We start from the raw sequence: 71,838 nt of genomic DNA on the forward strand, positions 1-71,838 counted from the left end.
TGGGAAAAGATGAGAAAGAATCAATAAATCCTTTGCGACTCGTGCCTCTCCTGGTTATTTGAAGGAGAAGCAGACAAAATTCAAAAAAGAGATTAGCAGCTTATGGGATTCCCTGGTACTTTCCCCACAGTATCAGAGGAAAAGCAGAAAATTCCAAAATGTGATTATATCTATCTCTGCAACATGTTCTCTCCATTGTTCTGAAAAGAAAAAAAAAAGGAAGGTAAACAGGAAGCAAAACCCAGTTCAGAGGAAAGAGATTCTCACAAAATCATTTAGAACATGCAGCTCTGGGTGAGAAAATGCTCTGCGGGACGTTGGAATAAAATCCAAATCATAGCCAATATAATATATACGTTTTTTTATTGACATGTATAAATGAATAGGTATTTAATTCTCGTATTTATTATCATGCATTTTCAAAAATCCATATCATTCATGCATCAAAAATTTCACATGGAAATTATTTATACTTTACTGTATATTTAAATAATAAACAAATCGTTAGCTAATAATATATTAGTGGTTAAATTGTTGATCCAGACAGTCGGACCGTTCGGCCTGCGAACCGTTCAGGTAACCGATTCTGCTTTACCTCAAATCTGATCCCTATCCAAAAACTGTTGAAAAAGTCAGCAATCTGTTTACCTGGGCGATTGAACCATCAACCCATCGACCTGTTTAACGGTTTTTAGTCATTTATATTTTTATTTTTTTATCAGAACGGCTTCATTTCTAGATTGTTTTTTAAAACCATGGGTTAAATATTAAAAATATGCAAGTTCTAGACACTTTTATAGAATCGATGAAGTAAAATAAAATAGAGCGAGTGAACAAAGAAACACTAAATTAAATGGACAAAACATTTGAATGCAAAGAATATATATCCAGCAGCATTCATGGCTGTCTACCTACTCAGAGACCAAATTTGGGTAATTGGTTTTGAATCTGCTTTTGCTTGGATTTACGTAGTTGCTAAGGGATCAGGCCCGATAGAACTGAACCGGTTATGTCAGTTTTGGTTCTCTGGTTTGTGTCTTGAATAATGATTGTATCGAGATTGTTCCTATTGTTCCTAACCATTTAAGACCCAAACCCATTATATGGTTAATTTTTTTTTTATGTTTTATATAATGTAATTTTGGTTAGAAACACTTGTAATATGAAATATAATGGTTATAGTATGAAAATGAAGTTAGTTTTTATCCCAAATACTAAAACATCCTCTCATTTTTTAAATTGGACTAAGACCTCCATGCTTTATGACATTAGAAGGCAAAAGCCTCCCCTATGTCAACATTCCTTTCAAATCCGTTAGCATTTGACATCATGTGGGAATTATTTTTTCTTAAAACCCAGTTCTGTCCATTATTGTTCATTGCTCTACTTCTCAGTGTGTCGCATACTCACAAACATGGTTTTTAAAACCGGACTGGACAGTCAGACTGGAAAAACTGGGAACCGATCAGGTGACTGATTTCGGTTTTCCCCAAACTGGATTTTCTTTAAAAATCATTGATTTTGGTTAATAAATCGTTGATCCGAGCGGTTAACCGTTCGAACGATTTTGACCGTTTTTATTTTTTATTTTTTTTATCAGAACGGGCTGACCATTCGACCTGATAACTGGACCCCTGACCGATTCAGTCTCCAATTCGATTTTAAAAACCATGCCCACAAACGTGATAGAGGTTTGCACTCCCTGTACCACCCAACCTCTAACATCTGCAATCTACAAACGACTACCTCTCACCAGCAACACCACCACACAGTATTGCCACTTTGCTCATCTAGGTTGATCTGGCTTGTTGATAGAATGGCTGCACAACACTATTTTGGAGGTTGCTTGCACTGATTTCTTAATCTAAGTGCTTCATTTGTGGGCAATCCAGAGGGTTTCTATGCCACTGGTTGAATCATTACCTCAAATAAATAAATAAATAAATTTGTGGTTGAATCATGAATGGGTTGAACGTAGCAGAATTGAGAATTTGAATGATTCTGGCAAAAGGTTAAGAGATGGGTTTGTAGTTTGTACATCGTCCCGATATAACAATTTAATATAATGGTTCATTGAAGGGGGAAATAGCTATGACTACATGCACGGGTGATATGGTTGTTAAATGAAGTTTTTGGAGGTTGGGGTGCATCCTGTTGCTATTGCTGATCAATGTAGAAGTAGCTGTGGCGGTGTATAAATATTCATATTCGTGATCAAATTGTCCTTTTTGTTGATTCTAAATCCCTTATTACTCAGTTTAGCCATCATATTTGTCATGCTACAATAAACTGGCTCATATATTGGTTTCTTTGATAGAGAGTGAATGTTTTGTCTTGAATGGGTTTTAGTCCCTCTAGATGTAATTTCTTAAAATTTATGGAATAATGGAGGATTAAAGAGTCATTTTATTATTTCTGTTAAATTTAGAAGGGATGTATTAGTATTTATCTTCAAATTTAGATTTAGAGGAGGTTTAACTCTTTTACCCTAATATTTAAACTAATCGACTATGATGCTGACAAGAAATAACGGAAAGGCTTGAAAAACAATCAAAATGCACGATGACTTAGCTTTGAATCAGCCACTTTGAGGAAACAACTGGGAAAAGCTTTTATGGACCATGGAGAGGAACCCAACGGCTCTGGTGTTAAACTGAAAAGGCAAAGGCAAGGCTAGCAACAACACGACGTGCAGCAAGTACAAATAAGGCAGAATTGCCGACCAATGGAGGAAACGACATAATGAAAATTAGGGATGCTAGTCCCGTCCATGGAACATCTTTTTTTTTTTTTTTTTCGGTAAAGGAAAAATTCATTCAATAAAGCATAAAGCTGAAACAGAGTTTATACAAGAGGTGTGTCTGTTACTAGTCTAGTTCAAAGACAAAAAATCACCAAGCCAAACTGGGGGATTACCAACCCGAGTCCCTTCGGAGTCTTGATGCTAGCCAAAAGATGGGCCACTAAGTTTTCCAATCTATTAATTAACCTCCACCCTACTGAATCAAAAGATTTCACTTCCTGCAAAATATCATCAACCAAAAACCACACTTCAGAAGAGATGTGTCTAGAATTAGACTAAAGGGCTGTCAATAGGATAGAGCTATCACTATTAACAGTAATAGACCAAAGTCCCAAACTGTTTGCTAGTCTAAGGACTAATAGAACTGCAGAAGCTTCTGAGAAAATTGCAGATCTTGGAACATTGTAAATGGCTCTCCAGGCAGTATGATAACTCCTAGTAGCGGTCTCCGTCAAGAAGACCCACTTTCTTCTTACTTGTTCTTATTGATCTCTGAAGCTTTCTCTGCTAATATCTTTGCTAGTTTAGAAGAAAAGAAAATTTCAGGAATCAAAATTTGCAAAAATGCGCCCATAGTTACTCACCTTTTATTTGTCGATGACAGCTATGTCTTTGCAAAAGCAAACTTTCAAGAAGGGGAGGGAATTCTGAGAATTCTAAATAACTATGAGAAAGCTATATGTCAAAAAGTGAACATCCAGAAATTCCTAGGGCTTCCAGCAGAACTACAAAGATCAAAGAACAAATCATTCGAGTTCATCATTGAAAGAATTGGTCATGAAGTGCAAGGTTGAAAGGAGAAATTCCTAACCCAAGCAGGAAAAGAAATTCTTATAAAGTCAATAATTTTTGCTTTACCTGTTTACACAATGTCTTGTTTCTTAGTACCCAAGAGTGTTTGTAAAACCATTTCAAAACTTCAGAGGCAGTTCTTATGGGGTGCTTCAAACCTCCAAAGGAAGATAAATTGGCTTAAATGGACAATCCTTTGTAGAAATAAGGAGGGTGGCTTATGCTTTAGAGACTCACACATTTTCAACCTAGCTTTGTTAGCAAAACTGGCTTGGAGGATTCTAACTAATCCTACAAACTTACTTGCTCAATTTTACAAAGCTCGTTACTTTGGTAAGGAGCAGTTTCTTCTAAGAGCCAAGACCCCCCACCGCAGCTCTTGGGGATGGAGAAGTGTATGTGCTAGTAGAGAGGTTTTAAAGGAATGTTGTGTCTGTAAGATAGCTAGTGGAGAGGAGGTGGACATTTGGAAGGATCCTTGGCTTCCCAACCTGCCCAACTTTAAAATTCCCTATGATAGACTGGTGGATTATCCAATAAGAAAGGTTCTAGAGTTGATTAACCATAGGGATCGGTCTTGGAATTTCAGTCTCCTAAAATCCCTTTTCCCTCCAAATATTGCCAATGAAATCTAGAAAATCTATATCCCATTCTCTTTCAGGGAGGATAAATGGTGTTGGTTTGCATCTTCTTTGAGCCTAAGGCCTGATTCTGGGCCCCTCCAATCTCTTGGTAACTAGCTTGGTGTCTGGACTAACACTTTTTCAAGAGAGAAAACTGAAGTAGAAAACATCTGCTCATATTTTGTACCTGGCTGTTGGTGCATTTGGGAAGAACGAAAATATTTTTTGAAAATCAAGTCAGTAATGGTCAAGATGTTCAGATTCTGATGATTTCTTGTTCAAATTCTAATGAATTCAAGAATCTTAGATCTGAAAAGCACCCTAAATCAGCAGTTAACTACCCAAACCCACTGAGGGAGGGAACTCTATCAAGCTAATTTTATTCAGCTTTGGGCTGATGGCAGTTTTTTGAAGAACAACTATGCTGGCTATGGTATTTTACTATTTTCATCTCTAATGGTAAAGGAGAATTTGTAGCAGCTCAAGCCGTCCATAAAACATCTAGAACTTCAAGTTCAGCATCCCAATCCATGACCATAGAGGCAGTCAGGGTATCTGGTCACGGATAATGGATTGAAATTCACATCTCTGCCCCACAACACATCCCCGACATATATTGGGAACATCTCCCGATGATAGTACCAGAACCAATGATATCATCGGGAGATGTTGGCAGGGATGTGCTGTGGGGCAGAGATGTGAACTCAATGGATTGGCTGTAAGCCTGTCAACGATACCTAAAAACCCGTGACCCAATACTCACCATTCTTTCATTTTACTTTTCCCATTTCTACACCAGCAACTTCAAATCCCCATCAGATTGAGCTATAAAAACGGCAAGACAAGATGAGGATGCAACGGTAGAGAAGCTGGGAAGGCTTCACCCGGGGTTCTCCCAAAAGAATGGCAAACCACCAGTTACCACAATTCAATCTTCTCATTTTCTCAACCAATCGATAACAGCAATTTACCTGTTACAGATTACAGGTGATTTCATGTTTGTATTACAAATTTAATTTACTGATTCCAGGTTTGATTTGCCTTACGGATCACAGATTAAACCATCGGAGTCGATGAAATTTATTTTGGATTGAATACAATTATCGGGTTGGACTTTAAGTTATCAGCCCACCGTAAGAACTAATATCCATGTTAAGGGAGACACGTTACCTCTAGAACATTTAGAACTTCAACATGATAATACATTATCAAACATGTGATCGCCCTAAGATCCCAGCGTGACCCAAATGTTACAATTTACAACAATGCAGATCACAGTTAACACCATTGGGCTTTCAAAGAAATAAAGTAAAATAAAATAAGATCTATCACCGTTCACAGTACAATCCAGAAAGTGGTACAATCAAGATAGATCGAGGACTGGATCAGAACAGAATGATAACAGCCAAAACATTATTTGGCTCGAGATGATTCAACGTCGCCTCCTGAAGATGCTAAAAACCCACAAGTCCACCCCCCATTTATATAATATACCTCGCAGCAAAAGAAATTTAAAACAAAAAACGAAACGGCAGAGACAACTTCAAATAAAGGGTTAGACCTCTCTATTGTACAATGCATATTAGATGATCGAAGCCAACAAATCAATCAAGTTGGATTATTTTCCGAAGAAACAATGTTGAATTCAGTATATACAAATATACAATATCTTAATTCGATATTTATAATTGAACCAAATAAGCATCTATTGCAATTAAATTCAATAATAGTTAAAAATAATATGTATCTATTAGTAGAATTTGTTTCGAGTATAACAAATTAAAAAGTCATAAGTTGGACACTCATTCTCTAAGTAACTTTACAAGTAAATTTAGTTGATTTTATTAATAAATATAACAATTTCTTATAAATTTTAAGCTTTTCATATTAATGGTTTTCAATACAACAATTTGATCACCAAAATAAGCTTCATTTCACCCATTCGAATCTATCTATGGCTACAGGGACAGATCACTGATTGTGATGCATAACCCCGGGCTTTTAAAAAGAGATTTTGAATTATTTTTAAAGTACACAAGCAATGAAAGGCGCAGCTTTTTTTTTAATAAAGTTTGCAACTGGCATCTTCAATCTTGCCTGAAAAATCTTTACAAAGACCTACCATTTACCAAAACACCTATCTACTACGTCTACAGGAACAACAAAGAACCGGATCCACCAAGACTACTTATTCCCGGTTTTGATTAGTTAACACAACCGAGACAACTAAATACCATTTATAGGTACAAAAAAAAACAAGGCTCCGGCATACAAATCTGTACCGGATACAAATTTTGTACCGGTTCAATTTGAACTTCTAGCTGATACAAAATTTGTTTGTCTTGTCTCACTCATAAAGCGGAGACCACACCAACTTGCTTCCTATCACACTCCCAAAAAAATAACCCTCCTCTCTCACATAATGTAGGAGCCACTTTACAAGACAGGGAAAGATGAAGCAAAAATAAACCAGAATCTATACTTACTGCCAACACTCCCATGCATTTAAACCAAAGCAAATGCAATTTGCATGCCATATATGCTAGTAATACTCGTCTAACCAAAAGTCGCTTCGGAAATAGAGTAATTGGAACCTCAGAAACTTCAAAAGTCACCTAACTCTTCAAAAGACATCACTTTAATGTAAAAAAAAAAAAACAAGAAAGTCATATTTTACCTAAATTTGATTAATATCTATGGTGGCAAGTTGGACCACAAAAAATACACCTCTTAAAGCACAATTAAATTCGCAAGGAATCATCCAACACATGTGTTTTAGGTGCATCAGTCAACAGGTACTTTTAGGCTGTGTTTGGTTGGAAAGAAAAGGTAGGGAAGGGTAGGAAACCCTAGACAACCTTAGGGAAGGGAGGGGAAATGAGTCCATTGTAATATGAAGTTGAAAATAATAACTATAGCTTTTTTATCATCAGTATGATGGAAGATTTGAAGAGTTCCTACACAAGTCCTGTTCATCAAATAAACAGAAGCACTCTCAAGCACATTGGAACTTCAGCAAAGTCTTGAACCATATACCCAATTGCACGGCCCTTGAAATCTCATATGAGCTTATTTAAATTAGATCTAAATAGCGAACCACCCAGAATCATTACTCAGAAAAACTCACAAGTCAGGAAGCCATTTTTAATGTAGGACTTGCTTGCTAATAAAAGGTCTAGAAGACAAACTAACTGGGTCAATTTCCTTAAGCTAACAGAAGTTTACTGTAAGATAAAACTAACGATTGCTCAACACTCTACCACCTAAATCTCCCTGTTTTCTCCTTCATGTTGTTATAATCACTCAACAACAAGGACACAGTCATGGCACAGACAAGTTTACTCAATTCAGTAGTGTTCAGACTTGCCAAATCCCATAATGTAGACAAAGTCAGCCTAAATAGTAAAAAAAAAAAAAAAAAAAAAAAAACTTTGTGGTTTCAGATACTCCAGGTTTGGAAGGGAGTGGAAACAAAGGAGAAAATCAAAGCACGTGAATAGGTCCTAAATTGTTGATCATGAAGACCTAGGTTGGAAGCAACATACAAAGTAATTTCAATATCTCAAACCCACAAGATAAATTTGCCCAAAACAGTTGGCTTTTACAATCCCTATTAACAGAAACACCCAACCATATACAGAAAAATTGCACTAACCAAGAATAAGTTTTTATATTCATTTCAGCTGGTTAAATACTTAACATGACAAATTAAAAACTTTGTCATGCTAAGGGACTCTGAAACTAAAGGTAATTCAAGTTACTGCTCCTGGGTTTCAGTATGTCATAGTTTTCCTCAATTCCTTGAGGGGATTGCGGGTAGATAACGCAGTGATAGCATCATCAACCCAGATGATTTAAGGTAATGAACAAGAGCATCTCAGACTGCACTGTCCCCATTAAGTTTCTTCACTAACAATCGAAGTGCAAGGATAACATAAGGATGTCATACATCACTGATGCTCTTGCAGGAAAAAAAAATTAAATATCAAGAGAGAGAGAGAGAGAGGAAAAATCTGAACATTTCAGCAACTGATTCCAAAATTGATAATAAACCTAAAGATGTTGAACATATATTCCAGCAGACAACTAGCAGCTAAAACGTAAAAGTTCAAATTCAATTGTCCATGACATACAATCTCTCCCCACTCTTTTTCTTTTTGTCAAATGAATAGTAGGGGGGCAGATTTGTTTCATATTATATATATAAATTATGTGCCAGGCTAGAAATGATCACCCCCTAGTGAATATGGCTTTAAATAGAACGGGATGGAAAAACAGGATTCATGTAGCGGAAACCATATAGTTGGGATAAGGCTTGGATGATGATGATGAATTTGTTACCTCTGAAGATTTCTTTATGCCCCATGTACCTAATAAGGTTTTGGGAAATTTATGGTTTGCTCCCCCTCTCACAATTTTTTATTGGTTTTCTGAATTTATTGTCCATGACATACAATTTCTCTCCCGACTCTTTTTCTTTTTGTCAAATGAATAGTAGGGGGCAGATTTTTTTCATATATATATATGTGTGTGTGTGTGTGTGTGTGTGTGTGTGTGTGTGTGCCAGGCTAGAAATGATCACCCCCCAGTGGATATGGCTTTAAACAGAACGGGATGGCAAAACAGGATTCTTGTAGCAGAAACCAAGCAGAAACCATATAGTTGGGATAAGGCTTGGATGATGATGATGAATTTGTTACCTCTGAAGATTTCTTTATGCCCCATGTACCTAATAAGGTTTTGGGAAATTTATGGTTTGCTCCCCCTCTCACAATTTTTTATTGGTTTCCTGAATTTATTGTCCCAAACCCCCAGCTTAGCTACAGTACCACCCATGTATTGTGATAGATGATACCCCACCTGACACCTGTCACTGCTCCAGCTGTACAAAGCTAGAAAAATTTATGATCTATAAAAACCCCTAAAGTTTTTATTATTACCACTAAATTTGGAAGGAAAAACAAAATTGTTCTTGAGCTCACCCAAAAAAGTGTAAATTTGTCCCTAGCAGGGATCCGTTCGATGAAAGGGCTTTGTTAAAAGAATTTGAGGGAAAAGGGGTCGGTGTAACTTGGGCGAGCCCAACCCGAGCTTGGCCCGGCCCAACCAGAGAATTTGCACAGATTCAGCTTGAGCTTTCGGGCTTCGAGATGGACTTGAGCCAAAAAAAACTCAGGCCTAACATAAACTTTGTACCTTTTAAAAAAGTACTACTATGAAAGCACTTTATAATATAAAAATTTTATGAAGTACAAGGTGAATGAAAGTTAACTAGGACAATATTTTCAGCTGGGAGGCTACATTGTAATTCTTAGTATGTTTGGTAATTTCTGTTTACCTGGGTTTAAAGGTAGGCTACCCAAACTTCGTGAACTAGGCAAGATACAGTAAATAGTAGTAAAAATACATGTTACATGACAGAAACAAAATAAATTGCAACCCAGATTCCCAGAAGCAACAAAAAAGATTCTAGTTGGGAACAATCCAAGAAATTATTAACTTGCCAAATTGGTACTAGAAAAGCAACATCTATTGAGACGTGAAACGAGGGATTCATATCATAATTCAAAACAAGTTCACTCACAGAACTAGCATGAATGACCAACATCTTGGAGCGACCAAAGAGATCAATCATCGGCAAGAGATGTATAAAGAACATACCAAATTTCTTCAGAAGGCCCATTTTATTTTTCAGGATGAAGAACAAGAGGAATCATATCCATTCAGAGGCCAGTCACAATTCTAACTCTCCCTAGTCCACGTTTGAACAGCACACAATTGAACTTTCCCTGTATGATCAGACAACATGACTAAACAAAGGTTTCTAGGAGAACTAGAGGAAGGCCAAAGGGTTATTGAAGAGAAGAAAAAACAAAATGCCTGTAGCCCATATAATAATAAGCTTTTATTATACTCAATTGTATTAAATTGAATTTTAAATAGAAAAACATTTTTATTTTTATTTACTATTAAAGCTACAACCTATTACTGACAAAGGACTCATACAGAACATGAAAATAATAAAAATCACAAGAAACCATCCATATGAATACTTAATAGCATGAAGAAGGGGGCATAATATTATTTTTTTATGTTGAATACAGTATTATGACCTCCATTAAAAGGGGCAAGTGTTTGAAGTTGGTCCCTGTGTGCAAACTTTACATTTGTCATGTTGATCATGTTTGCGCACCCAGATAATTGTACTTATAATTCCTTCAGTGTCCGTCTTATTGAACATATATTCTAGAGTTATGATCCTTTAGATCCTAAGTGTGTAATTATAACTTCTTTGGAATTATTCAAGTTTAGACCAAATGTTACCCGATTAACCCAAAAGAACTCAAAAAAGGACCATGGACTCTAAGAAAGAAGAATAATGTAAGTTCTGAAAGCTATTATGAATAAAACCCAGATGTAATTTCATCAAATTGGGAGCAGGAATTATTAAAAATACTTCTACTCCCTTCAATTTCATCAAATTGTAAATTCTGAATGCTCTTCAACCCAACAACATATCCTCAACACTTGTGAATTCACAAAAGATGACCGTGTCATCCGCAAAAAGCAAAAGAGAGACCATTCCACTCTCCCTGTCAACAATGATTTTTTTTCTTTTATGAATGAATGGTATTTTACTAAATAGAGATAGAAATAGTACAAGCATGAAACACCCTAAGAGGAGGCACGAGGTATTACCTCCCCTTAAAGGTGGTTCCAAGCCCAACTCTTTTCAGATTGCAGTTACAAATTAGCCAAAAACAGAGAATCCCTTGAAGCCCCTTATTTAGCTAAAGAATTTGCCAAAGCATTTGCCGATCTACTAACCCACTGAAAGCTAACTGACATGGTTCTTGTAAGCCATTTGACTTTTTTGATGATGTCCTTATATCCCCAAAAAACAGTTTCTGGGTCCAACATCCATCCCACTATCACCTTAGAGTCTCCTTCTACTATCAAATTAGTCACTCCAAGTTGGTTGGAAATCTGTAGTCCTTGTACCACAGTTAATATCTCAGCCCTTGTAGAGTCTCCAACCCACTGGACCTGAGAATAAGGACAGAATGTTACCATCCTTATTCCTCAAGATCCCTCCTATACCCGAAGGTTCTGGATTGCCTTGACTCATGACTGCTCCCATCAAAGTTCAACTTTACAACTCCTTCCGGAGGGGGTAACCAACTTGCTTGTGTTCTATTTTTCTTGGATGATGGGGGTAACCAAAGGATTGCCATTGTCAGTATACAATCCTTTATTTCAGCAATGCTTCTCTCCTCCTAGAAAATTCTGGCATTTCTTTCCTCCCGAATGGTCCATAAGAGGGCTGCCCTAATACATTCCCACATTACTTTCCCTCTCTTTGTTGGTCAACCAAAAAAAGACGGATCAAAAAGCAGATTTACTTCAGGAGGCAGGTTCCATCACATTCTCTTCAACTCTCTTTAAAAAAGAGCTAAGAGCATCCACTACAAAAATGAACACAACCAAGGACAGAGGGTTTTCCTTATTTTAAACCCAAGTTACCTTAAAAATATCCCTTAGAGGATCAGCTAATCAGAACAGAGTACCATCATCCTTCGAATACCATCATCCTTCGAATCCATTTCCTTCCAAAACCCAGCTTTATAGAAAAAGAAAAAAGATTTCCAGGTGCAAATAAACATAGGCCTTCCCAAGGTCCAATTCACAAATCACCCCTTTCTGCCTCTTTGAAATTACTCAGAAACTGTATTCTTCTGTGTTAATAACTACCTATAGTAACAGTTACTGAACAGTTCTTAAATCAATGCATGTAACTCTTTTTTTTCCATTTTTAATATAAATGGTAAGGGGAAAATATTGTGTTTTTAATTTCATTCAAAGTTTATTCCCTTGTTTTTTATTATATTTCTCTATTATGGTGTAATTTGTTTTTTTCTTAATTATTCATATTTCCCCATGTCAATGCCCCCCTGTTTCCTTGACTGTGAGAAGCATTCTGCAATTTTCTTATTTGAATCTATCATTAGGTACCTCTCATGGTCACACCAGATGTCTATCTTTCATCACAGACGTGTATGTATCTCTCACAGTCTCACCAAACATTTCTTTATGGTCACACCAGATGTCTATCTTTCATCACAGACGTGTATGTATCTCTCACAGTCTCACCAAACATTTCTTTATGTATCTAATAGTTAATATGTTTACACTGATATATACATCATTTATAATATCAAATTGACAAATGTGAGAACAAGGGTTCAAGTCAGAGACCAGCCACTCGCAAGAAAAAGCCAAAGGACAGGTATGTATCCACTCCACCTTCCAACACCCAAGATAGCCAGGACCAACATTGGAGTAATACCCCCTATATATGCCACACCTAGGCAACACCTGGCAGACTTTATTACAATGGTTCATACATGTTAGTTACTTCCAATTTACATTAATGGCCAAACATTATTGTAATCTTTTCAATTTTTAAAAACCCAAGATCAGATAAATACCCATATTTTAGGAAAAGAATAAATTGCAGAACAAAATAAAATAAATAAAAACCAAAGTTTGCAGAAAATGTAGTATTTGACAGCTGGAAAATTGTTTCAGATTATAGACACAAGGTAGTCTGAGATTAAGACCCTATGTCTATTGCACTGACAATATAAAAAAGGTAATCTCCAATTAGAACTAAAAGCAATCCTTTAAAAAAGTGCTACTCGCAACCTAAAGCTTTTAAAAAGCTAAAACAACAAACCAATAAAACAGTCTCCAAGGTGCTACAACTAGGATGAGAAGGTAATAACCCAATGACCAATTGGATAACAGATTGCATTATCATTGCATTGCTGTCTTCCAAATTTTTTCAGGAAATTATTGATCAAAAAAATTTTGGTGATTTTAATTACTTGGCTGTTTCAAGAAAAATGCATACTTTCTTTAGTTGATCAAGAGAACAGGATCTTTTTCAACACTAGATACAAGGAACAATAAAAAGCTTCAGTGGCTTGCCAATGACAAGATTATGACTAAGAACAAGAATACAATTTCCAGGAGAATCCAGAGTAAGAAGAAAACTTAGCTAAAAAGCATAAATGTACATAGGACTTAATCTTACCAAGAAGGAAAAGAAAAGGAGTGAACTCATGCCCATCATGCTGAACTTCTAACCATTTCTATGTCTGCTTTGCGAACACAAACCCAAGACAGAATGAATTGAGAAGTCTAAGATGAAATGATCAACCAACATCAAATACCAACATTCCTCAACTTATTGCAGAAAAATTAAAGGTAAAACAATTTTTATTGATTTTCCACAACACAAAATCAGTGTTTCTAATGTTTCCTTAGTAGCTCAAAAAGACACCTTTTCTTAGCCATGACAAAGAGAGAAATAAACCATACACTAGAGCAATCTCATTTTTTTACAAGCAATTAAAATTTTATTATCAAAAGACACAAATCACTACAAGCAACCCTTAGAGAGGTGCAAGCTGCAAACCTTCCCACAATAGTAGTAAAATTACAAACTAAAGAAACAAACAGATTACTACTGAGCCCAATAAACCATATCCCAATTTGCCCCTTGTTTGGCTAAAGAAACATCTATATCATTTCCTGATCTCTGACCCCATTTTATTCTCAAATCCATACTTCTTATTAGCCACTTGAACTTCTTAATTTAATCCCTATAGCTCCAGATGATAGTGTCCAGATCATTCAACCACCCCAAGTCCACAACTACCTTAGAGTCTCTCAATCAGACAAGACATTTCCATCCTAGTCTCTCTCACTACCCCTCCTATTCCAGAAGGGCCTGGATTACCTACTCCCATCAAAATTTAGCTTCAAATAACCTTCCAAAGGAGGTACCCAAACTAAATTTATCCTTCTTGGAAATGCTACTGGCCACCACAACCCAGTTTCTCCAAGGTTTTTAACCAATGTACTACCCCGGTCATCAATAGAGCAATCTCATCCAAAAGGATAAAAACTAATTTTATCCATTACTTCTCATCGCATTGCTCCCATTTCAGTTCTATGTATTATGAACAAAACTGAAACAAACTTTAGCAGGTTTAGTCTCAGAGGACCAAATTCATCCAAAAAAATCTATGGGACCGGAGGACAATGCAATGAACCTAAAGCTTAAGGATTACAGAAAAGATAAAGTCCTCAGATTTTATTAATCATATGTTGGCTAAAATGGTTCATGGTGCATACAACATTATTGAGTAACAAAGTGGCTGGTGGGCTTGTGCAATTAGGGGGCAGATTCAACAGAAAACATAGGAATGCAAGTTGGGTACCACAGGCTTGCTCAATATTACAATTTCTCAAGCCTTATTCATTGTTTTTAAGAATCCTCAATAACTGCCCCTCAAACCAAATATGGGTGATTGGGTGGGTGGCAACTCAATAAAATCTCATAGAGGGATTTGGTCAGGGTTAAGTGCAACACTGTTTTATTTATAATTGAATACTAAAAAAATTCTCAGTTGTGGCCACCTATACAATTTGCTAGCCTGGCTAACGTCAACTTGCCCAAGGCTATCGACATTTTTCTGGAAGGTTATTCACCTTAAACTAGTATATATGAGATTCCTTGATTTGGAAGGATATTCTTCTTGTAGGTGTATTCATTGTAAAACTCCCTATGAAATAACTGCCATTTGTTAATCCCCTACTCATCTGTTTCTAGCATTTGGGAGCATTCTTTAGGTGGATTCCACCAATAGACAAAGAGCCTATTCACATCCTCTTCTTTTGTCCTCAGGGGAAGGTGTGGATATCTCTTCAAATCACTGTTCTATGGTTAGCAAGGGATAACAATAAACAAGAAGAAAGAAAGAAAAGAAATTTTAAAGAATAAGACAGACAGTGAAGACGCTGTTATAGAGACAAGTGAAGCAAGAATAGTATGATGGTTCAAGACACTTGACAAGTTACAAGCATACAGTACAAAGGACATCATTCAGGGCTGACATGCAGCAACGTTCTCTTGAATTAGAAGAATGGCAACAATCTCTTCTCAAAGCTTAACTTTGAAGGTTGTAGCATAGGTAACACAGGACCTACCAGTGATAGGAAGGGCTTTCCACAACCAAGAAGGTGATAAACTAATATTCAGACCCAATTTGATCAAAAATATTCAGACCCAATTCAGAATATGACTTCAATAAATGTTGAAAAGTTAACTCTTTTTCAAGGGCTGATATCAGCGGTTTCCAAGGGCAACTCCACTACAGAGATTGAAGATTCACAGGTGGCAAAAGGATGGATGATGGGAAATGCATCTGCTGTGTGGAAGAATTTGCATTCTCTTAGAGAGGCAAGGTCTTTGGCATTCAGGTTGAACACCTAGCTCAAGTGGGTATACAGATCATTAAACTTGTTGGCAGACTTGTGGGCTTGAGGTTGATGCTTGTTCTTCTTACATTTTATTTTATTATTTTTTGAGAGGGTTGCTGGGAGTGCAGACTGGTCTTGGCCTTTTACATGTTCACTCTCTGTACTTTCTCCATTTTTTTTAATATTTGTTCTGTTAGTGATCAAAAAGAGCATAGGGAACTAATGCAAAAAAAAACTAATGCAAAAAGTAAAAAAAAAAAGAAAGAAAGAAAACCATGAGAAGAGCCCGTAAGAATGGCAAACTAGTAACCACGTTTGTGACAGTGGGATAAAGCTCCTTTACAGTGAAAAATGAAAATCCAGTACAACTTGGGCTTGGGTATTAAAGCCCCCTAAGCATTTTCCTTCCAGATTTCCAAGATGACGTGCAATCTCATAACACAAGAATATTCAGCTTTTTACTCCAGGGCCATAGGCATGTTTAAAAAATGATGTGCAATCTCAAGCCAGTACGGCCCAACTTCAAATAGCATAAAACCCTCACCATAATCAATAGACACAACAGAAAAACTTGAATACTACTGCAAAGTAGTCAAAAAAGACATAACTCTCAAAAACAGTAGAATATTAATGATCTTCTCATTATCAAAAACCTAACCTTAAGATCACAGCATATGCCAATACCAAATAGAATAAAACCTTTGCCCAATTAACAGCTACCATCTCATATCTGATTTCCTACGACTCCTAATTCAAACAGTAGAAGATTGTGTCAACACTTTTTCTTATAAAGTCACCACATATGGCCAACACTTTCTGGATATAGCCCTTCATAGTTCCCAGCAAAACAGAAATCCAGATCAATAACCACCAGCAAACAGTGAACAAACCTTTCAAAGAGAAATAACTAAATGTCAAAAATTCTAACAGACAGCTTCGGGTATTAATTGCATAAACCTTATTTACCCACCTTCCACAAGTTGATCAGCTAACAAAAAAACTACTTCCAAATTAAAGACCTTTACAGCTCAGAAATAATGAAGGGGAGCAACATATTAGGAATGCCTTCATCAGATTCATGATACCATATCCTCCTTCTCTATGTTAGAGTCATCATGACCATTTACTGACCTAGAGCCAACAGATACATCATGTCTAATGATTTCACATTCATTAATAAAAACCATATGTAGGGAATAAGGATAGCAGAAACTAACCACCTATGTATGAACAGTGCCAATATACTCAACTATACTATATATACTATTCTGTTACAATGAAGAATCAATCAGAGTTGCCTTGCAGCATAGTTGTCAAGGCAACACCTAGGCGACAAGTTGCCCTTGGAGGCTCGCCTCGCCCAGTCGCCAAGCAGTTTTGCATACTGTGTAATAAAATACCTTTATATTGTTATTTTTTTATATTATAATTATAAAATAGACATTATTAAAGAAAAATATTCGTTTTTTGTGTTTATAAACTAATTTCTTTTTATTATTTTCTTATTTGTTAGGGTTTAATCAACACAAACATTGCTAACTGCTTTATTGAACCCTCAATGACTTCAAAATCTGAACCAATAAGGGAAGAACTTAAAATTTTGTCTAATCAACAAATTTCTTCTTCCACATCTTCTTCTTCTTTTCCTACAACAAAAATAGGGGTTCAGCCCCTATATTTTTTGAATTTTCTTTCCTTTCTTCTTTTTCTTCTCATAAATATGTTGATTTTCTAAACATAAACATAAAGTTTATAATTTTCTTATGAAAATTATGGATAGTTATTAAAGAAAGTTGGTTATGGAACCTAGGGAAACTACCCTAGGAGATGTGATTTTTACTTTAAAATATCCATCACCTAGGCGGGCGCCTAGGCAACTAGGCGACAAGGCGCCCCCCTGTCGCCTAGCCTCGCCTTGGCACCTTGAAAACTATGCCTTGCAGTAGCTAAAGACCTGGGAAAAAGCTCAAGATGTGAACTAAGGGTTTATGTTTAAAAGCACTCCTCTCTGATCTTTCATAAGTTGAGTGGCTCTTTACAACTTTGTTCAGATTTTTCCTTTGGAAAGTAGCACTTGAACGGCTTGATTGGTACCTTTTATCTTGAACATCTCTTCTGTAAATTTCCTTCAACAACTCTAGGAGGATGAAGTACAGTTTCATGTCATTAACAACACCAATTAGCTCAATGCCTACAACAAATAATGACTGCCCATTATTCTTATTCAACTATCCCTAAATATTTCCAAATGTTCCTATCCAAACGCATCTCAAATTTATAATTGTTATCAAAATACGACCTTAGATCTGTATATCCTTTATTGGACCAATGTTGTATATGATATTAGATTCTTAGTTTTTCTTGCAACCCATGTCTACAATGTGTGCTTGCAAATCCACAAGATCTCCTACCACTCGGGATTCCATGTAAGCTATGTTTTTTTCCTCTTTCAATGAAATTTTGAGCTACTAATCATGAAAAAAGGGCACCAAGGTTCAATTTTCTAACAGTTGATTCTCATGAAAGAACTTAATGCCAACTAAGTTTCCATGGTTGTAGTTGATCAACCTCTTTTGGAAGTTAGAGAGATACAAGTGGCCCCAGTCTTAAGCCCTCCTGATAATTCTTTTCTTCCACATATCATACAGGAGATAATGGTGTCAAAATGCCAAATCATGCAAAACAAAATAAAATAAAAATTAATTACAATATAGTAGATGAAAATGCTCCAACTACCGCTTTGTATATCCTACTAATATAAAGCATTTTCAAAGTTATTTTCCATGAATACACTCTAAAAGAATTTTAATATATAATTTGGACCAAAGAAACTCTATTGTTTGGCTGCAAACTTTTTAATGTAGTACTCAATGCCTTAACTACCAAAACTTCCATATTTTAACATAGCTAAGGGCCCATAATTTAACAATGGATATGACACTGAACAGAACAGAATGGTAGGCCAGGATTAATATAGCAGACACCCATATAGTCAGAAAATAGGTTTACATGATGATGGTGATAAATGATGATCTTTTCTACCATTTTGATGATTAACCATGTAAGCCGGAAGTTGCCATGGTTATTTTCAAATCTTTCTTTCATTCAACATATCCAACCTATATGATTCTTATACTCTGAATCAAAGCAAAAAGAGGGGGTTGATTCCACTTTCTGAAACCACAATACCCATAATAGGAAAAAACATTTATTGGGAAGAACACAGAGCTTGTTTTCCATTTTTTCCTTTCACAACTCACAAGAAAGATCCCTCACATAAAATGTTAAGAGAGGCTCCAAACGCCACAGCTTAATTTAAACAGGGAAGGGCAGAAAGTAAAGGGACATTAAATAATGTCATAACATAGAAAATAGGGAAAAGATAAGAAATTTTAGTAACTATTCAATGCCAAAAAAAATGCCTACTGGTATTCATCAAAAAATAAATGAATACCCAATGGTTGTAACAATACAAGATAGAAGCTAAAACCAAGCACTATGATCATTATTTAGGATACGGAAATGAAACCGCAATAGGTTAAAAGGACTGTTAATATATGGCAGATATATTAACTAAACAAGGGGTGGGGAGAGATCATCTTTTTCTTGGGCACAACTGCACAAGTGTAAGAAAAAGAAATAATAAATAGGGAAGAGATAAGTGGTTTTGTCTTTCACTGACTGTCTGCAAGTTGTTGTAATTGTACTCTTTTTTCTCAAATTAATAAATTCTGGTTATTGATTAAAAAATGTGGTCATTATTAATTCATACCCTCATCTGAGATTCTTGATGACACATGCAGATTTTGTCGGATCAGGTACATAAATTAGAAAAAAAAAATACAAAACAGTGAAGAAATTGGAAAGAGGGATAAAAAAAGATCAGAATGTCATGTATGGCTCATCCAATATACCAAAGTGGAATGAAGAAATTTGAAAAGGGAATATTGTAGAACAAGTCAAAAGCATAAAGTCCATGTCAATCCAGTGCTTAGGGCACAATGTTATTCTATTTTTAGAAATGATGGATCTAATTTCACAAGAAGGATAAACAATATGAAGAAGAAAAAAATAGACAGAAGGGCATAGAAGACAGGAAATATGCATTAACCAAGCAATAATAACGAAATGACAAGTATGACAATTATATGAACATAGCCATGAGGTCCATGACTACAGAATAAGGCAATCAAGATTGTACAGTGAGTAAGGCCCAACTTGGAACTCCAATACACCACATCTGAGGCATCAAATTCACTCCCACATCAATCTAATAGTGGGTCACTCATATGGCAGGATGGAAAAGAGATTAACAGAGAAGGAAAGCAAGAAAGAGGGACAAGTATAATGAAACAAAGATTAACTTGTTGACAAAACTACCATCCACGGTAGGTATTTTTCCACCAAGTATGATTTACACCAACTCCAAATGCAAGACAGGCAGAAGAAATGAAAGGAAGATAAAGGACATTAAAACCTGGCCAATTTTTGAACCAAAGAAATAGTAGCAAGAAATTGTGACAACAAAAACCCTACCAGTGTTGAGCTTGTCTTGCACTGCAGATGCCAATTCACAATCTTGGATAAAGGAAAAAGTTGTCTAGTAAGCACATTAAAACTTTTTGCCTCTATTAATAGTATGGATCCTGAATTGTCATTTCATTCGAAAAGAATGGACTGGCATTAAAGAGTTCATGTAGCTGACCCATATAGTTGGGACAAGACTTAGCTGAATTGAGTTGACATTGTGAATTTGATACAACAAAGCTTTAATTAATAGTTTGGACTTTGGAAAGAGGCCATGTCCAGGTAGAAGGCCACACAAAGTAGAAAACACTGTATTAAGCTATTAAGTATGTTATAATCATAATAAGCCTCACATAGACCTCCAATTTAACCTAAATATTTATGTATCCAAAGATACAATGCATACTGCAATGGAATGGACTGGATACAGTAGCAGGCAAATACCAAAAGAGCAAAAGACTAGCACTTTAGTAACATTACCAACAAAACAAGAAGCAGTTAAGTTGATATAAGCCTATTCCATTGCAGGCTAAAGAAGTCACAGCTATAAACAAAACAAAATTAACTCGTAAGAGAACTCCAGTTCCAAAAAGGCATCTCCATTAAACATAGCAGCAAGTTGAACCAATAATAGCTAGCATAAACCACTCCAGAAACATAAGGCAGATGTAGGAGGGTAAATCACCTAAATGTCTTCATATCTGATGCAAAATTACTGAAGAAACAAAACAAAATGAATTCCGGTCAGCAACCAATCAATTTCTCAAACATTGGCAATTAGATGCATGTTGAAGTAACTATGAGATCTAATGTTTGTTTCCACGACTCTCAAAAGTAACCTTTCTGGACTTGCTTGCATCTTCACCTGAGGTATGGTCATCTGATGCTCTGCATAATTGCAAAACAACACATGGATAAAAGCAATGATCAGTTCTTCTCATGAAGGAAAAAAAATCAACATCCAAATTCTAATGAAAAATCATAATGGAATTAATAGATGGAGCATACAGCTTCTGTTTCTTTGCATTATCCTTCTTGATGCTTAAGACCATATCCATGGCCATCTTTTGATGCTCTCTTGTTTGTGAGTGAAGGTCAAGACCCTCCACAGTTTCACAGTCCAATTTACATATACGACACCAACCCATGCTACCAGACTTCCTCTTTCTTGAGTGATCAAATAACTCTATGTCTCCCTGATAAGATTGAAAGAGATGAACGTAAATACTGAAAAATCTATGAAAAAATACTTGAGGTTTGCAATGCAAACACCTGATCTATACTGCACGCAGACAAACAACTAATGAAGGAAACAAATTTAGCACACCAGCAGGAATTGATGACAATCACTAATTATAAGCTCAGACTAACACTTACAGGGTAAAATCCACTATCACTTGGATGTCCTTGAACAGGATAGTTGACCCCAAAACCAGGCTCACCACATCGTGAATTTGTTAGCAAGTTACCTCCACCAATTGATTCACCAATATGAAGATGTGAAGGCAAATTCCCAGTCCCTGCCAGTTCACCCATCCGTAAATGTGCAGGAAGGGCACCAAAACCAGCTGGCTCACCCATACGTAGATGACTGAGCAATCCACGAGGACCTACATGCTCTCCATCCCGCAAATGACTCAAACCACCAGATACAAGAGGCTCACGGCTACGTAAGTGGCTAGGCAGAATATCAGAACCTGCCAAATCACCACCCCTCAAATGAGGAGGCAAACCACCAGACAGAATCTGTTCACCAATTCGCATATTACCAGGACCATCAGTCTCACCCCGTCGCAAAAACCTACCTTCACGAAATGCACTACCAATTGGTTCTGGAGGAAGATTAAAAGGTTTAGATCGTTCACCAAATGCACGTGATTCCCTCTCATCAATATTATCCAGGCGTGATGTGCCCCCAAATCTACTTGAAGGAATGCCAGGGTATTCTCTACCAGGGCTTCTTAGAGGAGGCAAACCATCCATACGATGCCGACCAAATTCAGAAACAGGTCTAAGGAAATCGGAAGGAACCCCAGCAGGATCTGACTTTCTCCCAATGTTATCGTCATGGAGACCAACTGGCCTTAATCTTTCACCCAAGTCCAATGAATGCACTGATGAACCACCAGGTTGATAAGAGGGCAACAGCCTCAAAGAGGCAGCACTAGCACTGCCATCCAGTTTGGATCCCGCATCACGCCCAACTCCAGGTGCTCTATCAAGAGATCTTCTTGAAGCATCCATGCCAAAACCATGAGAACCCCTGTCAAGAGGTCTTGAGGATAAGTATCTCTCAAACTTCGACACGGATTCAGCATCAAGATGAGCTGGTCTTGGAAATTGTTTGAGATCATCTTCAAATTCTCTTCGATTAATAAGGTGCCTACCAGGTTCCAATGGGAAAGGCTTGAAGCGTTCCTCTGGCAATGGATTGAATACTTCCTCTGGTAAGCGTTTGTATCTCTCCTCTGGCAAAGTCTTAAATCTTTCCTCTGACAAACCATGAGGAAAGAACGGATCTGGCACCCCACCAGACAAAACCTTGTCTGGGATGCCATTGATCTTCATCATATTGCCCTGTATTCCAGAAGGCTGCCCAAATGGTACCCTCTCTGCAGAGTCGGGAAGATGCGAGTCAGGTTGTCTACCATCAAAGTATCCAGGCCTCTTATTTGCAAGCATTTCAGCTTGCATGGGATTGGCACCATGTAGCTGACCTTCCATACCATGTGGTACTCCTCTTGGCAGTGCACCTCCTTGAGAATCAAATATCCCAGGAGTTGGCCCAACCAATGGTGGACCTCTAACAGGCTCTCCATGAGGAATTCTTGGGCCACCAGTATGGGCAGGGGGTGTATTGCCTAGATTATGATAGACTTGAGGAGCAATATGGTGTGCTTCCAAACTTCTTGGAAGACCTAAATTAATTGGTCCCCTCCCAGATGAAGATGAGGGTCCTGGACCTGGAAAGCTACCAGACTGAAGTTCATGATTGAAAGTACCATGAGGCTGTTTTGACAGTAATGGCTGCAACTGCTCTTGTGGAATTGGAAGGTGCCCTTGTGGATTTAGATGTCCAATGGGTCCTTGAGGCCTCATATGGGTTGGAGGCTGCATTTGATGTTGTGGGGGCATTGAAGACTGTAACATACGGTCAGGTACAGGAAGCCGCTGCTGATGAGGAGACCCATAATGCACAGGAAGCTGTTGATCAGGACCTGGACCTAGATGAGGTTGCAGAAGGCCCTTACCCTGCACCTGACCAGATGGAAGCAAGCCCCTATAATCATCTATATTGGGACCTTGCCTAGGAAACTGGGCCTGGGGCAGGACTCTTTCCTCGTTACCAGTATGAGATAATATCTGTCCATGATTTGGAGCAAGACCTTGGTGAGAAGACTGTAGCAAAGGATCTTTATTCATATGAGGAGACTTCAAGATCCCCCTTTCACCACCAACACCTTGACCACTGATATCAGCATCTATTGCATCCTTCTGTGACTTTTCATCTTGTCTTTCAGGAATCTCATTTTGCTGTTTATGAACTGAGGCATCCTGAATTTTTTTATCTTCGCTGTCTTCCACTATATCATCTTTATGACCTAATGATGGCTCCAATGACTTATCAGCTGCCTCTTCTTTCACCATCTCCTTAATTACAGGCTCGTCTGGACCATCTTCTGGCACATGGGTCTTCGCCTGTGCCTCCAGCCTCTCTGAGGAGTCTACAGTCTCTTTGACAGTCGTGTCCAGCTGGTTACCTTTATCTTCATCACTATGGATTGGCTTCCCCTCATCAGCCAAGGGCTTCAAATCCTTTTCAGACTTTGTCACCTTTGATTCAATCGAACCTGCAGTTTCATAAGACACAGCCACTGAGACATTTGTCTCCTTTCCACCTATATCCTGAGGGGTTTCAGTGTTGACTTCATGTGTACTTTTCTCAGTCAAAGCAACTCCTTGCTTATCAAATAAGGTTGATTTCATGGTGGCTCGAGTAGAAATCTGTCCATTTGATACAGGCTGCTGAGCATGCAAAACAGGAAATAGAGCATTTTGTCTGCCAGATTGTGCAAGTACAGGTTGTTGTATGTAACCAACTTGTTCAGAAGACAATTGTGGATGGATGACAGTTCCTAGAGGATAACTTTTATTTGGAGAAGGCTGATTTGCACTAGGATGTACCGGCTTCACCTGCCCCACTCCTGTAGCTCCACCAGGTGAAAGAAGGAATGGTTGCTGTGCCCCTCCTTGACTTGGTATCAGGGGTCTTCCTGCATTATTCTGAGTCTGGTGTTGCAGGTTCTGAGAAAGCTGCTGAACAGGTGGTTGACCTTGAGGGCGCAAGTGAGGCTGCATGGACTGCTGCTGCATGAAAGCACCTTGCTGATGAGGTTGACTGTGAATCAAAGCAGGCGTTTGTCCTGGAAAAGGCTGAGAATGCTGCAAATGCCCTTGGGAGGAATGATTATACAACTGTTGTGACTGTTGTTGTGGCATAGTTTGTTGTTTCTGTTGAGGTGGCTGCAAACCTGGGTGCTGATGGACCACAGGCTGTTGACCTGGTTGAGAGATGTGAGGATGCACAGGCTGCTGTTGAGCAGGAACTAAGTTTGAATGTTGACCTTGTTGGAGCAGCATGGCTGGCTGTTGCTGGTGCACATGAACATGAGTTTGGGGTGGACGAATATGATGTGGTTGCTGGGGAGGAAATTGACTTGGCATTTGAACATGATGTTGAGGCACTTGGTGAGGTACACCAGGTTGCTGCTGAGCATGCACATGGGCAGGATGTTGTTGTGGAGCAAGTGGAGGCATCTGCTGATGCTGAGGTTGCACATAGGACTGGTGACCTGTCACAGAATGGACTAATGGATTTTGTGGCTGAGGTTGTGGTTGGGGCTGGGGCTGAATATGGGGATGATGCTGAGGCTGTGGTTGCACCTGTTGGTGTGCAGGACCTTGGGGATGGTGCTGGGAGATAGGCAGGGGATGAGGTTGAGAATGGGATTGTGGTTGTGGTTGTGGTTGAGGTTGAGGTTGAGGATGTTGAATCTGGTGATGAGGTTGTTGATGTTGTATTTGTGGATTTTGCTGCCCATGAGATGGAACCAAATGAGGTTGCGTTTGAGACTGAGGTTGAGGATATTGCTGAGGATGTTGGTGCCCCTGGGGTGGTGGATGAGTCTGTTGCTGGATTTGAGCATGTGACTGTGCAGTGGGGTGAAGCTGCTGTTGTGAATTAACCTGTGACTGCATTTGAGGTTGCACAGTCACAGGCACCTGCACGTGTGCAAGAGGCTGAGGATGGGGTTGGGGCTGGGCTGGAGGTTGGACCTGTGGGTGAGGCTGAGGTTGGGACTGGGGCTGGGGCTGGGGCTGAGGTTGTGGCTGAAGTTGGGGCTGGGGCTGGGGCTGAGGATGAGGATGTGGTTGGAGTTGGGGTTGCATGTAAACCTGAGATTGATGCTGACCCTGTGCATGCAGAGGATGCTGTTGTTGATATTGATGGTGAGCTTGTTGATAAGGATCATACTGGTGATAGTGTTGTTGATAAGGGTCATATCCAGGATACTGCTGATAGTATTGTTGATATTGTTGTTGTTGCTGATACCATTGTTCAGGAGTTGGAATAGTCTGATTTACAACTTGAGATTGAGCATTTGTACTTGCTTGACTTTGTTCCTGTCCTGAAGACAGAGCTACAGTAGTCTGTGTGGGCTGACCTTGAGAAGCTGGCAGCCCTGTTTGAGGAACAGCTTGATTCTGCTCAGCTGCAGATGTTGTAACTGGAGCTGTCGATGCATCCTGAGAACCCTCTGCCTGCTGTACTTGAAGCTGCACACCCTGTTTTTATTACACAAATATTCATCAGAAGCAATAACCAACCCCATGAGGCAGAAAGATATAAGAGTAGCTTTTTATGCTCACCGGGCAGTTCTGTGCATGTTCCTGTACTTGGCGATGCACGATTTGGGTCCCGCACCTGTTGCATACAACAGGTGAATTGCCATAGGCACATCCAGCACAATGAGATGTGCATTCTGACAATGCACCCTGCCAGGTACATCCACTTCTATGATAAAGGCAGTGAACAGCTATTTTGCCTATGGTTTCAGCTAGTGCTTTATTTGATTCAATCAGAGGCTGCAAAGCATAAAGCATTGATTCATTGTGCAGTACATAGAAAAAAAGCTTAGACAGAATAAAATTTGGAAAGAGGGGAGGGAAAACCTTGGAATCCACTTCCGTTACCAAATAGCCATCATAGGGGCAGGCTCGTGTAGTGCTTACTATGTAGGTTAAGCAGGGTTTACAGTATAAATGTGTGCATTGTGATTGTATCGCTTCATTTGGGTAGACTAGCAGACGACAAACAGGGCAGAAATATTCACCAGCAAGTGATTGAATATTCAGTATACACTCGTTGTCAAATCCCATGTTGACCCAGAGTCCCCTGTTCAACCAGAAAGAAAAAGAAGACAGAAGTTATCCACCTCTTAAATAATAACGACAAAAAATACCTAATGGATGTTAACGGCTTTAATCCTTAAGAACTTCAGCACAGGAACTCCTGGTTGCCAATGCAGTTCTTCAACTGAGACACTTGATCAACTAGAGCAAAAAATGGTCCATACTGATGAGGGCGGATTTGGCCCTCCAATGACATTATGAAACCTGGCACCTCATGCCAACTAAGTGCAGCCTCTTGACAACTAGGCAACTCGCCACTAGGCAGCTTGCCACAGGCAGCTCACCCTCATGTAACCTGGCACCTCAGAACAACTAGGCGACACCCGGTACCACTTAGACAACAACTTGCCTTAGCCTGGCACGAGCTGGCAGCCTGGCCCTGGCACGAGCTGGCAGCCTGGCCCTGGCACAAGCTGGCGGCCTGGGCCACGCACCAACCTGACAACCTCGAGGAACACACCACCGTACCCCGCATTCTACGGGATTGTGACTTGTAACGGCTATATTAGCTCACCCGGCTATATTAGCTCACCCACTCCTCGAGTCAGGCGGAAATGGGCAACCTTACCAGTTGGTGGCTTTATGCCCACCTAACACGAAAGCAGGTCCCATCAAAGCGGGAATCCAGGAACTGCTCCACCTAATCCACGAGGACTCCAGTATATAAAGACCTCACCCCCCAGGGGCGAAAAGAGGCAATAAGAGATGATGGGTAACATCTGCTCTCTAGCTCTCTCATTCTCTAATATCATTCTCAGCTCTCCACTAAGTGCTAACTTAGCCATCGGAGTGTCCTCACCGGGTAAACACCCCTAGGTTCTCTGATTTAGTTCTCGCAGGTCCCTCAGCTCCCGCCGCTTACAAAGATGAGCAGATCATCGCCAGCAGTAGTCAGTTCAGTTCCCGTCGTTACTGGTAGCCAGATCACCTCCTACCGGTAGAAGTCGGGTTGCACTACACTAGGGAGCTCGGCATCAAGGCAATTCGCCACCAGATAGCTCACCACCAAGCAGCTCATCAAGGTAGTTCGCCACCAGGCAATTCGCCACCAAGTAGCTCACCACTAGGCAGTTCGCCACTAGGTAGCTCACCACTAGGGAACTCCACTTCAGCCTCTGAGTCACAGGCCACTTGGGGGTAGATGTCACTAACGAGGTACTTAGCCAAAAAATTGATACATTGATGGGTGACCAGAATCGGTTACATATGGGAGCATCTAGAAACGATGTGAATACTGTAATGAGTTTGTCACATTGGCAACATGTGCATTCAAATTGTATGAAAAGCCAAAATGAAGTGTTTTCGTTCCGTGTAAATACACACTTCCATAAATTGTTTGCGGTTCCAGATCGATAGTAACAATCTATATAAAATGGTCGAAACATTCTAACAGAGGCCAAAGAAGATGTACTCTTTAAATAAGGATGGCATGAAATTCATGAAGCACGATAAGAAAAAAAAAAAAAAAGGATCTTGCTTTTATGTTCAAGTTCACATAGCGGAAAACCTGACCCTGGGAGGCAAAAAAATCGACCTGGTGCACAGACACAGTCCTCAACAGTGAAAATGACGTGAACGATGGAAAAGGGGAAAGAGAGATTGAAGGAAGTTAAAAATGTAGCAAATCAGAAAATCATTGAGGAATGTTGCCTTCAGTAATGATACATTCGGATAAAATGCTCAATATAAATCAGCGGCAACAAAGTAAAATAGAATGCATCAACGATAGGGAAATGAGAATAATGTAGCATAACCAGATGTTAAGCTCGTCAGCCTCGTCTAAATAAATCCACACCTGAAACTCTGCTGCAACTGATAAAAATTGTTTAATCCAAAAGCTTAAACCCTAAGCCGGAGACGCCGACGGAGGAGAACGGTCTAGGGTTTTCTTACTGTTAGAATAGTTATCAGGATTCAGGAATCAGGCAATTCGGGATTCAGAGCAGGTGCTCTAATGAACAACAGCAACGGAGTTCTTGTGAAGCAAATAGAGGTCGATCGATTCCATTCTTATTGGATGACGGCGTCCGTTGTATTACCCTAACGGAGAATTGCGATAAACGTTATCTCTTACGTGCTGGGCTGCACGATGGAGTGATGGACACGTTTGGCACTTTGACACCAAACTCCCAAAACTACTTGGTTTGGACCGAGCCTCTCGAGTTCATAAAAATGCCGTAACTCGTAAGGGGGTGTTTGGTGAGCGTGGTATGAAAAATATGACCCCATTTGGCGTAACTCGTTGAGGACTGTGTTTGGTGTGGGGTTAGGGAGTAATCAAATGGTTGATTGGTGGACTACTATTCACAAGAGAGATATTACGAAGAAAAAATTTTTGAAGGAAAAGTGTGTGTTCATTATATGGCAAATATGGAAGAATATGAATAGGAAAATATTTAAAAACAAAGAGGATCATCCCCTGCTTATTGCCGAGAAGGCAAGCAAGGCGCTTTCAGAATTTCAAGAGCTTATAGATAAATCGGATCACATCATAGAAAGGAAAAATGTAATCTTATTACTTGGATCCCCCCAAGTATGGTAAAATTAAGATCAACTTTGATGCCTCTCGTTTAAGATATGGGTTTTGTTCTGTTACAACAATTGTAAGAGACCATTTAGGCAGGGTCTTGGATTCCAAATGTTTCACTCTTGGCACTACTTGGTTGAGGCTTGGGTTGCGTGGGAAGCTCACAATATGGCCCTTAACTTTAATGACCGCCCAGCTACGATTGAGGGGGACTTGAAGATTGTTATTGGCTGCTTAAAAGAGCATATTTCTCCACTGTGGAATCTTATGAACACCATCTTGGGTTGCTTAAAGTTGAAGGAGTTGCTGAAGCGAGGTGTTCAACATAGGCACATGTTTAGAGAGGCAACCGAGGCAGCGGATTGGCTCACTCACAAGGTGATGTCTTATCTATTGTAATCTTCCAATGGATCTTTATTTTATTTGCTTTAGTGACATATGGGGTTGTGCTTCCCCCAGCTTGTGTAGCACAATTTATTTCATATAAAAAAACGTTCCACTGTGTGGAGAAAGGGGATGTGCTACCCCGTTGAGTAGCCATTCAAAATAAAATAAAATAGCATTCCTTTGTGAAAAAAACAATATTTTTGAACCACCATTGACCCAAATAGTCAGATCGTTTGGCTCGGAAACTGTATATGTAACCAATTCCATTTTACCCCAAACCCAGTCCTTGGCCAAAAACGGTTGAATTAATCAATGACCCATTGATTTCAAGCGGTTGAACTATTGACCCATTCAACAGTTTATGGTCTTTTTTTTGTTAGAATGAATCGTCCATTCAAACCGTTAACCTAGAAACCGATGGCCAGAACAATTCCGATTTAGGGTCATTTTTAAAACATTAGGAAAAAAAGCATTCCTCTGTGGAAGAGAAACATGTTTGGGGGTGTTTTGTAATGATGAACGACATGTAGGTATGCAAACGGATCTTATCAGATTCGAACCTGGGTATGTTCGAATCCGATCCAACATTGTTCATGTTGGGTCCGATCCAATCCGAAGATCCGACCAGATTTGATAGAACTCTAATTGAATTCGAATCCTATTCGCAAGTCGGATCTTCATATCTAATATAATCCAACTTATTTTCTTTACAAATTAATAAATTATTAAAAGAAAAAATAAAATATACTATATTAAATAAAGTAAAAACAAAAATACAAGTATTTTTAATTATTTTCATCATATATATACATATTTTTTATAAAAAAATAAATAATATAACAATTCTATAAAAATGTATTTATAAATAAATAAATAACATATATGTATTAAATTTATAAATATATAATATATATCGGATCAGATCTTCTCAAACCGGATAGGGGGTGATCCAAATCCAACCCGATTTCTGATTGGATCCGAGGATCCTATTTTCCAATCCGAACAAGGGGTAATATGAATTTCAACCAAATAGGATTGGATCGAATCCAATCCATTTGCACCCAGCAGGCTGTGCTTGTCCAACCATTCGCACACTCCTGGACTATGCTTGTCCAACCATTGATGGGGTGACTTCCAGCATTTGCAAGCCCACAATTCAGGCCAACAATTTCGAAATCAAGCCTGCAATAATTCAGATGATCCAGACAAGTATTCAGTTTAGTGGGTTACCAAGTGATGACCCTAATGCACACATTGTTAACTTCTTAGAAATATGTGATACATTTAAACATAATGGAGTTAGTGATGATGCTATTAGGCTTAGATTATTTCCTTTTTCATTGCGTGATAGAGCTAAAGATTGGCTTAGCTCACTCCCTGCAGGAAGTATCACCAAAGCTCATATGATGAATGGATATGATCATTCACAGAAAGGTGGTGGGGTTATGTACCTGAAACAATTGGCTCCATGCACTCTATGTGATTTCCCACATTTCCAGAGACAATTCGTAGTCTCCGTCACTGAGATAGGAGAGAAATCTCAGAGATGAATAAATGGGAATGGAACGTAGATTAAAAGCCATATTTATGTAATGAACATGAATCAAATTAGGTTGTGGACTGATGTTTGCTTTTTTATCAGAAAATGGCAAACTAACAATTTGCAAAGCTTCTTGATGACAACAAGCTGAAGGGCCCAAACTATGACGACTGGTATAGGAACCTTATGCTGGTCCTAACTTTCAAAAAGTTAGACAAAGTGGCTAAAAATCCTGCCCCGGAGCGTCCGGGTGATAGGGCTTATGAGGCCCGGAGGAGAGACTATCAGGACTGGGAGGAGAAAAACTCCCTTGCCCAGTGTTACATCATTGCCTCGTTAGACAATCCGATACAGAGGCAATTCGATCAGATCGAGCTTGCCAAGGACATATTGGATAGTTTAAGAATGATGTATAAAAAGCATAATCGTTCTACTCGACAAAAGGTCTTGAAAAAGTTCATGACCGCTCAAATGTCCAAAGGGCAACAAGTTCATGACCATTGTCTTCGGATGAAGGGCTACATCAATGAGCTTGAAGCTCTTGGATCCGGGCTGGACCTTGCGACCCAGATAGACGCCATCCTTAATTCTTTGCCTCCTTCCTTTAATCCGTTCATCATAAATTATAACATGAACAAGCTGAATATCAGCTTACAAGAGCTCAGCAACATGTTGCAACAAGCGGAAGAACTGATTAAAAAGGATGAGCCTGTAGTTATGCTTGTTGAAGCTAGCAAGACATGCAATAGAAAGAGAAAGGCAAAGAAGCATCAGAAGAAAGCCACTAAGAGTAAGAAGCAGAAGAAAGACAAAGCATTAGATGCCTGTCACTTCTGCAAACAGACCGGCCACTGAAAAAGAAACTGTCCTGCCTACCTGGAATCCAAAAAGGTAATTTCGAATCTTGTGTTACAGAAACCAATTTATTGGTAGCTTCTGCGTCCTAGTGTATTGACTCACTACAGATTCAAGTGTATACTGATGCCGATTTCTAGTCGGATCCAGATGATAGAAAGTCTACATCTGAATTTGTTTTCACGATAGGATCGTGTGTTGTTTCCTGAATGTCAGCAAATAGGGGTCCTAAGTAGCAAATTAACAGTCCACAACCCAAGCCGAACACATTGTCGTAAGTGAGGTTGCCTTATGAATGAAGGTGTTCATTCTTGAATTTGGAATTCAGCATATCATCCATTCCACTGTTGTGTGACAACACTAAACCTACGGGAGGTTGATGTTAAGAGATAGCATCAACGGAGAATGTAGCAGACCCATTGATGAAACCACTATCACAAAAAGTGTTTGAGAAACATGTGGAAAGCATGAGACTCCGGCTTGTACCAGATTGGACCTAAGTGCAAGTGAGAGTTGTTAGACAGTCATTGTATGCCCTTAGCTCCAATCAGAATGATGTACTTTTGGCATTTATTGTAAATGAATAAAGTGCATATTTGATTCATGTTCTTGTGGTTTGTTTTTGTGTTATACCCTTAAACTGGACACTTAATGAGACTCATGTTAGTTTAGAATGTTCACAGCTAGTGGGTTGGTCTGGGGAGACCTATCCTAATAAGGCTGACACTGATGTGCCACCAAGTCGGTTGGGGTGGCCTGTCTCAGCCGCCAGGGTGAAACCCAAGGCACATGCAGTATAGGATTAATTGAATCTTTGAACCGGACCAGATTTCCAGTATTGCCTTGGACCTTGGAGATTAATGGGCAAAACTGAAAAGTTACACCTGACCCCTATACTCGATTATGATACTGCACTAGGTGTTGGATTGGGTTGTCTTTGATGTACCAATCAGTGAGATCCTTAGCGGGGTTCAAAACCTGTGTATGTTGGGACAGTCTGAGAATTCATCTGAGTGGGTGATCATAGTGAAAGAATCAGCCCCTTTATCGGACAAAGGTAATGATCGGGGATGCACTCTCTCTGATGAAAACCAAGACTATCGGCCGCCGATTTCAATCGTTGAGATTTGTTTTGCAAAATATACTTTATATGAGATATAAAAGTATATATATTACGGTTTCTAAAATGTTTACAAAATGTTTTAATTCCTGGGATCCATATAAGCAGAGAGTGCAACACTGTTCCTTGCAACCGAGGGAGAGGTCCTCTCTTATCGGGTAGTGTTTGATCATTATGGGTTGAGAGGTTAAGTGTAAAGCCACTGAGGGTAATGCCTGATGGGCTAATCTTGCATCTGCCCACAGTCCCTGGGTTTTTATAAGTGTTGGGCCCAATAGAGGCCCAGTGATGGATTTCAGGGGGTGCACTGTCCACAACAGTGTATTCGGCCAGGCCTTGTAACAAATACTGGGTCGAACCCATGTGGCTGATGTGTAGATCAATGCTTGGGTCCCACGCCATACAAAGAAGCCCAACTAGGCAGCAATTTGGAAGCAGTTTTGAGCACATAGACTTATTGGGCTTGAAACCCATTTCGAACTGGCCTAATTTGATTAGTTAAATAGATGGGGCGGATCTGGGATAAAATCAGCAGATAGGATAGAGTCCTACCCTATCCACTTAGAGAGACCATATATGAATTCAGATATGGAAACCTCTTGATAAGATCAGGAGAAAGCTGATCTAATCTACAAATAAAATAAGGGTGTTATCCTTATCACTTAAAGAGAGTCCAAATTCAGATAATGATATGAATTAGGAAACTCCTGATAGGATCAGGAGCAGATCTCTTTAAACCTATAAAAGCAGGAGGGGGCGAACCATCCAAAGCATCCCAGAAGTCCCAAAGATATCAGATCTCGAATTACAGAGAGAAGAATACACAGTGTGACTGCGCCTTCTCCCTGTGATCCCTTCCTGCCGCCGCCATACTGTCAGTTCGTTCTCCAACCTTGTAGGAGTGGTCAAGATTGGATCTTGACATTAGTCTTTGTTGAAAGGCTGATAAGAAGTTGTGCTCACCGCCTCCATTGGATTCTTGCTGAAGAATTCGGTTCATGGGACGGACCCTGCTGATTTTGCTCCTCCATCCACTGTGTCATATTCAGTGGGAGCAGTATTTGGTGATCTTCTTTGGGCGTGAACACCTCCATTGAGAGATATTATTTCTCTGTATCAGGTATATCCCTCTCCTACTGTTTTGTTTCAAATCTGGTTCGGTTTATGGTTCAAGATTGATCATTGAAAAATATGATTTTTCTAAAATATGGAATGCGATTCACAGTTGAAGGGAGAGAAATTTTTGAAATTCGCCCACCCTATTCCGCAAGATTTGGGCGTCCATGTGATGGACCTCTCATCCCTTCAGAAATAGATTATCAAGTATGAGATAATGGACAAATGGGTAAGTATAAAGCATGAGCAATAAAGCAAGCTATTTTCTTACGCATTTTATATGCATTTTTTTGTTACTGGTAATTAAGCACATGTGTTGCAAGTGATAAACTTTTCTTTATATTAATTACTTGAATTTTAGATATATCATATTTAAGATAGAATTTGAAAATTAACAAAAGTAACAATATGATTAAAAATAAACTTAAATATTTATTATTTAATTACGACATCATGGTTTTCTTTGAAAAGTTGAATTATTGACCCACTATCTAGATAAGAAAATAGCATTGCTTTTGAATTAGTTTTAAATTAAGGAAAATTATAGCTGGACCTAGCTATACATTTACAATTAGGTTACAAGTTGGTCCATAAACCAACAAAATTCCAACAACCGACTTTTATTTCAAATTATAAAAACCTTCGCCATGTCATTGGAGGTTTGTGTGGTTGTTGCCAACATGGGACTTTTTATCCATGTTGGACACAACAAAAAGCTTATACTAAAATTGCCCTTTAATGTTGGGTGTGGAAAATAAAAAAAAGGGGTTTTAGTCTCTCTCTCTCTCTCTCTCTCCCTTTCTCTCTCAGTCATTTTTGTATGCTCAATGACTATGTGATTTGAAAATAAACAAAAATGGTTTTTAGTTTTTATATTTACATTTTCTATATCAATTTTAATTTCTTTCATTCTCTCTCTACCTATCATTCTCCCTCAATCTCTCTCATTCTCGTTCTTGGTTGATATCTCATTCTCCCTCAATTTCTCTCCCGCTCCCTTACACACTTGTATGATATTAATCAGATCGTATAAAAGAATATAATACCAACTTGGTATGATTAAAAACTTATTACACCAATTTGATAAAAAATCACAATAAACTCTTGGCTATAAAATTTACACCAACTGGAGAACGTTAGAGATTGAAGGAAAATGAGATATTGATCGAGAAGGAGAAGAATGAGAAAGATCGAGGGAGGACAATAGAGAGAGAGAGAGAGGGAGAGGATTTGATTTGGCTATAGACCAAAGCTGAGAGAGTGGGAGACCAAGAGATGGTTGTGAGAGTGAGAGAGAAGGGAGGGAAATCGAGAGATAAAGGGAGTGGGAGAGAAACTAAATACCTATTATCGGTATAGGTATTTTGATGTGTCCAACATGGACTAAGAGTCCCATTTGGCAACAACCATATAAGCCTCCGATGACATGGCAGGGGTTTTTATAATTTGAAATATAGAGCCGGTTGTTAGAGTTTTGTTGGTTTCTGTAACAACTTACAACTTAATTTTAAATGTACACCTGACCTTGACTATAATTTTCTCTTTAAATTATATATTTCATTTACATTATATAAACCATTTTTTACTTATCACACTTAATTTTTGTTTGTCTATGGTAACATTTGACTCAAACCACTAACCCACCATCTAAAAATAAAAATTGTTTGCTTTCTAGGTTGACATTAAATTTTGTATTACATTTCCATCATTGATAAAATTATTTCTTATGTGTAAAACTTATTTTTGTTCAATATAATGAATGTACAATATTAGAGATGCATGCACCCAATATTTTATTTTTTATAAATATATAACATTAGATATGTGCCTAAAATTTTTTGTATCCTTTTTTTTATATATTTTTGTGATTCTTTGTGTTTTCTATTATTAAAAATTTTATTATTTGACTATGACATCATTTAATTTCTTGGTAGATTTTGAATTTATCATTGCATTTTCATCATTAATATAGATACTTCTTACATTTCATAGTTATTTATTTTAATTTTTATTATTTAATTATGACATTATTTATTAATCCACTTGACCCTAAATGGTCAAATTGCTACCCAACACTGGGAGGGAAGAAAGTGGTTTTGTTTTCAAAATATTTGTTTTTATACTATTAAAATATTATGGATTTAATTACAATAATTTAATGATGATAAAAATATATCTTAAATATAGGATTTAATGAGAGAGAATAGGAAAATATTTTTATTTACATTTGGTTTTAAATTTTACATTCCATTTCCATCATTAATGAAAACATTTCCTATTTATCATACTTATTATTTAATATGTATGTTAAATTTGTCCCCAATTTTTTTAATTTATATTTTTTTTATTCTATCTATTTTTAAAATTTTATTATTTAGTCATGGCAACATGGATTAACCCAAAATGATTGAATTTCTTACCACCACCTAGATGAAAACACTATTTTTGCTATGTAGATTTTAAAAGTATAAGCTTTTATGTTATTGGAATTATTAATTTGTTAAGTATGGATTTAATTAATAGAACTTAATGATGAGAAGAAACAAAAATGATTCAATGAACATGAATGCAAGTTAATAACTTAAATGTTGGATTTAATGAAAGAGAATTTAATGAATTGAATATCTTTAAATTACCTCTTTTTAACTCATTTAATATCAAGAACCGATTACCCTATTTGCCCTCATTTTTTATCAATAAATTTAAATATAGAGGGGTAAATTTTGTCTTTAGAAAATTATAGAATTATTCTTAAGGCCATTCGTGCTTTTTAAAGTAGTATAGATTTGTATGTTTATTTATTTGCTCATTACACCAATATATGCAAAGCAAGGCTTTTTTTTTTTTGTCTTCAATTTATGTTTGCCCCTATGTTAACCTTCATATTCCAATTAGCATGCTGAATAGTGGAGGCCTAAGCCTTGGACATTTTGAGGCCAAAGACCCAAAGGTGTAAGCCTCAAACAACTCAAGGCCTAAGCCTTGCTATGGGTCTAAGTCTAATGAGGCCAAGCCTTTTTTCCTAGCCTCGCCTCAAGAGCCTTTTAAAACAATGCTTTGGAAAACACATAGATACAAACGAAAAATATAGTTATACTCGTGAAATACATACAAATTCCATAAATATATTAATAACATTAAGTTTAATTTCAAAATAGCTACAAATAATGTCTAAATACATAGGAGTTGTACATATTAATGGTATGATGAAATATATTACAATTACTATAGCGAGATGCAACTAGATTATAGAATTTTATTGATAATACATCAATCAAGAGTAAGGCACAAAACATATGTAAACATTTATATTTGAATTACAACTAAATTAACAATAGATAAAATATTAAAAAAAAAGATTATAGCCAAAAACTAGAAATTACACAAAATATAAAGATGGTTAAATAAATCAAATCAAAATATATATTTCAATGAAAAACACAAAACTTAGGGGACATTAATAGAAAAACTAACAGAATAGAGCATAGAGACACAATAATGGTAAATATATATACATATATATCTATATATAAATTCTCTCTCTCTCTTTATATATATATATACACACTAGCATAAATTATAGAAAACATAGAAAAACATTCAAAAATTAAATAATGTTATATTTAGAAATCATGAAAAAACATAGAAAATGATAAAATTTTAAAAGAAATTATAACTAACTTAACAATAGATAGAATATTAAAAAAAAAAAAGATTTTAGCAAAAAACTAGAAGTGTAAAGTTGCATGCTGTAAAAACACATAACTTGGTTAAATTGTAGAAAACTATAAATATAAATATAAAGATTGTTAAAAAATCAAACCAATATATATATATATATATATATATATATATATTTCAACGAAAAACACAGAACTTGGGAGGGGAAAGTGCTTGCCGTAAAAGCTACATGCTTCGATGGTTGTGATGTGGCACGATCCGGGCACTCTTGGCTGGCTGCTGACTGGCTCCTTGTTGGAAACGGACGGCACCTGAGAAGAGGGAGAAGAAGGATTCCCGGGGATTTACCCGGTGGGAATACTCCGAAGCTTAAGTTAGAACATTGGGGAAGGAAAAAGAGTGCGAAAGCTAAGAGTGTAGGTCGCACTTTATCACTGTGCTCGAGAGGTTAGCTCGCGAGCAAGTTAAGACTCAAGTTGAGAGTACGAGAGTGTGTAAGTATTCAAAAGTCTGAAGATCCCCTCTCTCCCTCGCCTCAAGGGCTTTTATAGGGGCATTCTTGTCAAATCGGGCATAACCGCCACTGGACCCCTGTCGCAGCCGTTACCTGCCAGGACTGTGCAGGTGATTGTAACAACGTATTTCCTGCTCAGATGAGTGACACGTCCCAAAGGGGCAAGCACACCTCTGCCTGTCGAGAGACGCGGGTGCAAACTGTTGAAAGGACAGGGACTGCGCCGTCAATCGAGAGACGTGGTGCAGTCTGATCGGTATGGTTTTATCAGACAGAAGCTTCTTGAGAACGTTCGCGCTGCTCATTCGCGAGCTACTTTGTAGCGAGCTTAGGAGTACTTTGGGGTTCCCTTTATTAAGGTCAGTCACTGGAGTGATTCTTCCGCTTAAGGGTTGGAGCGAGCTGGTTTCCCTAGCTCGCGAGCTGAAACAGCAGGAGTATTCCCTTCTCGGTAGCTCGGGGAATCTGGAGCTCGTATTGTAGCGAGCTCTCTCCACAACGAGCTACGACGTAACGAGCTGCTCTATAGGCTCGTTACTTAGTTGCGATTAGGCTATGATACTGAGCTGTTGCCCGTGCTGAGTCAAGTCCATGTGTCATCACTTCATAGGTCGGGTCAAATCATCCTCCATCAATTTCCCCCCACTCCTCGAGCTAAGAGTGCTGCCTTAGCGTGAGGAGTTCATGAAGTGTGACGGATTGATTTGACTGAAATTCAAACTTTATTGACTGCTCACATTAAATGCGTTCGCGGGAATCAAGAGATTTTCTGACCTTTCAAATTTCGAAAACACGCTGAAGTGACTCTTAACTCCGGATGTCGTGCAGCCGTCATTACCTCAATCATGGGAGACGTGCAACCAATCGCCTTTCGGTTTCAGAAAGCGTGCGATCAGCTTGCCTGCGAACCGTTGGATTTGCCTTAATATGGGCCGTTGATTCGGAGGCGTGGAGACTATAAATAGGAGGGCCCTCTGGGCCTCACTCTCTCTCACGCCATCTTGCTGTCTTCGGATTCTGAGGTCACACATCTGTCAAGTCCACTCGAGTTCCTTAGTTTACTTCGCCCCGTCTTTTCCGGTGAGTCTCGATCACTGTCAATCATGTCTGGGTACTCGTACTATACTCACCACCGGGGCAGTGACCAAGATGATGATGCTCCCTCGATCTCGGGGGGAGCTTGGGAATAGGTCTCGGGGGCTCGGGAGACCTCCGGTGATGGGGCCTCCCCTTCCCGGGGAAGGGAGCCTGATACTTTCGGCCCTTCCTCTATGATAGCGGGGAGACTTAGGTCTCTAATCGACTATTTCCACCTTCCCAGGGACCTTGTCTACTGCCTTCCCACCAATAACTTCCCATGGGAGCACGATCCCAACGGGATAGTTATATACCAGGAGCAGCTCGAGGCTGCCTTGCGTCTCCCCCTGCACCCCTTGATAGTGGAGGTGCTGAACCATTTTAACGTCACTATTGACCAGCTTCATCCCAACGCCATCCGGAACATGGTTGGGACTATATCCTTGTGTTGCGAGTACTGTCTCCCTTTGAACCGTGACATCTTTTCTGCCATTCTCTGTATAAAGAATGCCACTCCCTGGGCTCCACTGGAGAGGCGTCTTTACTACCTCTCTCCCTGTCATGGCTACAAGCTCTTACACGAGCTACCGAATAAGATTCCCGCCTGGAAGCGGGACTATTTTTTGGTCCGCAACCCTGAGGGGTGGCCCTTCCCTACTTCTTGGAGGGGCGCCGTCCAGGACTCCGGGGTCGAGCTGGACCCTGAAACTCGAAAAATGATGTTGTCCTAGGCATCAGTAGGCTTCCTCTGTTTGAACTACTTGACCGAAGAGAAGCTCGCGCAGGCTGGTCTGAGCCCGGGTAGGTTGCCTCTTTAGGTTGCGTAGTTCTTTGTAGTAATATTGTGTACATATATTTTGTTCTTACCGAACTAATATCTTGTGGTTTCTTCTTGGCAGCCATCATGTCTGGTGTTGACTCGCGCCGCCTCCTTTCAAGTAACCAGAGGCGCAAAGTGAAGAGGTTGCACCCTGACCAGACCCCCACCTCCAGGGGTACTGAGTTCGGGTCTGCTGAGCCAGACTTCACCTCTCCGCCGCCCGAAATCCCGTTGCCTCCACCTGAATGAGGTGTTGGCGGGGCTAACCCCGAGGAGGGTGTGAACGACTATGTTGTGGCTCGACGAAAGAGCCGAAGGGCGATCTGTAATGAGGAGGTCGCTAAGTGGGGAGAGATGGAGCCCAGGGATCTCGCCGCGCTCGCCTCCTCTCACTATATGGTGGTAAGTGGTTCTTCGCCTCTTTTTGTTTTTTTTTTTGCTTCCTTTTGCTATCTTCTGATCTTAGTCTCTTGTTGGCAAGTGAACACCGCCATCCATGCCATGGCCCTCCAGATGTACATCCACTCCGGCGATGCTCGCAACCAGAGGGTCATCGTTCAGAAGCTCCAAGGCGAGCTCAACCGGACTCGGGGCAAGCTTCTTCACACTCACAAGGGGAGCGAGTCCCAGGAGCTGCTCATTCGAGACCAGGAGGCGCAGATCGCCAGGCTTTCTGAGGAGAGCGCGCGCTACAGGGAGGAGTCATCGAGGGTGGCAGTGGAGAGGGAGCACCTTCGCCAATAGGTCCGGGACTTGGAGTCTACTCTTCTCTACCGAACTCGTAACTTTGACAACATGGTGGAGGCTAAGCGAGAGAAGGCAGTCTGGGACTTCAAGGACTCCCAGGAATATCATGACCTCTAGGTGGAGTACGACTCGAGCTCGTACCGTTCCGGATTCAAGCTCTGCCGGTGGTTGGTCCGAAAGAAATTTTCTGGGCTCAACCTCGACGGCATTACCATGAAGGGCCTGTCTCCCAAGACGGCGGACCAGGCGAAGGAGGAAGAGCCTGACTCCCTGGAGGATGAGGACGAGGTGGAGGAGGTGGGCCCCTGAGGCTTCGGCGGCGTTGATTATCTGTTCTGATCTCTGGTGTCTCCCGGGTGCCATAAACCCGGTCTTGAAAGGATCTTCTGCTGGGCGGTTGTGCCCCTTTTATCTTGTATCAGACTTTCTCGGGCTTTTTAGCTCGGTTGTTGTTTTGTTTGTTTTGTTTTTTTTTTTGAAACAGTAATGAAATTTCTTTTTTCTTCCAAGTAAGGTGTGCCCTTTTTATTTTTGCTAAAGCGATCTCATCACTTCGAGCCACTAGAGCTACTTACCCGAAGTAGGACCTTTCGGAAATTGTTATCCCGGGCTGTCTTTTGACATTTTAAGGCATCCCTGTGGTACCATGTATGCCCGAGCTATATGCTTGTTGGTTATTCCTTAGTTCGACCAACGTACTGAGACGAGCCATGCTTCGTAGGACTTAAACCCGAGCTGCTTACGCCTCTACTATTTCATACTTTGATTATACCATCAAAGTGGCCAAGTCTTTCTTGATGCCAAGGTTTTGGTTAGCTCGGCACTTTAGCCCTTGGGCTGAGGGGGTGACTTATAGTTTGTCCTTGAAGTTTGCCCATGCCATGGAGGCGACCGGGTCTTATTGCGCCGAGGTCATGTTAACTCAACATTTTGGCCCTTAGGTTCTGCGAGTGACACATGGTCTACTCAGTAGTTACAGGTAATATTGCTTTAAGTTGACAATATTCCATGCCCGAGGTACTTGCTTCCCTTCAAGGGTCTCGAGCTCGTATGTTCCTTCCCCGAGAACTCGTTTCACTCGGTAAGGTCCTTCCCAATTCGGTCCGAGCTTGCCAACGCCGAGCTCAAGCACCATAACTTTCCGAAGGACCAGGTCGCCAACGCGGAGGTTTCGCTTCTTGACCCTGGCATTATAGTACCGGGCTACTCTTTGTTGGTAAGTTGTGGTCCTGATATATGCGAGGTCCCTTACTTCGTCGAGTAGGTCGAGGTTGGTATGTAGCTCATCTTCATTTGCCTTGTCGTCATATGCTTCTAGTCGTAGCGAGGGAATCTCGATCTCAACTGGTGAGGTTGAAGAGAGTTTCTCCAGTGGCAGTCTTCTCCGTGGTTCGGTAGGCCCACAAAACGCTGGGTAGCTCGTCTGCCCATAGTCCTTTAGCTCGATCTAGGCGCGCTTTCAGTCTGCGAAGAATAGCTCTGTTCGTAATCTTTGCTTGACCGTTCGCTTGAGGGTGTGCGACCGAAGTGGAGTTCTGTCGGATCCCCATGTCTCGGAACCAGTCCTGGAACCTTATGTCCTCGAACTGCTTGCCGTTGTCAAAGATTAGCACCCGAGGTAACCCAAAGCGGCACACTATGTTCTTCCAAAAGAAGTTCTAGACGTTTCGGGCTATAATTGTTACAAGAGGTTCAGCTTCTACCCACTTGGTGAAATAATCCACTGCTACCCCTAGGAACTTCCTATGGCCTGTCGCTGGTGGAAATGGCCCATGTATGTCGGTACCCCATTGTGCGAAAGGCCACGAGCTGGTGAGGTATTTAAGGTCGGCAGCGGGCTGATGGTGGATGTTGGCGTGCTTCTGGCACTTTCACATTTTCTTACGAGTTCGGTGGCGTCTGCTTTCATTGTTGGCCAGTAGTACTCTTGTCGTAGTGCTTTTTGGGCAAGGGCCCTGCTTCCCCAAGTGTCCTCCGCACAGGCCTTCATGAGTGTCGTGGAGTACAAACTCGACTTCAGAAGGTCACAGGCAGCGCAGGTAGGGGAGCGTATAAGATCTTTGGTACAGTCGTTCGTCTATTATGACGTATTTGGCCGCCTGACGCTCTACCCTTATGGCGGCATTGCGGTCCACAGGGAGGGTCCCGTGTAGTAGGAAGCTCGCGAGCGGGTCGATCCAGCTTGGCTCTACTTGAATAACGGGAGCGACCTCCTCTGCACCCCCCCCCGAGAATGCTAGGCCGAGGTAGGTTCTCTACGTACATGGTCCTCATGGTGTTATCACTGGTGCTGGCCAACCGGGATAGGGCATCGACCTTAGTATTCTCTGACCTTGGGATTTGCCTGATGAAGTATGACTGGAAGATGAGCAGAGCCTCCTGTACTTTGGCTAAGTAGGCCATCATAGTCGGTTCAGGAGCTTCGTATTCGCCTGTGACTTGGTTGACTACGAGTTGAGAGTCGCTGCAGATGATGAAGTGTTTGGCTTCCACTGCTTTGGCTAGAGCAAGCCCGGCTATCAGCGCTTCGTACTCCGCTTCATTGTTGGATGCCGCAAACTCGAAGCGTAGTGCATACTCCAACTTTGTGCTACTTGGGCCGTGCAAAACTATCCCGGCTCCACTGCCCTGCTGGTTCGAGGAGCCATCTACGTGAAGGATCCAGGGCTCCTCATCCCAGTTCGCGCTTGGCCTAGCTAGGAGAGATGCCGTACTGGCTGCTACCTCACGGCGCTCGGACTCAACCGGCCTGAGAGCTCTGAGCTATTTCGAACTGGGGGCCTCGTGCTCAACCGTCCTGGGGACTTCGGAGTCGAAAGTGCACTTTGCAACGAAATCTGCTAAGGCTTGGGCCTTTATAGCACTTCGCGGCTTATATTGGAGATCATACTCGTTGAGCTCAACGAACCACTTCGTTAGTCAATCGGAGACCTCGGGCTTGAGTAAGACTTGCCTCAGAGGTTTGTTGGTGAGGACAATAACACTTTGAGCCTGGAAGTATGGGCGGAGCTTTTGAGCTGCAATAACCAGTGCGTAGGTCAATTTTTCTATCTCTGGTTATCTTGTCTCTGCTCCCTACAACACTTTACTAACATAGTAGATAGGCCGTTGGACCTGATCTACTTCTTTTATTATATCGAGCTGACCCCTTCGTCGTTGGCCGAGTGGTACAGCTCTAAAACATCACCCTTTTCAGGCCAGGTTAAAACCGGAATACTGGCGAGGTACTTTTTGAGCTCGGTTATGAAGGCAGTTTTCTCTTCATCGGCTGGGTCCATCCTGATCTGATTGTAGCCCGAGTAGGCGTCTAGAAAGCTCAGCAACTCATGCCCCGAGGTCGCGTCCACTAGGCAATCAATCCTGGGGAGTGGGAAGCAGTCCTTTGGGCAAGCTCGATTCAGGTGGGTGTAGTTGACGCACATGCACCATTTACCGTCTGCCTTTTTCACCAGAATGGGGTTGGCCACCCAGCTCGGGTAATGGACTTCCCTGATGAAATCGGCTGCAAGGAGCATCCCAACCTCCTCATCGACTGGCCTCCACCGCTCTAGGGCTAGGTTGCGTTTCTTTTGTCTAACGGGCCTAACAGTTCGGATCTCAGGGGCTCCCTGATGGAAGCACCGATCTGAAGCGTTCGGGCGGGGTCCTCTGCCGAGGTCGGGATAGAGACGGTCTCCTCTGTGGGCGCAGCTTGCTCCTCGCTCTGCTTCGTGGGTCGCTCCAGCTCGAGGTCATCGGCCACCTCCCTTGAGGGCGGCGACATAGCATTTGCGGGACTCAAGCTGGTCACCCCGTGCCACCCCGATGCCGAAGTCCGGGGGGAACTTCATGGCCAAGTAGTAGGTGGATACCACAGCCCGCAAAGCATGGGTGATCGGCCGACCTACTATGGCATTGTATGGGGAGGGGGTCACGACCACCAAGAAGTCGTGGTTGAGCCTTACAATGCTAGGCCAGGTGTCGACTTCCACAGGTACTGTTACTCTTCATAGGGGTCGAGCTTCCTCTCCGCTGAAGCCAACCAGGGGAGTGTTTGCGGGCTTTAGGTCGCTCTTCTAAAGCTAGAGTTTATCGAAGGCCGCTTTGAAGAGGATATCCGCCGAGCTGCCTGAATCGACGAGGACTCGCTTGACTTCGAAGTCGTTGACCCTCATCTTTATGACAAGCGCGTCGTCATGGGGGTAGTGGACCCCATGTGCATCGTCCTCTGTGAAGAAGATGGGGTCTTCTGTCCTTGGCCATTTTGGAGGGTTCTGCTCTTCCTTGCCGGGTTAACGGGCTGACGCGCGAGCTGCTGCTGAAGTGCAACCCGCCACAATCGATCCTCCGACTATGACATGGATGATCCCCCGAACTGGTCTCTCTTCGGGGGGCTGCTTTTGCGGTTGCTCCGCTTGCCGACTGGATTCGGAGGCGTCTCTGCCTTGCTCCCCTTGTTGACCTGCTTTATCATCGCTGAGGTTTTTACAACTTTCGGTGCTATGACCGAGATCTTTATGAAAGATACAATACAAATTTTTATTCCGGGTGTTGGGGTCGGCCTTCAACCGAAGTGACCACTTCACGTATGGGGCGTCCTTGATCGCCATGAGGATCTCAGCCCGCTTTATGTTGAGGGGCGTGTAGTCCCTTTTTGCTGCTGGAGCCCGGGAGGACTGGACTGGCCTTGCCCCCCAAGCTATGTCCTTCTTCTTCTTGCTATCACTTTGAGACGGGGGCTCCGACTCCCTCTTTCTTTTTTCTGGGGCCTGCTCGCCCTTCTAGTTGATTTCCTCTTTTGTCCCAATGAACCGATCTGCGAGCTTAAGGAACTTGGTCACGGTTTTGGGTTGATTGACAACTACGTGCCACTTGAGCTCCTTATGAGTGATACCCCGCTTGGCTGCTGTGAGGCGAACTGCAGGATCCAGGTCGGGTATCTGCAAACAAGCATCCTTGAACTGCTTGATGTAGCTCCGGATGGACTCCCCTTCCTTTTGCACTATACCGAGGAGGCTCTCTTGGGTTCACGGGCACCTCTTGCTGGTGATGAAGTGAGAGGTGAAAACCTGCACGAACTGCGCCCAACTTTTTACCGAGCCAGGGCGAGGTTTCGGTACCAGGTGCAAGCCACTCCTTTGAAGGTGGTGGAAAAGACCACGCACATGCAGGACTCGCTGGCTCTTGCCAAGTGCATATGGGATTGGAAGGCGTCCACATGGTCATTTGGATCAAAAGACCCATCATACTTATCCAGAGGTGGGAGCTTGAAGTCCCTTGGCATGGGGACAACAAGGAGTTATGGAGATAGCGGGGAAGAAATGGAGAGGAGGGGGGTAGCTTTCACTTCACCTGAGCATACCTCATCTTTCCCTTTGAGCTCGAGAGAGGCTCTGGAAGCAGTTTGGCGGGCTCGCCGGCATCTTCGCTGCTGCTTTGTCGGTCGGCGTTGGTGCTTGACGCTTCAGTGTCACCGAGCTTGATAGGCTTAGACCGCTGGTAACAACTTTGGACCGAAGGGCCCTGTTTGAGGTCCGTGGCCAAGACCTCGAACGGGTTCTCCGTGAGCGGGAGCTCGAACTGCAAGGGTTGTGGTGACGCGGGCTTAGTCAGCTGGGAGGCCCCCGACCTGCCCACAGGCTGTGAGGCAGGAGTGGTCGAGCTCTCCTTCTTGCTGCGGGAAGAGGCTTGGCTCCTGGCAGGATCCTGGATCCGGGACGCCTCTCCTCGGCGAGGTCGCTCACCTTGGCGGGACGACTTGGTCTGCTTTGCGGCTGGGTGCCAGGGAGGAAGCGGCGGTTGGGCCTGAGGCAGCGAAGGAAACTGCTGCTGGTACTGGTACTGGGAGACCTGGTGCAACACTTGTTGTTGGTAAAGCTAAAACTGTTGAATTTGAGCCTGCATGGCCCGCATGCATTGCACGAAGTCCTCTAGTTGGTTCGGGTTGGCCGCTGAGGGCACAACTGAGGGTTCGACAAAGGTTGCTCCGGCTGTAGAAGGGAGTGGAGCAACGACGGGTGCCCCTGTAAGAGGCACATTCAAACTAGGAACTCCTTCCGCTGAGAGGGGGACGGTAAACTGTCCGATGCAGACAGTGGGAAGCTGGGGCTGTTCCTTGTAAGCGTTCCGGATGGCGCCACATCCGGCACTACTGGGAGAAGCCATGAAGAATGCTAAGTTTTTTGGAATAAGGAACTTGTGAAAGCTTAGAGGAAGGCTTTTAGAAGCGCTTCCCACAAACGGCGTCAAATGATGCGGCACGATCCGGGCACTCTTGGCTGGTTGCTGACTGGCTCTTTGTTGGCAACAGACGACACCTGAGAAGAGGGAGAAGAAGGATTCTCGAGGATTTACCCGGTGGGAATACTCCGAAGCTTAAGTTAGAACGTTGGGGAAGGAAAAAGAGTGCGAAAGCTAAGAATGTAGGTCACGCTTTATCACTGTGTTCGAGAGGTTAGCTCGCGAGCAAGTAAAGACTCAAGTTGAGAGTACGAGAGTGTGTAAGTATTCAAATGTTTGAAGATCCCCTCTCTCCCTCGCCTCAAGGGCTTTTATAGGGGCGTTCTTGTCAAATCGGGCGTAACTGCCACTGGACGCCTGTCGCAGCCGTTACCTGCCAAGACTGCGCAGGTGATCGTTACAACGTATTTCCTGCTCAAATGAGTGACACATCCCAAAGGGGTAGGCATGCCTCCGCCTGTCGAGAGATGCGGGTGCATACTGTCAAAAGGACAGGGACTGCGACGTCAGTCGAGAGATGTGGCGCAGTCTGATCAGTACGATTTTGTCAGACAGAAGCTTCCTAAGAACGTTCGCGCTGCTCATTCGCGAGCTACTTTGTAGCGAGCTTAGTAGTACTTCGGGGTTCCCTTTATTAAGGTCGGTCGCTGGAGTGATTCTTCCGCTTAAGGGCTGGAGCAAACTGGTTTCCCTAGCTCGCGAGATGAAACAACTGGAGTATTCCCTTCTCGGTAGCGAGCTGCTCTATAGGCTCATTACTTAGTCGCGATTAGGCTATGATGTTGAGCTGTTGCCCGTGTTGAGTCAGGTCCACGTGTCATCATTTCATAGGTCGGGTCAAAATCATCCTCCATCAGGTTGTATTAGGCATTTGTTAAAATTTCTTTGCGTAAGAGGGAGATCTTCATCTACAAATATTGTTCATTGAAAGTTGAAACTCGAACCCAGGGATTCTGGGGTAGCCAAGTTGGCGATTTGGGGTTTTGTTTCAGGCTGAAATGGAAAAATCTTGAATGTTGATTATCATGGTGGTTTGTCTCCGAAAGCAGATGTTCCACTAATCTTTAGGCTGCGTTTGGTTGCAATGCAAATGCAAATATGTACACTACATATTTACCCATTTTTCAGTTCATGAATGCAAACACGGTTCACATTTTAAACCGCTTTTGCATTCATCCTGTTTGTTTGAAATCAGTGCAAAGGTGTGGCCCATCATTAACTGCTCCAACTATCTTATGCTCCAATACCTCAACTTTGGTCAAAAAGTTAATTATCAAATGAATACAAATTTGTATCCAAAAAATCAGTACAATAATGCTCTCTTTTTAGATTTAGAATACAAAAGTGTCAGAAAATGCAATTTTACTTTGATAATCATTACTTTTTTATGTTTCAAACAAGTGCTCACAAACGCGAACTGGAGTGCATAAATACCACGGTTCAGTGTTTGTATTGCAAACAAAGGCAGCCTTAGGTAAAATTCTTCATAAACTTTCGAATGAGGCAAAATCCTCAAGGAGGTGCTATTGTATGAGATTCAAACCTGAAGCTTCGTCCAATGTTGCCACGATGAGAGAGCTCGCTTTGAAGGTTGAAGGAACTTTTGAATGAGGCGAAATCGTTAAGGAGCAAAAGTTATTTCACCATCTTTGGAGGCTTGAACAAGAGAAGACCAGGTTGAGAGTGAGAGATTACTCTCTCTTTCGGTGAAGGTGAAGATATGAGTATAGAGAGAGAGAGAGAGAAAAGCTTTAATAAACCATAACTCAATCTAATAATGTTGATCCATGGTTACCCTTGACCCAACCCCACCCGACCCTTTCATTATTTTAAAAGGCTTAAGCCTAAGCGTGAGGCATATGACTTGAGGCGAGGTACACAGGTTTTACTTCAAGGCTTAAGCCTCACAATTTTGATGCGAGGCTTAAGCTTTTGTCAAAATAAGGCGTATATTGAGGCATAAAAAGGCATAAGCCTCAAGTATCAATGATTACTTAGTGAATTAATGCAAAAAATATATATTTTTGTAATTCAAAACATATATAAAAATAGACAAAAATCAATAATTATAGCCCAAATAAAAAATAAAAATGAAAAACTAATAAGGCAAATCAAATTATATTAGTTTTTATTAGTGTTTTAAGAGAGTTCAATACAAAGAGGTCTAATCAAGTTCTTAGTTTCTTTTAGATAAATCAAGTGAGATTTTTCTTATGATTCTAAATGTAATGTCCCGAGTTTGTTATTTTTCTCATTTCTTCTACTAATGGATAATAATAATAATAGATTAAATCAATTAAGTTGTCTCATTTCTTCTAAATTGTTTTTTTACATGAAATGCAAACTGTTTATAATTGTTACTTAATTATTTATTATTTTATTTAATGCTTAGATGCACTTATTGCTTATAAACTTCTAGTTTATGGATATGTGTGCTTTCTATAATTTTAATTTGGCATATTATATATTATTTTCATTAACTTATAAACTTTAATTAATTTTTCATTAAATTTTGAGACTTACGCCTCACCTTTTTGGGCCATTACGCTTCAACTATGCATTTAGCCTTTTTAAAACCTTGGATCCTTTTCCTTACCCTAATGGGTCATTTGACCCATATTGACCCATAAATAGATAAAAATGAATTGGGTCAAAATTGCGAGTTTTAGGCTAACAAATCTCATAAATAGAATTTTAAATTTGACTCAATTAACAAATAATCCTATATATTAGGCTCGAATTTAACTCCAAACTTAATTTAAACCAAACTGAATTCAAAGTTTTTACTAACTGAACTTGATTCGTTTCCATCCCACGAGGCCACAGTATCATCAATAATATCAATAATATTCGATATTTTGAACCTTTAAGCCTTACCCATTGAGTCCGCCCTTCAACCCTGTTGGACACAGAAACCACACAAAAATCACTTCAACTTGCGCTTATAATGGGCAGCTGAGCTCACCATAGTAATCGACAATAGCAAGCAACCACTACAATTCCACTCTTCAATAATTGCAAGAAACCACATCATAAACAGATCTCAGCTAGGTTAAGTTGTTATCTACCATTGTGCTATAAGACATTCACCATCTTTTTCTTTGGTAGACCAAGAAATTCACATTCGAATATCACCCAAATGTGGGAATCCCTAGGCGCGGCGGGTGTTGACCTTCAAAATCGAAATACACCGACAGGTCTGGACGTGAGAAAATCAATTACATTGGGCCCTACTGGGCTATTAATTCTCTTATCTCAGTCACTGAAGCCCATTACTCTACCATCACCCACTAGCATTTGGACGGCAACAGAGAAAATAAAAAAGGATTCGGTATCTCAACGAGGTTGAAACGAAGAAAAGCACGACCTTACGTGCTATCGAGTTTTCAACCGTTAGTTCGGTATCTACGTGCTATCGAGTTTTCAACCGTTAGTTCGGTATCTAACTACTTCAATGCATCATCATTGGCGAGTGCCGGCTAGTTACCGTTTCCCTTTTTCAAACCCCAACCTAACGGTTTTAAGCTCGAGTGACGTGGAGATGACAAATAATAATAAAAGAAAAAAAGAAATCTGTATTGTCTCTTGGCGGGTATAACAGGTATAACTACAAGTCTCCGCCGAGGAAGCCTGGGGCCTCTATCTCTCATCTCTCTCTGTTGCGAATCCGATCAAGGAAAAGGAAATCGCGGGTGGATTTGGGAGAGCGAGTCGTGCTGGAAAGCGGGACGCACTGAAACGTCGGAAGCTATACACCACAGAGATGTGGCATCGAATATTAATCCGACAGAACCTTCGCTAATTAAAAAATTGCGAAATTTGATTGGCTCCCGTTCATTTCGGTTGGTAAAGATTCGAATGCAGGCTCTATTATATAGAGGTTCAATTGAGTCATCAAGCTACGCTGGCGGTTATCTTCATTAACGGCGACGAAGAGACGTCCTTCCGGCTCTTGGGAGACCAAGAGCAGTCCATGGACGTCTCTAAGGTGGAATCTGGTCCGTTCAAAGTACTTGGCGGAGAACACTCTGCGAGCGAAATCCTCGATACTGCTCACCAAATCAGCCAGGGTATTTCATTTCTCCTGTACTTTTAGATATTTTCAGTTTTGGGTTGTCCTTGATTGTCGCTTTTATTGCGAGATTTCTTTTACGGCTGTTTCGTAGTTCGAGTGTTTCTGTAAGGTTGACTGAAGATGATAATTTTATGGATAAAATGATTAACATTGGCTTAGGTGACGCAAAATAGATATGAAAAAGCCCTGAATTAGGGGTTTCTATGTTGCAAGGAAACACTAAATGTTGCAGAAATCGGGTTCTTGATTGTCTGTTTTAATGCGTCACTAATTTTCTTGTATACACGAGTCTATTAAAGTTGAAAGAGAGGTTCCCTCCCCTTCTCTCTTTTCCTTAAGAAAAAATTCTATCACTTTAGAGCTAGCAAGTGGAGGATAGATTGGATAGTAATCTTAATGGGAAGTCTCCGTAGATTATGAAATTTACTATCTACTTATTGATTTTCTATTTTTATTGGTTAAAAAGGATCTGGATTGCTCTTTTTCCACATGCATGCCATCCTTGCTCAGGAACATTGCTAGTTTTGCTTGTATATACAAAGAGAGTCCCTTTTTTTTCCTTTAATTAATAATAACGTACTACTCTAGAACTAGAAGGTGCAGGATAGTAATCTTAAATAAGAAGTCTCCATGGATATGAAGTTTGCTATCTACTTCTATTGTTTTTCTACTTTGATGGCCTAAAAAGGATCTGGACTGTAACTATTTTTGTTTATTCATGTCATCCTTGCTCAGAGAAATTGCTAGTTTTGCTTGTATCATTTCATCTCCACATAATATATTAAAGTGACAATTATTTTTTTTTTAATTTACAGATTTTTTTTTTCAAGTTGATGAATTTTCCCTTTTCATCTTTTTGGTCATTTAGATTCATGGCTTCAGGTAGCATTCGTCCTCACCACTGGGGTGAACAGTGCATATGTACTGGGATATTCCGGTACAGTCATGGTACCTTTAGGTTGGATAGGTGGCACAATTGGCTTGGTTGCAGCAGGGGCAATGTCATTGTACGCTAACATTCTTCTAGCCAGACTACATGAAGTTGGTGGAAAAAGGCATATCAGATACAGAGATCTAGCAGGACATATATATGGTATGGTTAAGGATTCAGGATCCTCTTATTTCCATTTCATGCCATATTGTCTTCATGTCCAATTTCTGTTTGTTTGTTTTTTTTTTTATTTGATGGGTTAACGTTTGGATACAAGATTCATTGTTAAAAAAGACAGTGGGTGATGGTGGTGGAGATTTATGCTTGCATTATAACAGCTAAAATTAAAATGTTCTTTTTTTGTACTTATTACTACATATCATCTGTTCAATTTATTACAAGTGCACTTTGTTATTTGGTTTGACAATATAATTAAAAACCTCCAGGATAAATTCTAAAGCACTAAAACAATTTAACAAGCATTACAGACAATAACAGTTATTAGTGACAACTAAGGGTGTAAACAGGTTGGCCTTTGCTCATTTGGGCTCAGGCTTGTGATTTAACCCATGAGCTCATGCTCATTAGCCAGGCTGATGTTTTTTGCTCAGCTCATATTATTTTATGTAATATTTTGATAGTAGGGTCCCCATAACCCAAATTTAGAGGCTTTGAGATCAATAACTATTTTATGCATCATATAAATTATCATCATGTATACTATACTGCTTATGCAGGTTGAGCTTACTCAAGCTCAGCACAGGCTCATTTAGCCAAAAAGACTCAAATTCAGGCTCAGTAGCTAGGCTCGTGTACAGCCCTAGCCAACTATAAACTCTCAGTTGTTAGGGTAAATTACAGATAGATACCCTGTACTTTGGGGGTAGCGACAGATAGGTATTCTGAACTTTCAATTGCAACACTTGAGTACCCTGAACTCTCAAAAATAGACACTTGGGTCCATCTGTTAGTATTCTGTCAGTTAAGCATTATATAATGTCAAAAATACCCTTCTCATGTATTTTTGAGATCATTCTATGGAGTAAAATCATCACCAGAGAATGTCATCGTTGGAAATTTTGAATATATTATTTGCTGTCCATGTGAGAACATCATCGTGGGGATATGTTTGGTTACCTGAGAATGATCTTAAAAAATACAATATAAGGGTATTTTTGGCATTATGTAATATTTTACTGACGGAATACTAATGGATGGACCCAAGTCTCTATTTTTGAGAGTTCAGGGTACTCAAGTGTTGCAATCGAAAGTTCAGGTACCTATTTGTCACTACCCCCAAAATACAGGGTTACCTATTTGTAATTTACCTCAGTTTTTATTTACTTACACACATGCCATTATATAACTTTGGACGGTAATAACATTCACTAACAGTTTAGAACTTCTGTTGGCATATTGTTAGAACCATGCTTGGATGATTGACTTATGTTTTGATTTGAAGCAGTCCCTTATTGCAGGTAGGAAGGTTTATTTTCTCACATGGGCATTGCAGTACATAAATCTTTTCATGATCAACACTGGATATATTATTTTGGCTGGTCAAGCTTTGAAGGTAAGATAAATTTTAAAGCAATTGCTGAAGATGCAGCACAACATTTTGATTAATCTATCATAGGGTCTTATCTATGTAAAGGAATGTAACTTGGGAGATTTAATATCTTGAAGTGCTTTACTTTCTTTTGTTAATTTTAATGATATTAATAAATGATACCGATATAGAGAAACTACTTGAGTATTTCTATTATAAATGTTCCAACAAGAACTCTGCTTCACCAGCTATAACTCCCTTTAGCTTATTTAAGTTGTTTCCTGAATATGCCCTAGTCTCCTAGATCTTCTTTTAATGTACACCTTTGCCGTACAGGCTATCTATATTCTCTTCAGGGATGATCACATCATGAAGCTTCCATACTTTATTGCAATTGCTGGATTTGTTTGTGCCATGTTTGCTTTCGGCATACCGCATTTGTCTGCCTTAAGGATTTGGCTTGGATTTTCAACATTCTTCAGTCTAATATATATCATTATAGGATTTACACTGTCGCTTAAAGATGGTAGGTGCTTCTATGTCCTATGATTAGTTATGTACTGTAAAAGTTTAATTATGTCAAATATTTTGTAAATTCTCTTCCTTAATTATCTTTGTTTTTCATCTTAAAAAAGAAATGATGTTTATTTTTTCATATTGTATATTCTAGTTATCATGACCTTCCTTGTTCAAAATAATGTCACACTCATAAAATCATTGAGTACATTTTTAACTGTATCTTTACCTTCTTATCCTCTTGGTATTTGTCCATTTTTACAGTGCCAAATAAGAGATGGGCATTCTTTGAGACCAGGGACTAGCTTTTGTATCCTGCTTGGTACAAAGTAATGTCCCACTCCCTTTATGTGCATTGTCATGATGAATACCTGATTCTAGTACTTCCAATATTGAATCAGTTTTCTCAATTTGGTTCTGATATTCCCAGCCTCTCTGGCACTGTGCTACTTCTAGTGCAAGACTTGTGGTTGTTAATATTCTTCCAACATGTATGTTGCTGTTTTGTTGTTTTGGATTCTAATTTCTAAGCAGGATTTGCATTCTTGGATATTGGGGAAGGGAAGTACTGCACTTGGACTAAGGTAGCAAAATTCTATGGAGATTCCTGCACAGAGATGTGAAATAAAGAAACATGGAGAAAACTTAGATAATTATGAGATAGTGTTAATAAAGAAATATTTAAGCACTAGTAAACAAGAGACAGGAATGGTGAAAAATAGGCTGAGAATAGTGTGAGCCCTCTGAGTTTAGCTATTAGAAATGGAAGGAGTGTTAGAGTGTTAAAGAGAGAAGTACAAATTTGCATCAGATGTTTCACCTAAAATTAGAAACATCATTAGAACCTTTGCCCAACTAGGGATGCAACTTGGGTTGGATTAGTTAACAATTTGTCAAATTTTGAATGGGCCTTAGCCAGATGTAGTTGTAATCTATTTTACCTGGATATGGAAAGGGCACAAATGGATTGGATATGAAATTTACAGTAAAAATTGAAGTATCTGACATGAATCATGATACAGCATACAGCATCCTTGTACAGCTATCCAGGTATCATAGGTTGATATTCTTGAACTTGGGCAACTCAACTCGCACCTCTAGGTACAAAGATTCTTGGAACTAGGATATTACATGGATATTACACTTTGCGATGGTTAGATATGGCCTACTCCTCTAAAACAATATCAATATCAGTTGCTGAACTATATTATATAGGCAGCTTGGCAGTTATAGTAGCATTAGTGTTTGATTTATATTACAACCTTGAAAACTCAACAGTAAAGCATGAGTCCAGACTCTTGAAGAGAAATTTGGTACTTATCCATCTTATTTTGTTCCTTGTTAAAAAGGAAAAAGATAAAGGCCTCGTGGTCTCTGAGGCTCTGTGCTATGTTTCATTAATCTTGACCATGTGCAATATGAAAGAGAATAACTGTTCTCTGGGGAAATCAGAAATTAGGGTGATTACCCCTAGAAGGTAAAGGTTAAAAAAGGGTATGAGATGGTGACGTTGATCTTGGATTTGCAAGAGGAAGTAGTGTAGATCTCTCCATTTTAGTTGGCTTCTGTTTTTTTTTTTTTTTTTGTAATAAAGGGTCTTTCCATGTGGTTCTAATAGTTTTAACCTGAACCTAATGAATTGTGGATTTTCTGGAAATTGATTTAATTAAGTAGCACTAAGATTTTCTTTTGCATGTTGGAGGCATGAAGACCGAATCCAGTCTGTCATTGGGGTTTTTGGTTGCTTCAAGAGACATTTAAGTTTATCTTTCAATCAAATATTTTTAAAGGCCAAAGTCATAATTGAGCTGGTTGGGCTTGGAGAGGTGTGAGATTTAGTCTGGGAGGACATGTAGTGGATGAGCCGGCATCATTTCCCAATTCCCAAAAGTTAGCCCCACCTGACAAACCATTCAAACTTCTTCATCTCCTCTCGTCCACCTTGATGTAGAACAAGTTGCTGAAAAGTTTTTAGAGGCCTAGGATCACAAAGAAAAGAAGAAAAGAGGCCAAAACAGGTGCTGAATCTTCAAATGTCCATAACTTTTGATCCAGGCATCCATTTTTGACATGTCATTAGTCAAAATGATAGTCTCTATGAGCACTACATGCTGACAAGTTCCATCATTTTGGTCTCCAAATGGGGGATTTTTCTAAAAACTTTCATTTTATGGTAAGTTTTGGCATCCTTTTCATTTTAGTTTGTTATGAGTCTGAGTTTGATTAGAAAGTCTTCTTTTAGTAAAATACAATGTTTTGGAAAGATTTAGCCCAATTAGGGTTTTATTATTTTTACTAATTTTACTATTGTAGGAAAGTTGGGCAGTGCCTATAAATAGACCATTGTACAAGCTCAATTTCAGTGAATTGAATACAGTTTCTTTTGAGATTTCATTACTTTCTCCTTTGAGGTTCATCTGGGAAGAGGACAATGATGTTCAAGGTATGCCTCAAGGTGTTTTTAGAGTTAAAAAATTGACTAAAATACATTCCCCTTAATGTTTATGTGTTTCTTCCTTTTTTTACTCATATATTATCAGTTCTAGAAAGGTTTCTCTATGGTGTATTCTCATTCTAATAATTCTTCTGTTGTTTGTAGGGATAAACACCCCTGCTAGGGATTACAACATTCCGGGATCAAAAGCAAGCAAGATATTTACTACTATAGGGGCAGCTGCAAATCTTGTTTTTTCCTTCAATACAGGAATGCTTCCAGAGATACAGGTACCCCACCCCCCCACCCCCCCAAAAAAAAAAAAAAAAACAAAAATACACACACATACAAATTTCAAATGGTCTGAAGTGACTTTAGGTTCTTGTCAAATGATTAAAAACATGATTGTATGGTAGAAATAGGTTTATAGTTTCTTAAACAGAAAAGCAAAACCTTTTACTGGTGTTAATGCTCCTTATATACGTTTCTTATAGTGTCACAAGGACTTGATGGCGAGTCAGGTCCACCCAGGATTATAAAAATTGTTCCCACAAGTGTCTTTCATTTTCTTCTGGTCTAAGAATTGGTGGAAAAGAGTAACTCTTATCTCATATTTGACATAGTAGGTGATTGAGTGAAAGATTAGTCAGATTCCTCTATTTGGAAACTTGGTCAAAGAGGTGCTCTTGATGCCCATTCTGAATTGTTCTGAAAGTTGTTTTTTTAATGTTTCTTAGTCTATCTATGGTTGAATTGGGAGGTGGGTTTTAATTGCTTTTTGAATATAGATTGTTTAATTTTGAGTGTTGTAATCTGTCTTTAGTTTAATAAATTCTCTGTGTTTCTATTATAAAAAACTTTTATCTGTTTGTGAATTCTTACATTTTGTACTTTATTCCTATAACAGGCCACAGTTAAACAGCCTGTTGTCAGAAACATGCAGAAGGCACTCAAATTACAGTTCACTCTTGGAGTTTTACCAATGTTTGCTATTACTTTCATGGGGTATTGGGCTTATGGGTCCACAACATCATCCTTTCTCCTCAATAGTGTGACGGGTCCAGTTTGGGTGAAGATGATGGCCAATATTGCTGCCTTTTTGCAAACGGTCATTGCTTTGCACGTATGTACTTGTTCTAATCCCTGATCTTTTGTTTCACTTTTATATATTAATGAAAATGATATTAGAATGATCATATGTTAGTTGTTCCTGCAATCTTTTCTGTTGCACCGGTTTCATTTGTGTTTGACCACAAAATTTGATGGGATTATCTAGGACATCTCCTAACCTAAAACAATGGTAACCTTGTAGTCCCTGACCTTCTGATGCTAATGATACAGAAGTTTCTCTTGTTAGGAACATGATGGGGTCTTCTTTTTTCCTGGCCTTTTGTAGCTTGTTTTAGTGGGGCCTGTCAAAATGTGTTCCTTGTCCCTATATGGTATAGTTAATTTTGGAGGAGGTAGGACATAAGGATGTACTGAGCTGTGTACGGTTCTTTAATTAATAGCACTAGGTGGAGATATTGCTTTTTTGACAATGGACAAAATACATGTGAACGTTGCCAAAAAAGAAAATAACAACTTCACATCTCTTCTTCCTGTTTTACTGCATAGCTAATAAATTTGAACTTAGTAAGTACTAAGTTTATACCTTTTGTTACCACTTTCACTTTGATACTTGGAGCATCTAGCAATTCCTTTTTTTGTCCAAGATGTGACAGCATTTCGTGTATTTGAAGCTCATGAGTTTCTTGTCATTCATGCTATGCTGTAATACAACTTGCATATCTAACCTAGGTCATTCCACTATAGTTAAAAAAGTACACTGGAGATAGTTAAAATTAATTGATATGACTATGGTTAAAAGTTATCGTGATATGACTTCACCTTTGCTCCATCAAAATGTTTTGTAGCCTGAACTGTCATATTTGCATGCATCTATATGAAATGGTGTTAAGGACAAAAATTTCTATAGTGTTGATGGACACAAAACAATAGCACCTTCTAAATGTTCTTGTCTATTTTTTAAGATACCTTCCATTTTCTTCATGACCGAATTAACCTAATAATATTTCCCTTATTGATGTAGATATTTGCGAGTCCAATGTATGAATACTTGGATACCAAGTATGGTAGATCAAAAGGAAGTGCATTCTCTTTACACAACTTGTCATTCAGAATTCTTGTAAGAGGTGGATACCTAACCATAAACACACTAGTGGCAGCTTTAATGCCATTCCTTGGAGATTTCATGAGTCTTACTGGAGCCTTAAGCACATTCCCTCTCACTTTTATTCTTTCAAACCACATGTACCTAATGGTGAAGAAGAACAAAATGACAGCATTGCAGAAGTTCTGGCATTGGCTGAATGTTTGCCTTTTCAGCTTCATGTCTGTTGCTGCAGCAATTGCAGCCTTGAGGCTCATCATGGTAGATTCTAAAAATTACCATCTATTTGCTGATATCTAAATGTCTCTTATTCCAACCCCAAACTTCGTAGAAGTTTTAACTGATTTCATATAGTTAAAAGCATTCCACATAGAATTAAGTATAATTTTTTCTCTTTTCATTATCCAAGGACCTTTGCCAATAGAAAACAAGTTCACCCAAGTTGTGTTTGAATTTCACCTTTATCTAAATACATGTTACATGTATTATGTATTCTGTATATTTTTTCCATTTATAGTGTCAAGTTCGGGTTTACTCTTCCAGAACTTGTATTGAAATGTGCAACAGTTAATGAAAGAAGGCTGAAAGTTTGCAATATAAGCACCTATCCAGGGTTTTGGACACACACACACACACGTGCATGTGCTTACATAGGTGAGATTTGCAATTTGTTTAGAATGTAACATGGAAGGGGTTGCTGAGGTTTTATTTGTTTTTTTTTTTGGTAAATGTTTTGTTTGTTCATCCTCTTAATGGGTAGTGAAGATGATATCAAACGTCTGAAGTTCTAGTTCAAATAAAAAACTGCCTGAATTTACTTGTTATAGTAAATTATTTGCAAGACAACTTTCATGCCCAGTGAACACTAACTAGAGGAGTGGGTCCGGCAGCTAAAAGATATTAACTCAAAAGTATCTTTGGAAAACCACTGTAAAAGTAAAAGAAATGCTAGTGGATGTTAAGGCTCAGTTTGGTAGGAGTACAAATACAAATATATACTGTGCAAATACATACAAAATACAAGGTTTTGCACTCTACAAATTTGTATTTGTACTCCTTCCAAACTGAGCCTAAACAACAACTGCTTTCATGACTGTTCCAGTCGTAATAATTGGTCGGTCAATCATGATACACTATGTCAGCTTTGGTGTAAAATTCAGGATCAAGAACAAAAATTCAGTCAAGATTGATCAATTCAAATTCATCCTCCACTTGGGACGAGGATGAAATCTCATCTCTGATGGATGGAAGAGAAGGCTTGTGCCTCTAGTAACTCTAGAGACCCCATATGGAAGCTGATTTGGAAATATAAGAAGATTCCGTTGAATCACCTTCCTATGGTGTCACTATCTAATATACCTGCTGGTCTCCAAACTCCCTGTAGACAAACTGAATAAGTACGAGGCTTCGTTCCCTTTTTATCTTCACAAAGAAGAGGCTATCGACCATATGCTCTTTAATTGCCCCCTAGCTCGCTGTGTTTCGTTTGGGTCCCCATACGGGGATAAATTCAACTCAAGCAATGTTGATAAACCTCTAAGACTATGTTTGGTTTGTAAAGGTTTCTCTAAACTTTTCTTCCTTTCCCTATTTTTCCTTCAAACCAAACACAGCCAAAGGGTCTGTTTGCCTTTTGGATTTTAAGGGGGAGTTGGTCAGTGAAATTTTGATTCCCATTGACCAAGAAACCCGTATTATTTTTTTAAATTTATGTGGAGATCAGGTCACTTATTCGGGTAAGTAATACCCATATCTCAGGTGAGTAAATAACTTGTTAACGCTTGGATAGTACAAAAATGTCCCCTTTAATAATGTATTTTTATGACTACAAGGGCCATTGTTGTATTTGCATGAGAAATAAAGGACCATGAATGATAAGTGTCCCTATAAGTAACTTACGGGAAAGAGAACAGGGCCTAAGACTAAGAGAATGGGGGGTATGGGAATGACGCCCCCTCTCTCCCCTGGGAAGATGGTCCAACTGATCACTCGTTATTGGTGGAGGGTGCCATTTAATGTTGAAATATTTGGAACCAAAGAAACAGAGTTGTCTTTGACAACACTCCAGCATGTCCAATATCCACGATTATGTCCTCTCAGGGGCAAATAGCTGAGGTTACACGTCACTGCCTCTGGAAGCTTCTCCCCTCTCGGAGGTTGGTGTTGACCTCAAGCATTGGTACAAGTTGATTATTGAACCGAAGATAAACATCAATGGAGTATGTTGCTGGTGTGGGAATAGTAGTCAGAGATCACAGAAGGCAAAATTTGAGGTGGCAAAGCTGTTTGTTGGCTCATTTATTTTGCTCCTCAAAATTGAAGCTCTGGTGCCCAAAAGACATTATAATGGGAAATGGTATGGATGATCTATAAGGTAGTGGTGGAATTAGATGTAAAACTGATTGTTAAAACTCTGTTGGACGAACAGCCCTCTCCATGGAAGAAGATCCATGCTGCTTTAGTGAAATGTAGATTCCCAATTTCACGTAATTCTGATATTATAGAATTTTTGTCCCCAGATCTTGCAACCCAGCCCATAAGCTCGCAAGATGGGTTGTGAATAATAAGCGTAAGATTTGAAGAATCAAAATTTATGGTGCAAAAATTGCATTCAAAAATAGAAAGTAAATCAATAATAAGTTAAGAGGTTAGAATTTATATTTTTGATGTTGTTGAATTCTTTAATGTAATTGTTAAATACATATCATAAAATATGAACCAATAAAAAATAATTAAATTATTTGATATTGATTTTTTTATTTATTTTACAATTCTACACCGTAACTTACATAATTTCCGCCCCATTAGATTCACTGCCCTATTTCCACAGTCCACAGTGTCTGTTCCTACATCCGAAAACATCTGCTGCTGCTCCCCTGCTGGCTTTGCTACCATTCGTTCGTGTCTTATCGGGTCTCGCAAAGTCGACAAGTAAATGCTGAAACCGTGGTCGCAGCATAGCATTCTTTCCAATGAGATCAATATCCTTTCTCAGAAGAAAACATGAATCGTGGAAACACGGAGTCCACAAAACGATCTCACGATTACCGCCACTCATTTCCCAAATGTCTCCACATCTTCTGTCCTGTTTAACAAGAACCGCCCAAGAAATTTCATCCTCTGCGTCAGTCCATCTTTATAAAGATCAAATTTCCTGCATCTCACTCGATCCATAACCAGAAATCAGTCTGTCCTGATAAAAAAAAAGCTCCCTTCTTTAATTCAAGTGTCCACTTTTCTCATACTTCTTCAATTTCGATAGAAAGATGGGTATGGTCCTTGGGAAAATCACTGTGGAAACACCGAAATTTGAAGTTCTCCAATCCTCCACAGACTATGAAATTCGGAAGTACTCTTCCTCAGTGGTGGCAGAAGTGACTTACGACCCGTCGGAATTTCGAGGGAACCCTGACGGCGGCTTCACTGTTTTAGCCAACTACATTGGCGTTTTGGGCAAACCACAGAACACAAAGCCTGAAAAGATTGCAATGACAGCTCCCGTTATAACCCAAACTTCGGAAACCACTGCTGAGAAGATTGCCATGACAGCACCGGTCGTCACCAAGAGCGGTGGAGACGGTGAAAAGAAGATGGTGGCGATGCAATTCGTGTTGCCGTCCAAGTACACCAAGGCAGAGGAGGCTCCGAAGCCAACTGACGAGAGGGTGGTGATCAAGGAGGAAGGGGAGAGGAAGTACGGGGTGGTCAAGTTTTCAGGAGTGGCAACAGACAAGGTGGTGAACGAGAAAGCAGAGAAGCTGAAACAAAGCTTGGAGAGAGATGGGTACACGATTACAGGGAAGTTCCTACTAGCAAGGTATAATCCACCTTGGCTCACTTTGCCTCCTTTGAGGACAAATGAGGTTATGTTTCCCATTGAGTGAGTCTGGTACAGTCCCTGATCTTTGTAAAGTTTTGAGTTTTGGGTTCTTCTTCTCGGTTAGTCTCCGTAATCGACATACTTGGCTTTACCCCCTCTTCCCTCTTGTAAGTTGAAGAAGCCGATATCTCCTTCAACCGTGTGTTCGCTCTTACTGTTCTGAAAACCATTCAAGTAATACTGCAGGCGGATTTATTACAGAAATCAAGTTTTAGTCTCACTTATCAAATTAAGGAGACAACAGACAATAAAAGATCTGCTCTTGTTTAGCCAAGCTTAGTAAGGAAAACAAATTAATGCAAGGGCTATGGGTTGCATTGGAGACTCTAAGTCTCACCATCAATCAGAGATTCAGAGTAAACGAGTAATCTTATAGCTATGGGTTGCATTGGAGACTCTAGAGCTCAAATCAGCTAAAACTGTTCTCAAAAGTCTTAATATTTTGCAGATGAAATCCTACTAGTTGAATGGCCCATCTCCATGCCCATTACTCGGTCTGAGCTTACATGCCTTGTATACCCACAGACCATTACTCGATCTGTTTCTGTGATCTGTTCAAGAAATTTTTGGTATGGGGTGCAGTCTATTTGGAGGACGAGAGCATAAACTAAATACGGAAAAGGAAAAAAAATTCTGTGAACCTTCCCTAATGTTTCTAACAAATCCTAAACTAAGAAAAAAAAATCATTAAACCTTTTTAGATCTTGTGACATGATTGAAAAACTGATTGTATGGCAGAAATAGGTTTCTGTCTCTTAAACAGAAAGATTTATTTGTTTCCCTATATGTGTCACAAGGACTTTAATGTGAGTCAGTTCCACCCAGGATTAAAATTTGTAACTTATGCGGCAATAGTCTGATGTGATTAACTTTTCTAAAGGTGTAAGCCTGTAAGGGCCCTTTGATTAAACTTTTAAACTAGGCCGATTCTTTATCTAATTGAATTAAGTTGGTACAGAATTGAATACCCCAGAATTAAGAAATTGCCAATGGAAAAAAAGAGTTTTTGGATAACATATTCAACCATTGAAATGCTTTTTGCAGTTCAAGAGCTGTAGCTCAACATTTTCTGTTATTCATTTGGAAAACCTCATGGGGCATGCTGAATTGCTGATCACTTAATCGTTTGCAAAATTAGGATCTGGCTAATTCCATAGGATGGATTATCACTCTGATTCTAATCAAGATCTTTAGATATGCCTACTCAGGCTACTGAGCTACCTATATTTACTTAAAACATTTTCTTTTTCCGCTGCTTTGGGTAAGAGTGTAAAAGGCATATGTATTGATATAAATGCAAATTTGGCCAAAAAAACGTATGAATGCAAAATTGGTTTGGTTTTGCATGATACATTTTGTATGGTGTTTAGTTGTCATATGGGTACAAACAAGGATTTTAAGACTGAAACATACCTATTTTACATTGATCAATTTTGACTCTCGTTTTGAATGCAAAAGCGACGTCCTATTCTTATCAAACAATTGCAAAACTGAACTGGATTACAAATATAATTTGGTTCTACATTTGCAATCTTACTAACTAAACACACTCTTAAGTCATGGTTTTGAAGGCCCAAGTCTTGAGCCATGAACCAACGAGGGCTGGCTCGTTGGTGTGGTTTGTTCCAGCTTTTGACGTGAAATCAAGTCCTGCAACCAGCATTTTGGGAAAAAAGGGTAAGGGGAAGTTATTAATGGTGCATAACACCAAATACCAAAAAAAAAAAAAAACATTGAATCATAAAACATATGCCGTGACAAGGGTTTAAGCATCAGGGTCTTGGTTTGAGGCTCTGACCCCTGTTAGACCAAGCATACGTGTCATGCCTCAAGGCTTATGCTACGAAAGATATACGTATAGGCCAATATAAATCTTTATCACCTTTTCTCAAAATGTTAGGACAGGGTTTTATTAGACTTAAAATACAGGGGAGGATTTTATATTTCATGCCTTCTTTTTTTATATGTTATTTTATGTTATATTTTATAAATATAACACTTATAATATAAAATAAGTTATATATAATTAATACATATTATCTTAATAATAGATATTGTCTTAAAATAAGTTATATGACATCTTAAAATATTCTTAACTTTTCTGATAATTGACAAATCTACTCTTCTTTAAATTTTCAAAAGTAATTTAAAGCCTTCACAACCATTTGAAAGACTGGCATGTTACCATCGGACAAGATGGAATAAAATACAATCGCCAATTGAAATATTTTTTAACTATTTTTTCTTTTTTGTTATTCATTTGAGTATAATAAGAAATGTGAAAAGGAGGGAGAGGTTTAGACGAAGAGAAAATAGAAAGATTCGAATACCGGTGGTTTTTTTTATATATAACGGAGGAGAAGAAAAAAGAGATTTGAATAATTCCTTGCCCTGTGGGTTGTGGCCAACACTGAATCAGGAATTGGAAGGGGTTTCGGTACCCACTTCCAAGGTGGAAGTTTGTAGTGAAGAAAGTATCTCATGAATTAAGGTTAGGGGTGCTCACGGTTCGGATACTTTTTTTTGAACTGAATCGATAGTACCAGTTTTTGGAAAATCGGTAATCGAAATCGAACCGAAATCAGTCGGTTAACTGGTTGACCAATTTTTTGGTTTTTTAGTTTTTATAATATATATTATAAAAATATATTAAATATATAATAAAAAATTATAAATATATATAAAATATTATATTTTAAATAATAAATAATATACAATATATTATGCATTTATATATATTTATATATAATGCATATTTATTAATTTATAATTTATATATAAATATACATATAATATATAGAAAAAACATGTATATTGGTCGGTTAGGTTAATTGTTGGTTTTTTTTTTTTATCTTGGTTAATTGAAACCGAACTGGTACCTTCGATTTTTTAAAAACACCGAACCGACCGGTTCAATTAACCGTTTTTTCGGTTCAGTTTTGGTTAGTTTTTTTGGTCATTTCGATTTTTCGGTTTTTTCTTTTGCTCACCCCTAATCAAGGCAAGGAATGAGAGAATTCATTGTCGAGATTGTTACCACCGGTCAATTGCGAAACTAGAACTTAGTACAACTCTTATAGGCTATTGTTGGCGTAAAGGAGAGCTTCTATTAGTGTGCGAATCATCAAAGGGGTAGCATCCACACTATTTTATCTACATAAAAATTGGGAGAAGATTGTTGTTCACAGAGATGTAAGATCCACCAATGTCTTATTAGATAGATAGAGAATTTAATGGTAGGTTAGAGGGATTTTGGGCTCTCAAGGTTATATGATCACGAACAGATCCTCAAACAACACATGTGATGGGGACACTAGGTTATCTTCCACCAGAGATCACTAGAACTAGTAAACCGGCTCCAAGTACATGTGTGTTTGCTTTTGGAGCTTTTATTCTCGAAGTGGCTTGTGGGAAAAGGCCTATAGAAAGATCTTATTTTGGTTAATTGGGTCTTGTCGTTTTGGAGAGGGACAATTCTTGAGACAGCAGATCCAAATTTGGGAGGGGGGGGGGTGATTATGTAGTTGAGGAGATGGATTTGGTGTTGAAGCTTAGGCTTCTTTGCTGTAATTCAATTCCAACTGCTAGGCTTAACATGCGACGTGTATTGGAGTTTTTGAAGGGAGAAGCTCTTCTTCTGAATACACTGTTGGTTAGTGCTAGACTGCTAGTAGTCTTATGTATGTTCACGGTGAAAGCTTCTACGAGTTTAGTATGTCCTGCCCTTCCCGAGGGATTACAAGCATACAACCACTCAATCATCGGTTGTAGAGTCTCTTCTCTCCACAGGTCGTTAGAGTTCGATTTGGGTCAGTGAAATGCTTGTTCGAATAGCTTTTACAACTTGCATCGAGAATATTTTCGTACTTATATACTTTATTTTATGGGGAGATAATGCAAAGTTGTAAGAAACTGTTCAAAGGGTGATATGGTTGATTTAATAAAGTAGCTTAGGTGTTTATTGCAAGGATAAGTGGTTTACCCAATCTTGGCAGTGAAAACTAAAAATAAAAAGAAGTGGTGTAAACAATTTTCTTTTGGGTTGTATTTTATCTTTACCAAATGTTTAGTGACTAGGAAATTAGGTGAGGTAGCAACAACGAGAAGAGTGAGAGCAAGGGCTTGGGAGAAGGAGAGAGAGAAACGGTGGAACTGTAGCGGTGGGGATCGATGGCTGCTCTGTTTTAAGATCTCGACATCATTGACCCAAAATTGATAGCCTTCTTCAGCTCTTTCAAACTCTTTGCATCTCTCCAATACATTCCAAAAATTAGAATCTCCTTTTTTAAACAGCTCTGAAACTGTAAATAATAAAAAAAAAACAGAGTTAATATAGGGAAACAAATACCACCCATTTCCTTTTTCTCTTTCCCTTCTGCCTTCTCTCACTATTTTCCCTTGGAGCACAAGCAAAATTTACCTTCAGGCTTCAAAGATGTCGGAGAAAGAATATTTTAAAAATTTTTAAAAATATATTAATCACGTGATATCATATGTGAATGGAGTGTGGTGGAAAATTAATGAAAAGGGAGGTTTAGACAATTGTGAAGAAACTTAAAAGTAATTTTGACAACATATAAATAATAGGAATAAGGATAATCAATTTCTTAAATCAGGGGATACTTAGAAATTTGACTTTCTAGATGGGGTTTAGATCACCATCCCCTCTTTCTCAATCTAAATCCTCAGATTTTAAATCTGCCTAAACCCTTTAGATTCTATGAGATGTGGTTAGTTGACAACTCTTGTAAACAACTTTTGAAGGATGGTTGGAATTGTCAAATCAATGGACATGCGGCTTATAGACTAACTCAAAAGCTAGACAGAATTAAGAAGAATTTAATCAATTGGAGACGACACTCCTTTATAGAGCCAAAAGATAAAATAAAAAAAAAAAATCAGAAGTTCAAATCATATAGGCTAAACAATCTGAGGATTCCCCTATCTTGACTAGCCTGTATAAGGAGTATGAAACTTCTATGTGGCAAATTGAAAGCTTTTGGAGACAAAAATTCCGCCACACATGGTTACATTTGGGAGACAAAAATACAAAATTTTTCCACAAGAGTACCCTGTTTAGGAGGAAAAGGAATTGCATTAAAGGAATTATGGATGATCAAAATAATTGGAAATCTTCTCATGAGGATATTGCCCATATTTTTATAGACTATTTTTTTGATCTAAATAGAGGAATTACCACAATTATTTAATCCGGTAAATATTGAAGAGGAAAATAATTTGCTCCTAAATATTCCCTCATCTAACGAAGTCAAATCGACCCTTTTTCATAAAGGAAGCCTGAAATCTCCTGGGCTAGATGGAGTATCAACCATAGTATTCAAGGAGTGTTGGGATATGATGGGGTCAGAAATAGTATAGGTAGTCCAAGAATTCTTTTGAAATAAGAAACTTCTGCGAAGATTGAACCACACCTTCATCTGTCTTATTCCTAAAAAAATAGAGTGCACAAAAGTCTAGGACTACAGACTTATCAGTTTATGTAATGTCATTTACAAAGTGATAGCTAAACTGATAGGCTCCAGACGCCGTACTCTTCTAGATAAATGTATTACCCCAAATCCGGTAGCTTTTGTTCCGGGTCGTCACATGTTTGACAATTCCATTATCACTCAGGAGATGTTCCACTACCTAAAGCACAAAAAACGAGGTACAAGATTTATCGCACTAAAATTACATATGTCAAAAGCCTATGACAGTCTTGAATGGAATTTTCCCTTGAAATTTTTATCTCTTCTTGGCTTTTCAAAAGACTTTTGTCAGATTATAAATGAATGCATTTCTTCAGTCTCCTTTTAGTACTGGTAAATGGTACTTCAAAAGGACATTTTTGTCCCTCTAGAGGGCTTAAACAAGGAGATCATTTGCCTCCCTATTTATTTATAATAGCTATGGAGGGTTTATCCCATCTTCTACTTCATGCGGAACAGGAGGGAAAATTACAAGGCATTTCAATAACTGCTTCTTCCCCAAAAATTTTCCACTTATTTTTTGCAGATGATGTGATGTTATTCCTTCGAGCCCATAGGGAAGACATAGATAATCTAAATCAAATTCTTCTTAAATTTCAATATGCCTCTAGTTAATTGATCAACATGGAAAAAATTGGTGTTTTTTGTAGTAAAAATATTCATCCAAGACATCACACTTCATATAGGCCCTCTTAATAGGAACTCCAAATATTTGGGTCTTCCACTATTTTGGCTCCATAATAAGCATGATAGGCTGAACTATGTTCTTGAAAATTTTAAGTCCAAGTTAAATAATTGGAGAGCCTCAACAATTAGTCAAGCGGGAAAGAAAATTTTAGGGAAAATTCCCGATCAATACCTTGTACTTTGGCTCAAGTGACAATTTGGCCCCGAACTTTAAAATGCAACAATCCAGTACCCAAACATTCAAAATGTGACAATCCAGTACCTATCATTAACTAGTCCGTTAATAAGTCGTTAAGTGACATTTGAAAACTCAAAAATGCCCTTCGAATGCCATCTAATTATCTTTATCAACCATCCAAACATTGACAAAAAACCGAACAGTCCCAAATCCTAGCCTCTTTTATTCAAAAAGTTGGTGACTGTTCAGAAGAAACTAGAATTTGGAACAGTTCATGGTTGATAAAGAGAATTAGATGGCATTCTTAGGGCATTTTTGATTTTTCACATGTCACTTAATGGTTGATTAATGGACTGATTAATGGCAGGTACTGGATTGTCACATTTTGAAAGTTTGGGTATTGGATTGTCACATTTTGAAAGTTTGGGTACTGAATTGTCGCATTTTAAAGTTCGGGGACCAGATTGTCACTCGAGCCAAAGTACAAGGTACTGATAAGGAATTTTCCCAAAATTTTAATCCAATTTGTCCTTCAAGCTATTCCTCTCCATTCCATGAGTCTTGTTGAATTTCCTTAGAAAACCATAGACCACATGAACAAAATAATTAGGGATTTCTAGTGGGGTGTTTTCTCTTCTCAAAAACACCCTTATCGTTGGTGTTCCTGGCACACTCTTATGTTACCCAAATTTTATGGAGGATTAGGATTCAAAAATTTAAATTTAGTAAATCATGCCCTTCTTAAGAAAAATAGCCTAGAAGTATCTAAATGAGCAACATAAGTTATGGGCTAGGTCTGGAAGTCAAAATATCTCGAAAATCATAACATTATACCTTATTCAATGGTCTCTTTAGGTTCCATCTATTGAAAAGCTGTTTGCCCAAAAATTATTGAGTTAGCCTCAGAAATTTGTTATCTTGTAAATGAGAAATCTTCCTTTATTGTTCATCAGGTTCCTTAGATCCAACTGAATAATAAGTTCTACTGGATATCTTTTCCCTTATCTCCTCAGCTTCGGAATATGAATATTTCTCATCTGATTACTTCAGGTAAGTGAAATACTATCCTAATTCGTTCTCTCTTCTTAACAGAGGAAGCTTCAAATATTTTGAGAACACCTATTTTCCCCTCAAACAATGAAATGGATTGGGTCTAGACAAGTCACAAATCTGGAAAATATACAGTAAAGGAGGAATACAAAAAGAAACAATTAACTCCCCTTCCAAATGTATCATTTGATCTCAAGTTCTGTTTATCTAAAATCTGGAAACTTACTATTCCTCCGCGTTATCAATTATTTTTCTAGAAAGTAATTAATGATTTTATTCTAGTAAAGAATCTTCAGACAAACTCTATGTTTTGTGCAATGGGGAAGAAGAATCTCTCATGCATCTCTTTGTCCATTGTCAATTTTCTCATGCCATTTTGTTTGGAAATCCTTGGAACTTAAGATTACATAACATATTTCAAGATCTCGGATTTCCTGTATAAACAATTTATATGACCAAATTTCTTATAATCAAGTTCTTTTGAGAATCTTAGGGTGGATAACGATTGCCTGTTATTAAAGCTATAGGCCCGAATCAGGCCAGGAACAGGGCTTATGTTTCAGGCCCCGAACCAGGGCCTAGGGTATAGTCCTCTATCACAGGTGCAAAGCCCGCCCGGTCCAGCCCATGATCACCCCTCAACTCGCCTCAGAGTGAGGATAAGGATGGTAGACCATAGACGGACAGAAAACGGTGCTTTATTTGGTGAATCTACTATCATAAGGATCCTAATCTGACGGTTTTAGTTTTGAACTTTTGATTGCTTATATTTGATGGTGATGTTTTACTTTTGGTTAGGTTACGTAGGTCGTTGTACACATTTTGTTTGTAACAGATCCGTAGCGACCTTCTACCCAAAAACGACGCGATGAGGCTCAAATATCCCTGAGAGCTGAGACCCCAGAGTCACGTAGGCTAGGCACGTAACTTCTCGAAGGTCAAAACATGAGTCGTGGAAGCTCTGAGTCCACAAAACCATCTGATGATTCCCGCCGCTCATCCCAAACATATCCTCTCCTGCTGAGAGATTCATATACAGTGAATACTTGAATCCCAAGAAACCGACCAGGAAATCTCATCTTCTCCGTCACTCCCTCTTTATAAAGACCAGACACTCCACCGCTCTTTCAGCTTCTGTACTGCTGCGGCAATCTCAAATTTCAATCCACACGTAGAAAGTCATTCTGTTTCTTAAAAAGCTCGCTTTCAATTCAAGTGCCCCGTTCTCTCTTCACTCTACTTCTTCGATTTCAATAAGAAAGATGGGTTTGGTCTTTGGGAAAATCACTGTGGAAACACCGAAATTTGAAGTTCTCCAATCCTCCACAGACTATGAAATTCGGAAGTACTCTTCCTCAGTGGTGGCAGAAGTGACTTACGACCCGTCGGAATTTCGAGGGAACCCTGACGGCGGCTTCACTGTTTTAGCCAACTACATTGGCGCTTTGGGCAAACCACAGAACACAAAGCCTGAAAAGATTGCAATGACAGCTCCCGTTATAACCCAAACTTCGGAAACCACTGCTGAGAAGATTGCCATGACAGCACCGGTCGTCACCAAGAACGGTGGAGACGGTGAAAAGAAGATGGTGGCGATGCAATTCGTGTTGCCGTCCAAGTACACCAAGGCAGAGGAGGCTCCGAAGCCAACTGACGAGAGGGTGGTGATCAAGGAGGAAGGGGAGAGGAAGTACGGGGTGGTGAAGTTTTCAGGAATGGCAAC

The 71,838-nt window shown here is 39.5% G+C and overlaps 4 protein-coding genes and 2 non-coding genes across 15 annotated transcripts in view; 3 read left to right on the plus strand and 3 right to left on the minus strand.

Annotated features, from left to right (window-relative positions):
- Positions 1 to 5,391: 5,391 nt before the first annotated feature.
- On the minus strand, positions 5,392 to 28,561 carry LOC104601172 (uncharacterized). Of its 7 annotated transcripts, XR_016082533.1 has the most exons (9): positions 28,346 to 28,561; positions 26,311 to 26,533; positions 26,008 to 26,223; positions 21,454 to 25,923; positions 21,085 to 21,272; positions 20,916 to 20,964; positions 20,762 to 20,791; positions 13,316 to 13,379; positions 5,392 to 10,007 (listed from the first exon to the last, which is right to left on the minus strand). XR_016082533.1 is itself a non-coding variant. In XM_088898124.1 (8 exons), exons 2-7 carry the CDS (start codon positions 26,515 to 26,517, stop codon positions 20,789 to 20,791), a joined length of 5,133 nt encoding a protein of 1,710 aa, XP_088754250.1. In that variant the 5' UTR covers positions 26,518 to 26,533; positions 28,346 to 28,561; the 3' UTR covers positions 5,392 to 10,007; positions 20,762 to 20,788. The 7 variants fall into 7 exon arrangements, 4 of the variants coding, with proteins under 4 accessions (XP_088754250.1, XP_088754249.1, XP_010262714.1 ...); XR_735826.3 differs by having other exon boundaries at positions 20,762 to 20,964; positions 28,346 to 28,559; XM_088898124.1 differs by lacking the exon at positions 13,316 to 13,379.
- On the minus strand, positions 7,984 to 8,068 carry LOC148802217 (small nucleolar RNA snoR27). Its single transcript, XR_016083326.1, has one exon. It is a non-coding gene; the product is annotated as a small nucleolar RNA snoR27 (small nucleolar RNA).
- LOC148802218 (small nucleolar RNA snoR26) lies at positions 8,089 to 8,181 on the minus strand. The gene has a single exon (XR_016083329.1). It is a non-coding gene; the product is annotated as a small nucleolar RNA snoR26 (small nucleolar RNA).
- A 22,193-nt stretch (positions 28,562 to 50,754) lies between the features above and the next one.
- On the plus strand, positions 50,755 to 59,426 carry PROT1 (proline transporter 1). Of its 4 annotated transcripts, XM_088898072.1 has the most exons (8): positions 50,756 to 51,223; positions 52,097 to 52,321; positions 53,638 to 53,732; positions 54,045 to 54,234; positions 56,602 to 56,667; positions 56,824 to 56,948; positions 57,566 to 57,781; positions 58,751 to 59,426. In XM_088898072.1, exons 1-8 carry the CDS (start codon positions 51,127 to 51,129, stop codon positions 59,129 to 59,131), a joined length of 1,395 nt encoding a protein of 464 aa, XP_088754198.1. In that variant the 5' UTR covers positions 50,756 to 51,126; the 3' UTR covers positions 59,132 to 59,426. The 4 variants fall into 4 exon arrangements, with proteins under 4 accessions (XP_088754200.1, XP_088754198.1, XP_088754199.1 ...); XM_088898074.1 differs by lacking the exon at positions 54,045 to 54,234 and having other exon boundaries at positions 50,755 to 51,223; positions 56,538 to 56,667; XM_088898073.1 differs by lacking the exon at positions 56,602 to 56,667 and having other exon boundaries at positions 50,758 to 51,223.
- Positions 59,427 to 61,940: 2,514 nt separating this feature from the next.
- LOC104601173 (uncharacterized) lies at positions 61,941 to 63,519 on the plus strand. Its single transcript, XM_010264416.3, has one exon. It carries the CDS (start codon positions 62,098 to 62,100, stop codon positions 62,713 to 62,715), a length of 618 nt encoding a protein of 205 aa, XP_010262718.2. The 5' UTR covers positions 61,941 to 62,097; the 3' UTR covers positions 62,716 to 63,519.
- Positions 63,520 to 71,158: 7,639 nt separating this feature from the next.
- The window catches only part of SOUL-1 (SOUL heme-binding family protein), a 1,032-nt gene continuing 352 nt past the window's right edge, over positions 71,159 to 71,838 (plus strand). The window contains exon 1 of the mRNA XM_010264417.3: positions 71,159 to 71,838. This exon is cut by the window's right edge and continues 352 nt beyond it. Coding sequence (XP_010262719.1) covers positions 71,378 to 71,838 — 461 coding nt within the window. The 5' untranslated portion in view covers positions 71,159 to 71,377.

Source organism: Nelumbo nucifera, chromosome 2 (genome assembly GCF_055504915.1).
Source record: "Nelumbo nucifera cultivar China Antique chromosome 2, China Antique-T2T, whole genome shotgun sequence".
NCBI lineage: Eukaryota > Viridiplantae > Streptophyta > Magnoliopsida > Proteales > Nelumbonaceae > Nelumbo > Nelumbo nucifera.

Bases quoted from the DNA above. Each gene is read 5' to 3' on its own strand.
- LOC104601172 (XM_010264412.3), bottom strand. From the start codon at position 26,517: ATGGGATTTGACAACGAGTGTATACTGAATATTCAATCACTTGCTGGT. The intron at 26,224-26,310 runs GTTTTCCCTCCC...TATGCTTTGCAG, and splicing joins TAACGGAAGTGGATTCCAAG to CCTCTGATTGAATCAAATAA. The intron at 25,924-26,007 runs GTGAGCATAAAA...TAATAAAAACAG, and splicing joins AACATGCACAGAACTGCCCG to GGTGTGCAGCTTCAAGTACA.
- PROT1 (XM_088898072.1), top strand. From the start codon at position 51,127: ATGGACGTCTCTAAGGTGGAATCTGGTCCGTTCAAAGTACTTGGCGGA. The intron at 52,322-53,637 runs GTATGGTTAAGG...CCCTTATTGCAG, and splicing joins TCTAGCAGGACATATATATG to GTAGGAAGGTTTATTTTCTC. The intron at 57,782-58,750 runs GTATGTACTTGT...TTATTGATGTAG, and splicing joins AAACGGTCATTGCTTTGCAC to ATATTTGCGAGTCCAATGTA.
- LOC104601173 (XM_010264416.3), top strand. From the start codon at position 62,098: ATGGGTATGGTCCTTGGGAAAATCACTGTGGAAACACCGAAATTTGAA.